The 72,089-nt window shown below is 34.4% G+C and overlaps 8 non-coding genes across 8 annotated transcripts; 4 read left to right on the plus strand and 4 right to left on the minus strand.

Moving 5' to 3' along the window:
* Positions 1 to 20,800: 20,800 nt before the first annotated feature.
* On the plus strand, positions 20,801 to 20,890 carry Trnay-gua (transfer RNA tyrosine (anticodon GUA)). Its single transcript is given in 2 exon segments — positions 20,801 to 20,837; positions 20,855 to 20,890. It is a non-coding gene; the product is annotated as a tRNA-Tyr (tRNA).
* Positions 20,891 to 33,287: 12,397 nt separating this feature from the next.
* Positions 33,288 to 33,407, minus strand: LOC128201389 (5S ribosomal RNA). The gene has a single exon (XR_008253227.1). It is a non-coding gene; the product is annotated as a 5S ribosomal RNA (ribosomal RNA).
* A 7,768-nt stretch (positions 33,408 to 41,175) lies between these two features.
* On the minus strand, positions 41,176 to 41,294 carry LOC128201390 (5S ribosomal RNA). The gene has a single exon (XR_008253228.1). It is a non-coding gene; the product is annotated as a 5S ribosomal RNA (ribosomal RNA).
* Positions 41,295 to 41,789: 495 nt separating this feature from the next.
* LOC128201383 (5S ribosomal RNA) lies at positions 41,790 to 41,908 on the minus strand. Its single transcript, XR_008253221.1, has one exon. It is a non-coding gene; the product is annotated as a 5S ribosomal RNA (ribosomal RNA).
* Positions 41,909 to 44,178: 2,270 nt separating this feature from the next.
* Positions 44,179 to 44,250, plus strand: Trnah-gug (transfer RNA histidin (anticodon GUG)). Its single transcript has one exon. It is a non-coding gene; the product is annotated as a tRNA-His (tRNA).
* A 905-nt stretch (positions 44,251 to 45,155) lies between these two features.
* On the minus strand, positions 45,156 to 45,276 carry LOC128201384 (5S ribosomal RNA). The gene has a single exon (XR_008253222.1). It is a non-coding gene; the product is annotated as a 5S ribosomal RNA (ribosomal RNA).
* A 7,654-nt stretch (positions 45,277 to 52,930) lies between these two features.
* Positions 52,931 to 53,049, plus strand: LOC128201391 (5S ribosomal RNA). The gene has a single exon (XR_008253229.1). It is a non-coding gene; the product is annotated as a 5S ribosomal RNA (ribosomal RNA).
* A 331-nt stretch (positions 53,050 to 53,380) lies between these two features.
* On the plus strand, positions 53,381 to 53,499 carry LOC128201388 (5S ribosomal RNA). Its single transcript, XR_008253226.1, has one exon. It is a non-coding gene; the product is annotated as a 5S ribosomal RNA (ribosomal RNA).
* Positions 53,500 to 72,089: the final 18,590 nt, after the last annotated feature.

A 72,089-nucleotide genomic window follows, 5' to 3' on the forward strand; every position in this document is an offset into this window, starting at 1 on the left:
TAATCGCTAAAATTATTCACTAGTAGTTATTCATGTACGAGTCGGTACGAATGTAGTCGAGTCGACCCGATTGATAGTCGATTATTGATAGTCAATTGTTACTAACTTTGTATATTTGGTCGATTTTAGTGTTGTACGCGTAATCGAGATCAATGTCATCATATCATCTAATCAGCCTTTAACTGTCCACTGCTGAACATAAGTCTCCCCCTTTGGGGTTTTGCCAGTAGTTGCCACGCTTGTCAGGCGGATAAAACGCAGTCAGGCTTAGACGTTCTAAGAGAGACGCTGCTGCCCATCCCTCGCTTTTCTTAGTCGATTCTTAAGACTCACGGGAAAGGAGGTGGTGGCCTATTCTACGCGGGCACTACACGTGATCGAAGAAATCTATATCATTTTTCGTAACAAATTATAGGCGTGTGATAAGTTTCTTAATGATTGGTCGCAGAATCTTATATTAAAACAAATATACAGTCGAATATTGTGATGTTTGTGGGTCCATCATTAATGTGTGACATTTGTAAATGTGTACCTACCTCTCGACCGGGATTTGTCAGTCTGTTTCCGGCATTAAAACGTATAGCTTATTAACTGTGTATATATTTGAAACAATATCCCTAAACAGTATATTTTGGCGACGAGGATGGGATTATATATAATATAACAACCTTCTCTTTTTTTAAGTCGTTTGAAAAGATCATGTCTCATCCACGTTTTTTTTTATAATGGGTGAAAATGGCATGGTAGCTCCGCCTGCGCTATCGGTATACACTGGCCGGGTACCAGTGAGAGGTGATAGGTGAGGATGAAAAGGCAGGTCAGTTAGCCCATCGTGACGAATTCAACGATAAATTAGTCACGATAGCTTCCAGAGGGAACCGCGTAGAGGTCGACCTGATAGAGGAAGTTGTCCCCATTGTCGGAAGTTAGTCCCCATTGCTATCAATATGATAGCAATGGGGACTAACTTCCCCATTACTAACAATCCTTTCCTGACATGGGATGATATGAGACACATCTACGTTGCAATATTATTTGTTATTATTATTACTTAGTTTAGATCCAAAACAATTATTTAGAAGATAGGTTTATTTACCTAATAACAAAGAATAGGGGGGAAGGGGTTGTTAGTTATGGGGTAGTTAGTCCCCATTGCTATAAATATATCCTATCAGGACGACCTCCACGCGCTTCTCCCTGGAAAGTATCGTTGGCAAATTTATCGTTGAATTCGTCATAATAAGCTAACTGACCTGCTTCGACATCATCTATCATCCCACAGTGTCCCACCAGTATATACCGATAGCGCGGGCAGGGTTACCATTCCATTATCACCCATTAAAAGAAGAAACATTCAGGAATTTAATATCCCGTGAAGAATCTGCTATTGGATTATTATTGCTTTTTATTTACACCTATCTATCTATCTATCCATCCTATTTAAGAGCTGCGCTCTTGTCGGTGGAGTTCTTGCCACTCACTACGATTTTCAGCGAGTCTCTTCACCTCTTGATCACCAACTCCTTCCTTGATCTGCCTGATGTAACTATGTCTCGGTCTCCCTCTTCCCCTCCTTCCTTCTATCTTATCTTCTATTATAATGTTCATAAGTTCGTCGTGTCGTATCAAGTCAACATAACACCTATATATAACAACAAATTATATTTTTTAAATAATGATTCATTTTTAAATTATCAATCTTAACCCACATAGAAACGTCATCAAGGATCATTAGGATGGAATCAAGCGTAAGTTTCAATATGCCTTCATATTCACTACTCGAGCCCCCCATATATCTTCGATTGAGTCGTGTCCTATTGAAATTGTATGCAAATTCAAAATGTCACTTGCATCGTACTCGGTGTGAAGTGGCCGGATTTGATTTAGGGCACATGATATATTGTCCTTTGTAATACATTTATATCTATATAAATCATTGTCTTTCTGTTCGTCTTGGCACACGTTAGGTGCATAAATTTATAGTTTAATTTGTAGTCTAGTGTTATTTAATTCATTATAATTGTTACTTCATTTCCTCGCACTGTATAATTATGTTAAGTAAATGCTGTGAATACCTTTAATAGGCATGTGCATTAATATTGTATTGTAATTTAATGTTTGTTATATGTTTTATAATGCAATATGCTGTTGGTGTTCCTTTAAATAAATAAATAATTTAAATAACACAATGTTTGTACTAAATAATATTAAAAATGCATGTTTGTTTCGCTTTCACACTTAAACTGCAGAATTGATTATGATGAATTTTAGTATATAGATAGATGTAACCCTTTAGACGGTTTTAGGCTTCTTTTCCTTGTAAAAAACGTTGACTACCCATTACTTTCCTGTGAGTATCGTAAGAGGCGACTAAGGGAATCTAATAGTCGAGGGATGGGTGGCAACGCCCCTCTTAAAACATCTTTAAAAGTCTAACTGCGGTTGCCAAACTTGCCAAGCGTTACAACTACTGGCAAAACTCCTCTTATGGGGAAGGTTTATGTTCAACAGTGGACGGTTAATGGCTAAAACGATCTGTATGAAAACACCCCATATTACCATCTAGGTCAGTAAATTAGGGGGGAAAGGGTTAGTAATGAGGTTTAACAAGCCCATTGCTAGCAATACACCCTATCAGGTCCACCTCCACGCGGTTCCCTCTGGGAACCATAGTGTTTAATTTTTGTTCAGTTCGTCACTATGGTCACATTTCCAACGTTCCCTTCCTTTTTTCCTCAATCCTTTCCTCCATACCGCAGGTGGCGGAAACCACCAACAAATGCTTTCCCAAAGAGGATTGACGTCAGGCAGGCGGCCGATCGTAAAACTAAAAAACCAAATCTTTTTGTTATATGGATAAAACCATATTATGCCGACGCCAAATAATATTTGGGATAAGGGTAGGGAGATGATGATGATGATGGTCACTAAGGATCAACTGACCTGCCTTCATCATCACCTCACTGGTGCCTCGCCAGCGTATGCCGATAGCGTAGGCGTACTATTCTATCTTCACCCATTAAAAAAAGGCAATAAATTGCAGAAAATTATATATAAGCGAAAGAGGTTTGTATTGTTGTTTGAATCGAAGCATTTGGCGTTCCATTGTTTCTGCCTACCCTAATGGGAGACAGGCGTGACAGATATGTATGTAAAATTATATATATAATTATCTATTCTGTTCAAATCAATTTAATAATGCACTATTACATTTTCAACCCGTGTCGTGCCCGCACAAACAAATGAAAGCACTTACGCATTGGTGATTCACAAACCCACTACCCGTGTCACAATGGTTTTGAGTTCTGATTCTGACTTCTGTAGACTGAGAGCTCTGTATAAAAATGCAGATATTTAATTTAAATTTATATTTTTATTATGACATTAATAGGATTTTTTCTTAATATATTTTTTTTTATACTACTACGGTAGCAAACGAGCATAGGGCCCGTCTGATGGTAAACGGAGTTACCGTAGCCTATGGACACCTGTAACACTAGAGATGTCACACATTGCCGACCCTAAAGACAAGATCTATTTCTCTTTTTAAATAACATAAACTGTTATATTTAACTACTATTTTTTTTATTCTAATCATCTCTGAAATCATTAAATAAAAAAAATTCATTGGCAATATAGTCATTAAAAAGTTCGTATTGTAATATTTTTCCATGCTTTTTAGTTACTTTTTCCCTATAATTCCTATCTAAATACTTATTAGAGTATTTAAAGTCTTTTCAATAATTCTTTATATTTCTTCTTATCTACTTTCATTTGTCTAATACTTATAAATTGATTAATTACTTATTTTATTTTTCAACTGAATTAAAAATAAAGGAGATTCCCAATAGAATTTTTTTTTATATTTGTTACTTTTTAACTCTGGCAATTTTAAACCGTTTAAAACAATATTTATTTATCTGAAAGAATATACTCATAGAGTGGTCTAATAGTATTTTTATCAAATTAGGTTTATTATTTTAGTTATGAAATCAAAATTTTGAATCAAGATTTTGAATTGAAGTTGGTTTTTTCGTGGAACACAATCTTTTTATTATCAGCTCTCGGACTACACTCTTTCACGTTCTAACACTCAATCGTGTCGGTTCAGTAACGGACGCTTCCAGAATGTTCCCTAGGTGTCGGGGCGTCAAAACCAATCTCTCGAATGCACTTGTAACCCTTTGCTGACCAGCCTTTGGCGTCAAGTGCGGTTGATCATTTATACGGGTGAATTTGAATACGTTATCAACGAATTTTGAATTTGGAACCGCTGTTTTGTTTAGTACTGCGAGTATTCTGGTTGTTAAATTTATACCTATATTTTTAATCTGTAAAATCTCCTTATTTTTATTTATTTATTTATTCATTAGTACATATATGTGTACATGGCGGACTTAATGCTAAAATCATTCTCTCCCAGTCAACCATAGGGAAGTGTCAGAATACTCGAATGCGGTACTACTAATTATTGATACACATACATATTAAAATTACATATATAAACGAATAAATATATATGAATACCAAATATACTTACACATATATGATATATACTATATTATACACGAAATTATTAATTATTTTAAGGGGACACCTTTGACCAACTATATTTGTTCTTGTGATTACTATTGGTTTAAAAAAATAATCTATGCATTGGGGATTCAAGGTTCTTTTTTACATGCATTTTATACACGATAATTATCTTATTATAATCATTATATTAAAATAATATATTATAATATATTAGGCAGATACAAAGATTTAACAGTTGATCTCTTAAAACATCAACAAAACCTAACAGCATTGCCAACCTGTCTGCCTAACATGGCAACCACTAGAAAAATCCTCCAACAAAGTAAGGGTTCAGCAGCGGACAGTTAACGGCTGAAATGATGACAATGAGGCACATACCCAAAAATAACTATCAAATTTATCAATTGATAACTTACTTTATAACCTAGAATGTGAAGCTGTGGCCCATCAACGTTTACAAATCCTTGGAACGGTGAGGTCGCTTCGTGAGGCCTGTGAAGATCCCAGGAAGCTTGTGTGCTTCAGGACGAAGCTGGGTTAACTGTACTAGCCACGACTTGTACGCACAACGGCCCAAATGAGAGGCTAAGCGCGTAAAAGAGAGTCCAATTTACATTACATTACATTAAACTTACTTTATGTTTAAAATTGGATTTTTTTTAACGATATCTTGATTAGCGAATAAGCTGACGGCCCACCTGATACAAAGTGCTAACCATTGCCTATAGACATGAACAGTACAGAATTAGTTGAACGAAATTGAGCCTCATTTTATTTGAAATAAGGCTCACAAACATTATCTTTAACAAAACTAAAATTTCCCTCACCCGAATCTTGTCACTTCATTAATCAACAACACCTCACATAATCCGTAACTAATTAAAGCACGCGTATTCGCTCGCTACTGTACGCATCCGCAGAGACCAGACTAATCTCTATCAAAATAATTACATAATACCATATAAAATTTTTCACCGTTCGAATTTCGACTTTATCGTCTTCGTAATAAGAATGGTTGAATTCAAAAATTTAATAATTACTCTGTGACTACATATAGTTATATTGTTGTTAGTAATATTGGACTTTATTGCCTTGTAATTAAAGAATGGTTTCTGATACTGCGTTTCTAGATTAGTTGAGCAAATTTCAGCAAGATTAATACATCCCTTCTCTCCAATTAATTCGACGTGACTTATTAAGCACAGCGGTTCGTTAGTGACCCTTCGATACATTGGTATTGTGAATATTCTAATTTTTGAATAGACGAAGTTAAAATTAAAATGCTTAGACTCCTTTTCCAGGAAACTGAATATTTTTCAAAAAAACAATTGATCGAAAAGCGGTAATAAAAAGTGAGTGCTCAATTGTTAAACAGTACAGGAAATTCCAAATACTTTACCATTTAAAACAAAAAAAAAAGATTACTTTAGTAGTAAGTTTTCATGAAAAAAGTTACTAAAAGTCGTTTGCTTGGTCACCTTTGTCCCATTCGTGTTTCGGTTTGAAGGGTGGGATATGGCATGAATTTACTGGGTACAGAGAAATAACACCTGAGTCCTCAGAAATGGCGACGCATGGGGGTATCATGGGCGAAACAGTATACTCTGTTATGTCCATGGTACTGCTCATGTCTATAGGCGACGGTTACCACTTTCCATCAGGTGGGCCGTCAGCTTGTTTGCCATTCTAATTTGTATAAAAAAAAGACGTACAAAAAAGAAAAATACAACCGAAATGAATACCTCCTTCTTTTTTAATACGGTTGAAAATGTATGAATCCTTTATTTTGTGAATAGATAATTTATTATTTATATTAAATTATCTATTAAGTTACCGACCATAAGAACAAAAAACAACATTTTTGAGTCAACTCATTTCGATACAATACGCAGACAAGCAATTTAAAATTCAGTTTTCTAGTATTACAATTTTACTTTATTTTTTTACAACACAGGGGGCAAACGAGCATGCGGCTCACCTGATGGTAAGTGACTACCGCCGCCCAGTATCACCCACAACACCAGCGGCATTGCAGGTGTGCTGCCGGCCTTTTAAAAAGGAATATGCTCTTTTCTTGAAGGTTATGTTGTCGTATCGGTTCGGAAATACTGCTGCTGGAAATTGATTCCAAAGAATGGTTGTGCATGGAAGAGAGTGCCTTGCAAAACGAACGGTGGAATACCGCCACTCGTCCAGATGATTGGGATAAAACTTTACTGTTAGTAAAACGCTCCATTCATAATACGAGTAATTAGACATGCAAAGTCGACTTAACTAAATTTGTTTAATTCCCTTCTGTTAATTACCGCTCCAGCTTAAAAAGGATTAAGTAGGTACTGTAGGATCCGATTTCAAGTAATTCACAATAATAATTGTATTCTACAGCCACCAATTATATAATTGTGAAAGTTTATTATAATGTTTGGTTTTAACAAAAATGGACACTAATAATTTACCAGAGGGAGACTTTGTACAAAAATCGTTTACTTAGGCACCTCTGTTACATTCGTGTTTCTACTGTGAAGCAGTAATATTTTCATGGCTGTGTTTCGCTTTGGGTGGGGTATAGCAGTGAATTTACAGGGTACAGAGGAATAACATCTGAGTCTTCAGAAATGGCAACGAACGAGAGGTATCATGGGCAAAACAGTATACTCTGTTATGTTCATGATACTGCTTATATCTATAGGCGACGGTTACCACTTTCCATCAGGTGGGCCGTCAACTTATTTGTCATTCTAAGTCGCATAAAAAAAAGTATTTTCAAATACTTTACGCATTCATGCGAAAGCTGCAAACACAATAAATAAATAAATATATCTTAAAATAAATCCACAATTTTTCTATTATTCCAATACCTTCATATTTATCCAATTTCCCGAATAAAACACCCAGAGCTTGTTCAAACTGAAACGGGTTCCGTGTAACATGAAGTATAGCAAGATACATGGAGTTTATTCAGCAAATATTCTCGAGTATTCCTAGCGAATTGTAAAGGTAAAGATGGCCCCTACTATTGTTGAAAGCAAACATTATTTATTTATTAACAATTTATTGTACAAATAGCAATTACTATTATAATAGAAATAGAGAATAGAAGAGGCAAAATGATAAGCCACCTTATACGACATGACGTTTTTTAAAAAGCTTACTAGAAGGAAAAAAAGAGGGCAAAAAAGAAATGGGAAGACCGAGAAATAACTACATGGGACAGATGACTAGGTGTCATGTCGTATAGGGAGATCAAAGATATGGCCTGGAATAGAGCTGGCTGGAAGATAATGCATGAATTAGTTTCACCGATAAGAGGAAACTCTTAAATAAAAAAAAGAAAGAAGCAAATAGATAGGTGTATAAAAGGTTTTTGATAATTTCCGCGAAATACTGGGAAAAATTATAAGATGGGATTAAAGCCAAAAGCAACAACTGTAGTATATTTTAATAAAACATTATGAAAAATAATCAAGTCTTCTTAGAAACACTCTCGAAACGAAATTTGTATGAAATAGAAACATTCAAACAATAAATCTAATTTTTATTTGTACTGCAATGTAACATCTATAGACTGTCGACTGATCGTTTTAATTATTCGTTTGTTTATATTTTTATTAATTTTTATTAAAACGAACTATAGTATCAAAGCAGTCAACAAAACAAACAAACAAACATAGTAATATATCGTAATATTAAACTTACAACAAAAATATTAAAATAAAGTTAACATCAACTTGTGAACATTTGCAAAATAACCTTTTTAGAAAAAAAATATAAAAAAATTAATATCCAAATTTTACACAAATGAATTTCTTTTTTTTATGATTGCTAATGTTTTTCTGCTCAGTTCTATAATAAACACCATCCGTTTACCATCTCTTTTACGCCTTTTATTCAAACATTTCTCCATCAAACAATATCTAAGAACAAAAACTGCTATTTCAATATCTTCGATTCAAACTGACATTAATTGGGCAAATTTAAAAATGTCTACGACACTCTATCTCTGTAATAGGATTGACATTAACCCATGGTAAGGGAAAACGCCATTATCATATGTCCCGGAGAGCGTTTGTCTTTTTAGCACATTTGTCTGAGAGATAGTTGTTTCTTCGCATATATTTCGCCGGGACAAAAAAGAAGTAATATTAAAGAATTGGCCGAGCTCTCGTCATACTTGTGGAAATTCCGCCTTATTTGTAGGGTTGCCAGTTAAGTTAAAATAATCTTATACTAGTACAATAAAAATATAATTAGACAATACGGAAGATACTTAAGAAATAATAATATGAGGGAGGTTAATAAGAGTGATAGAAGCTAAGACGTTTTTTCTAGAAATTTATATATATATTTTATCCCAAGTCCCATTTTAAAAAATCGTGATGCATTTAAAAGCTCATTTCTTTGGCTTATAGAATAATCAACATCACGATACGACTACAGGTAAAGCCACAGGATTCAGCTAGTATCCGATAAATCTGTAGAATTAGTTAACTAATAACGAAATAGGTTAGAAATTAGGAATAGAAACGTCGATCGAAAGCCAGTTAACTATTGTATTTGGAAAAAAGAACTTTGAAAGAAGGAAATACATATTTTTATTGAAGTAAACTTAGAATTAAGCATTTTTGAATAATATTTTTTTTAATATAGTGGTCAAACGACCATGCGGCTCGCCTGATGATAAAGGAGTACCACCACAACACCAGAAGCATTGTAGCTGTGCTGCAGCCATTACCGCCCATTTGAAACGCAATTTCAGTTGAGAATAACTGACAAGAAACTCAGCTATTGTTTTTTTTTACTCTTTTTTGAGTGGTTCTTTTTCCCAGATAAAGCGCAAAACCTCGGTTGCGTTGTAAAAAATCAATAGATAACAGCTGATAGCTCAAAATAATTGGTATTAGTCTTTAGAGGAGATTTATTTTCAAAGCAGACAATGAATTCATGTGAAATGTTTATTTGTTTGATTGTAAAAGTAAATTAAAAATGTAATATCAAAATCGGTTCAGAATTAACGAAGATATCTTCTATATCATATCATTATTTTTATATATTTATTAATTTATTATTATATCATACAAAAAATACTGAAATCTATAAATAAAATTATATAAAAAAGTATTACATTTTGTTTAACGTGTCAACCCTGCGAGACATGTAAATAGGGAAATGTTTTAACTCAAAATTATGACAGAGAAGTAATCCGTGCGTCGCGTCGCGTGCATAAATCCTTCCGTAGCGATAAATTTGTATGACGATAAATATGGTGGAGCACGGATTTGTTGAAAGTTTACTATTATTTATTACAATAATTGCCTATATTCCGTTGATAAATTTATGAACGATAGGGACGACGCCGAGACGCTATTTCTCCAAATACCCACAGCGAGGAATATACTGAGTAGGCAATTTTTACTAGGAATTAACTGTTTTATATTTTTTTTAATGGATGATAATGGAATGGTAACCCCGCCTGCGCTATTGGTATACGTTGGCGGGGCACCAGTGGTGAAATGATGCTTGACAATGAAAGCAGGTCAGTTAGCCCATTGTGACGAATTCCATTAGAATTAACCACAATGGTTTCCAGGGGGAACCGCGTGATTTATTCTTGAGGTATTCGTCACGATAAACTGACTGACTTGCTTTTGTCCTCACTTACCATCTCACACTGGTGCCCCGCCAGCGTATACCGATATCGTATACGAGGTTACCATTCCATTATCATCCATTAAACAAAATAGTTACCAAGGGTTAAGCGTGCACAATACCTACAATAGCGCCCTCTACAAAAATCGATACGAATTACTCACCTATATCATCATTTCCATCAGCAGTAAACCCATCTTCGTGGCAATTAACATTCGCAATACAGCCCCCCGCGGTGGCCGCGTCCATTCAATCAACATCGGGGTATAATCATAAAGCGTCCAGCACGCGGCGCGTAAATATTCCGGTTCGGATCCGGCAAGAGAGAACGGTCAGGTGTTTTTGGGTAGATATCGACGACATCTGTGCCGCAGCGGTAGAAACTGCTCTGTTTAATGAGGTTCCGGGTTCGATTCTCGGTTGAGCCAATTTCAACAAAAAGAATTGACGACCTCAAAAACTTCAAATATATAGTATTACTATATTTGCTGTTGTAACATTGTGGTTTTTTTTACAAAAAATATAATACCTTTAAGGGATAAGTTCGCCTGTATACACTTTGGTATAACCTAATGTCTATAAGTGAATGTACAAATAAATAAATAAATATATCCTATCCTATTCTATTCTAATGCAATAGTGTTTAGCTTTTATAAAACCTGCATCTATGATGTTATATAGCATTCGTATAAAACAATGAATCTTTCTGGAAGTTTCTCCATTGAACAGTTAAATATATTTATTTCTCCATCTTCATTAATCATGTTAAACTGACGGATCGCTCTGGTGATTGGTGCGAATTGCTTTAAATTATAAATTATTATTATTACATCAGCCGTTAACTGCCCACTGTCCACTGCTGAACATAGGTCTCCTTCTATTGGGAGGGTTTTGTCAGTAGTCGCCACGCTTAGCAGGCAGGTTAGCAAACGCAGTTAGGCATTAGTGATGTTTTAAAAGCGACGCTACTGCCCAACTTTCGACCATTAAATGTCCTTAGTTACCTCTTAAGACACTAACGGGAAAAGAAATAGTGGCTCATCCCATGCCGGGATCATGCGGCGAAAATTATAAAAATAAAAGATAAATCCATTGCACGTAGCCGTTCCACTTCGACTCGTATAATTTTTCCGGGCCGTAAACTATCCGGGCCGGCCGTCGACCACCGGCCGTCGGACGAGCGGTTATTGCGTGAGCGCGTCGAGATGTTATGACGCAAATCGCTGGGGTGATCGTAATTGATGCACGATTGTTATACAATTTTTTTTCCGGTGTCCATTTTATTCGGAAAGTGTGGTTTGTATATATGACTTTATTTTAGACTAACGTTTTTTTAAGGATTTTTTTTATATAACTTAGAATGGCAAACAAGCTGACGGCTCATCTCATGGAAAGTGGTAACCGTCGCCTATAGACATAGCAGTAGCATGGACATAACAGAGTATACTGTTTCACCCATGATACCCCCCATGCGTTGCCATTCCTGGGGACTCGGACTTTCTCCGTACCCTGTAACTTCACGCCATATCCCACCCTTAAACCCGAAACACAGCCATGCAAACACAACTGCTTTACAGTTGAAACACGAATGGGACAGAGGTAGCCAAGCAATCAACTTTTGTATAAAGTCTCCCTCTGATTTATACCAGAGGGAGACTTTATACAAAAGTCGAATGCCTATTTGTCTATCAATGAAAGCTTATTATTTATATAAATAAATATTAAGCTCTCATTGATAGACAAATAGGCATTTATACAAAACTATAAAAAAGCCAGCCAAGTGCGAATCGGACTCGCGCAACAGGGGATTCCTGTTTGGCCCAGTAATGAATAAATTAAGTCTGTTATCCAAAAATAATATTGTATAACAGACTTTTAAATATTATTATTTCTTTATATTATGACATAATATACATGATTTTGAATAAGAAAAATAGAGAAAAAATTAATATTTTCCGCAAAGAATTTCCACCGGCTTTCAGTTCAGAATAATGGTCTGAATTCACTGTTTCAGTTTTTGGTAACCTGTCTCTTACACCCTGTATAGATATCAGATCGGTATCCATATTATGCCTTATGTGCCTATACAATACACGTCTAAATTTATGCGACGACTCCTAAACTATATCAAGCGTTAATAACCCATTTGTACACATTATAGCGTCCGATCGTAAACGCGGATCGCGTGCGCCAATAAACGTCGGCGGCTACGGTGACGTCACGGGCGTAATGACGTCACGCTCGCGACCGTTTCCGAAATATTTTTAAGAATGCACAGTGCACCGGTCGTAAAAGGTTTACGGTTTGCGCTTCCGTTAGTATCTAGCTTTATTAATCGGATACACACACTCGTCAGGATTATTGGTACTGGGATGTAGGACTTGGACTATAGTTTATTAGTCGATGAAATGTTGGTCTGTTTTTTTAATGGATGATCATCATTTCAGCTTATATGCGTCCACTGCTGGACATAGGCCACCCCCATATACTGTCATAAGGAACTGTCCTGAGTTACCTGCAACCAATGACTCCCTGCAATGCACTTGAGGTCGTCACCCCATCTAATATGGGAATTGCCCGTACGAGATCGCCACTCAAGAACCTTTCTTCCCCATCGGTTGTCAGCTCTTCGAGCTATGTGACCAGCCCATTGCCACTTCAACTCGCTTATCCTTCGGGCTTTGTCGGCTACTTTCGTTCTTTTGCGGATACCCTCATTTCGGATTCTGTCACGCAAATAGACTCAGAGCATAGCCCTCTCCATATCTCGCTAAGTAATTTGAAACTTGCATACGGGCAATCGTGTAGCGACTGCTTTTAACATAATTACTGTGGTGAATTATTATTTATATATGTTAAATATTATGTTTAATTAATTAATGTAATATATTATTTATGCATCATCTATATAAGTATGTATCTATATAATATAATTTTACCTTTTGCTATTAAATTGGTTACACAGGTTACACTCTGGGTTTGTTGCACACGTCCGTGTAGCCTTACTTCAGGTTGCAGCTGAAAATCAGTGCTTTGCTTTTAAGCAAAAGTATCGCTGAGCTGTAGCCTTTTTGGGTCACTGCGACACACTTGGTGAAAACATATCTCCAATATTCATTTTCTGTTTTATATTTTGTTTTATATTTGAAAAAATGTAAATAATCAGATTGTATAATTTTATTTATTAATTTACGTGTGTCATAAATGGCTCAAATAAAGTGTTTATCTATCTATCTATCTATCAAGACCATGTTTCGGTTCCATAAGTCATTACTGGCAGCAAGCATTGGTTATATACAATATAGGGATTAATATAAATTAAACCTTTAATTATTGCAACGTACCTACTCGAGCTCCCGAATATATGGTACAATACCCCCGTAGGGATTTCTTAAGTCCATATTCATAAAGGTAATTAAAGCCGACCCATAGTCCAGTCAATTGGTTAATTAACTGATATTCAAATGAGTGTATTGAGTCGCAAATCAAAGTGCCCGTATCTTCACACTGTGGGAAAGAGACGCGGTCAATGAATAGAGATCATTATTTGGGGTCATTTGGGACGAAACTGGACCGTGTGCGCACCCCTTTATTAGTGAGGTACGGTGGGATGGAGTCGGCATTTGAACAGACTTTGAAAATGTAGGAATATTTTAATTATTATATTTTAATTCTTTTTTATTGCTGGCTTTTGACTGCTTACATATTTTATATAAAAAAAATATATAGATAAAAAAAATAAAAACGTTTTACTTTACTGTTGTCACTTCTTATATTGTTGTTTTTTTTTTTCTTTCTCAACCGACTTCAAAAAGAAGGAGATTCTTGATTCGGTTGTATTTTATTTAAGTTTGTCACCTCATAACTCCATCAGTTCTAAACCGATTTGGATAATTCTTTTTTTGTTTGAGAGGATATATTTACAGATATATTCTGTAGAAATTTTAACAACACCGGTTCAGTAGATTAATTTTTAGACCAAAATAACTGTTTTTTTTTTTTATAAATGAAGACTATATTATTTATATTTAATTACTCACTAGTATTTCCTATAGATCAAATGCTTAGAAAGAAGTTAGTGGGTACAGGTGTCTCAGGACCATTCTTTATGGCAGTCTATGGGGGAAGCCTATGTCCAGCAGTGGACAGATAATGGCTGATATAATTATAATGATTATGACTGTTGATGATGATGATATCTCGTAAAGAATGCAACAGCCAGTATCTATCGTGATACATTAAAACTACTCCATGATATTCCCTGTTGATAATTTCCAAAACTTCCGACCAATAGAGTGGACAGTTTTTTTTTTTATTCGCAATTGATAGCCAGCATCTGACAATTAAAGGGACGCGCGCCTCGAATATTTAAAATCGCTCCTTTTATTATGCAGATTAGCGTATTGACTCTTTATCGTGCCTTTTTGACTGGACTCGTGGACTCTTAAAATTAACAACGTTATACATGCCACTCGTTATGGAAATTTCAACCTTTTGTGTTTAGAAATAAAGGTTAGATTCGTGGAATTAAGAATATTTGTTTCACTATTTTACATTTTATTTATTTGTAAATATATTTATGCAGCTTTAAACCTAACACGTGCGCACATAAAGTCACTTTTAGAATGAAAAATGAAATGGTGTTTTACAATTGTTTTGAGCGAATTTATTGATGGCTTCCGTTTCGCGAAGGGTGTAAGAGAGATGGCAGATAATATTGTTTTGCGCCATTCAAGTCACGTTTTTAGTTTTAATGGACCGGACATGCTCATAGGGGTTGATTGTTGACCAAAATAAAAAAAAAAGTGTGAGAATTTATCAACAAATTTTATTCATAGAAATTTCATTAGCTAAATTAATGTATAAATAATTTAAGACGTAAATTTAATTTTTTTTTAGATAACCCATTCGTGTTTTTACCGTGAAGCAGTTGTTTTAGCATGGCTGTGTTTCGGTTCGAAGGGTAGGATACGTCAACTTGTTTAACATTCTAAGTTGTATAAAAAGAAAACTCTTTATTCCAGTTATAACATTTTTTTTAAAAGGATTAAAATATGTAAATACGCAGTGTAAAATGACTCTTAACTAGATGAAACGACGACCTTTAATGCATTACAGGGATTTAGTGGATAGCCACATATACGATAAGTCACTTTGACTTAGGACCGTTTCTTATGGTAGTCTATGAGAGATATTTATCTTTAGCAGTAAACAATTAACGGCTGATGTGATGACGATGGCAAAGTTCCAAGTACATTTTATATATGAAAAAATATTAAAAAAGGAATTACTGGACACTAACATCTTTAATTGAATTTCAATATTTACCATTTAATTTAACAGATGGAGACTTTGTACAAAAGTCGATTACTTGGGTACCTCTGTCCCATTCGTGTTTCAACCGTGAAACAGTTGTGTTTGCATGGCTGTGTTTCTGTTTGAAGGTTAGGTTATGGCGTGAATTTACTGGGTACAGAGGAATAACACCTGAGTCCTCAGGAATGGCGACGCATGGGGAGTATCATGGGCGAAACAGTATACTCTGTTATGTCCATGGTACTACTCGTGTCTATAGGGGACGGTTACCATTTTACATCAGGTGGGCCGTCAGTTTGTTTGCCATTCTAAGTTGTATAAAAAATATATATATATTTGATATATTCCTTAAAAATAAAAACAAGTAGTATGTAATAATACAACCATACTATATTTATCCGTCTTTGAATACCAAAATATCTTTTAAATAGTTTAACTACAAAGTAATTATACTTACCACACTTAATAGTATTACAATAAAAATAACAACCCAACAAGGAATGTTTACAAAAAAAAACATTTGCAATTTTTTCACCACATTCATAACCTAACGTCAACCTCATTCACACCTGTCTATAACCAATTATAACTATGACATCAATCTTATTTGTAACGCCACATAGTTCAAATTACAACAATTCATAGTACATTCACCAGAATTATAAATTTGACCTCTATTGGGTTAGATTAAAGTTCAAATTGCTGTAACTGCATAGGTTTTGTTTGACCCAGGTGTGTTCACGCTCGGTAAGGCACAGGGTGACTCACTCGTGCCCTTAAGAACTGTGGACACGTGGTCACTTTCTTATACGTGTTGGTTGACCTTTAAAGGTGTTTTTACGCGTGTCGCCGTTATAATAAAGGTGTGACTATTGTTTAATTATTGTCGAGTGACCATTCATAGAAAGGTAGTGTTGTATGACCTTTTAACCGACTTCAAAAAAGGAGGTTCTGAATTGAGTTGATTTGTTTTACGTTTTTTACCTCATAACTCATAACTGTTTCATAAATAAACGAACTGATTTGGATTGCAACAAAACTAGTTATTTTAGTCAAAAAACTAAACTACTAAACCGATTTTGATGAAATGTCTATGGGAACCGTCTGTAAATATAACATTTTTGAAAAAACAATCTAAAACAATGGATGAGGTTATGAAGTAACAAAACAAAAAAAAAATACTGAAAATATTGAAATTATTGACAATTATTATTTCTACCGTTAACTGTCCACTGCTGGACATAATGGCCTTCCCCATAAGGGGAGTTTCGCCAATAGTTGCCACGCTTGGCAGGCTGGCAACCGCAGTTAGGCTTTTAGAGATGTTCTAAGAATCAACTTTCATTTAATAATCATGAAGTTATTGACAAAATGGATGACAATTAAAAATATCAAAATTCAAATATAAATAAAGAACCCGGTACACGTTACATTGCATTTTATTACAACAACATAATAATCTTTCAACGGTCATAAAAAAAAACGACATCAGTAGAACACGGTCAATGAACTCTTAAAGCGATAATTAATATTGCAATCCGCAAGAAAAAAACATCTACGGAATGCATTTAACCACGGTTTTTGCTGCAGTTAACTTTACCGTATTGCAAACATCTGTCCTGTGTGACCTTTAACTGGCGCACCTTGACGTGGTAACGTTAAGGAGTAATTAAACCGCACGCGACTAAACAAAAAATTATGGAGTAGAAACTGTTTGTGTTACAACCGTTAAACACTTATAGTATGTTACTCGAATATCTGTCAAATATGTTACAGGGATGGCTTTGTACAAAAGTCGATTTCTTGGATACCTCTGTCCCATTCGTGTTTCTACCGTGAAGCAGTTGTGTTTGCATGGCTGTGTTTCGGTTTGAAGGGTGGGATATGGCAGTAAATTTACAGGGTACAGAGGAATAACACCTGAGTTCTCAGGAATGGCAACGCATGCGGGGTATCATGGGCGAAACAGTATACTCTGTTATGTCCATGGTACTGCTCATGTCTATAGGCGACTGTTACCGCTTTCCATCAGGTGGGCCGTCAGTTTGTTTGCCATTCTAAGTTGTATAAAAAAAAAATATTAATTGATCAAAAGCTACGATTTGTTACTAATTTCATTGGGAGCTTGTTTTATGACAATTTCCACAAAACTTGATTACATTTACAATAAGTGTGTATTGAAACAAACTGTACGCACACACACAAATAATTCACGGAAAATACAATTTTGGAAATATTATACAAGTGCCAGAATGTCGAGACAATTTAAACTTTTTCACAAATAAAATGAGATACAAGTGAACACCGCGCAATCAGCACATCCGACCCCGGGGTCCCGGTTTGTTACCCGGCGTCCCCAAATTAAATCCATCCAAGGAAATTGTGACAAACGCCATTCGTCATGCGGCCCCTCATTTGCATGAGAAAAACTGTTGAAGAACAACTATTTATCAAAATGGCGACGCTTCCGGACGCCATGACAGGCGCGACAGATTTCCGGCGGCATCTTTCGGTGAACGCGCCACATCCGATTTCTGATCTTTGCCGCGTATCTGGAAGGGGCATTAAATTAATTAATTTACATTAAAATATATTTATTTTTATAGTACACACAATTTCCTGATATATAACAAATATATATTTATAATAAGTTTACTATTGTAATCTTTTGGAGGAAACAATAAAGAGTATCTATCTATCTATATTATATCGTTAAAATATAAGTACAAAACATTCATACGAATTACATATTCCTGAAGCTAGAATAGTCGTCTTTATTTGAAACCAGAGGGCCTACCAAGAAATGTTTTCCGAAATTTCGGGATCGAACGAAATGCAAATTTGATATTAAAATTACATAATACATACACATAAAAAAAAAAAATATTAAAAATGTTGAAATATCGTTCCTTTGGGCTTTTACGGTAGGATTTTTGATGAACGAAATGTTATGCACCATACTAAAATCGGCCCAGTAAGAGCCGATTTCAGTATGGTTTAATTTAAAGATCGAGAGATGGACAGCAGCGTCCCTCTTAAAATATCACCAAAAATCTTACTGTTTTTGGTGATTTTAGCATGCCAATCCGCCTGACAAGCGTGGCAATAACTAATAAAACCCCTTATAGGGAGATCTATGCTCAGCAATGAGACGTTAACGCCTAATATGGTAATAAGGGGGAAAAGGATTGTTAGTATTGAGGATCTCAGATAGACCTCCACGCGGTTCCCTCTGAAAACCATCTTGATTACTTTTTTATGAATTCGTCACTATGGCCGAACTGACCTATTTCATCCTCTATCTACCATCACTCACTAGTGCCCTGCCAGTGTATATTATAAATAAAAATAGATATACAATGACAAGTGAATAATTTAAGTGAAATACAGTAATATAAATGCAAATTGAAATATACACATAAAGGTACAAAAGGCGGTCTTATCTCAAGGGCAATCTCTTACAGACAACCTTTAAAAAGTATGATAATATATACATAATAATATAAAAAAAAAATATATTATAATAAATTCTACGATATTTCCTAAACGTTTCCAGATGCCCTACATCCACGTACACGTTCTGATTGAGGAGTGATCTCTATTTAGATAATTTAGTGGTGCCGCTCATGATGAAATATTCGCGGTATTTTGTTCGGGGACGCTGATTGCGAACGATATCGTTACCTTGATGGACGCCATTTTGTTTGCTGCCTCCGCGCCATTTTGCTGACTGGGTTATTTGGGTGTATTTTATTTATTCGTAATGATTTATTTTCGTTTATTTTTTTTATTAGTATACTCTTCTATTTTTCTTTCTTATTGTCATATAGAATATAAAATATAATAGGAAATATAGTGTACAGTCTAATATAAACAACCTCTCTGTAAGCAACATTCTTTATATTTTATTTATTCTACTCAGCTTAGTTAGTAAAAGGAATAAGTTAAAATATTTTCCAGATGGTATGTATTTTTATACACCTTTTCTCCCTGTAAGCAACTTTTCCTAATAAGATTTTTTTTTTATTAAAATCGGTTCAAATGAGTTGCTTACATATATAGAGCGTTCACTGCATTTATTACCAGAAAAATATATAATTTTAACAAAAAATATAGTAGTATTTAGTTATATATATAAGAAATATCTCATATTAGGCAAAAGAAACCGGCTCAGCTGATGCTGCGAGTGTCCCAGTGCAATGTGAACAGCTGCACAGCGCTGGTTTTCAGCCAGTACCTCTCTTAACAAAATACAACTAAAATACAAACGGGTACAACTGGAATTTCATGTTACAAGAATGTGTCTTTCCATGTACCACCCTATAAGGAGTAGGTAGCTAATGCTATTTTGTAAAAATAACTTTTTTCTTATTATTTTTTTATTTTAAATATCGATAAATAGTATCGATGAATAGTTTATTTTTTAATAATTTAATCCTCTTTTGCATATTGGTGGAAATTTTTATCATAACACTGAATGCCCAAAAATTATATAAAAGAACGTGTTCACTTTAAGTTGATCGTGTCTGGATACCATTTTAATGTCCATTGCAGAAAAAAAAGCATAGCTGTCAAATTTATTTTTTAACCATTTTTTCATAAATTTTGAACATGAATTATATCACCTTGATTTATTTTACCAACAAAAAAATCATACAAAGAAGGGTTAATTGCATAACCAATTGTGATGTAATTTTGCATACGAGAAATATTTGGCACGGATAAGAACATAGATATAACATATATAATTTTATGTTGCAGTAATATAAAAAATATATTTTAATTGTTGCCGTTTGTATGTATGTTTATCATTATAATGACGATGGTGTTAAATAAATAAATATATTCCTGAAAACTAATGTTAATATTAATTAAATGTTGCAATTTTTTTTTCCTAGAAAAAACATTTATATTACCAACCAAAAAAAAAATTAAAAGTTTTGAAAAAAAAAGAACAATTGTGTCTGTACCAACGACACTACACTATGCAGAATATGTCATATATATCCTGCACAGTGTAATGTCGTTTTTTTTTCTAGGATTTTTTGTTTCATAAAATAACAGTAGTTTAAAGTAGTGGATCTCTTTAATGAAGTTACTGTATTTAAAATACCTATATACCATATATATAATATAAAAAATAGTCATATTTCTAAAAGTACAGGTATGTACTTACTTAACTGAATCTTGATAGTAAAATTCAATCACAAATATAACAAGATTATGTAACTCTTCACCTCATGTTATCTGGGTCAATAGGTATCTATATAATGTGTTACTTAATTTCGACCGTCATAACACACCTTCGATAGCTCAGTTGGTAGAGCGGTGGACTGTAGTTGGTTACTTAATAGGCATCCATAGGTCGCTGGTTCAAATCCGGCTCGAAGGATTCTTTTAGTTTACAAATATCTATATTATTCTAAATTTTCATATTTATTTTTAACATTTTTTTTTATTAAATCTTATTAAATTTATATTATGTGAATTTAAGAATACCCATAATGTAGGTACGTACTGTGAAATATTAAAATTTTCAACACAAAATAAAAATATGTTAATTCAAAGCCACGTAAAAAATAAATATGCATTTCAAATTATATCTTATGAAATGAACATCCTATATAAATATATAATACATTACTGTACATAATTTGCATTGGACACATTAAAAAAAATATATACAATGGCAGACTTATCCCATAGAGGAATCTCTTCGAGAAGTTAAAAAAAACTATAGAATGTTCAAGGGCAAAAAGTATACAGCTAAAGATAAACTCAATATCTAGTTAAAATTTAACATTTAATATATTAAGAATTATTATTTATAGGCCATAAAGTATTTTTAGAAAACCTACAATGTATATAAATTTATTTATATTAAACTAGAGCACAAATAACTATAATACTATAACTGTTTTTTTTTTTTTTATACAACTTAGAATGGCAAACAAACTGAAGGTCCACCTGATGGAAAGTGGTAACCGTCGCCTATAGACATGAGCAATACCATGGACATAACAGAGTATACTGTTTCGCCCATGATACCCCCCATGCGTTGCCATTCCTGAGGACTCAGGTGTTATTCCTCTGTACACTGTAAATTCACTGCCATATCCCACCCTTCAAACTGAAACACAGCCATGCGAACACGACTGCTTTACGGTAGAAACACGAATGGGACTGTACTAAACACACAGTTCAAGAGTAATTATAGTTACTAAAAAATAAATATACGACATCATAACCTTCAAGAAAAGAGCATATTCCTTTTTAAAAGGCCGGCAGCACACCTGCAATGCCGCTGGTGTTGTGGGTGATCATGGGCGGCGGTAGTCACTTACCATCAGGTGAGCCGCATGCTCGTTTGCCCCATGTGTTATAAAAAAAATATACGTGATTAAAAACCTGCTTAATTAGGAACAACAAAGTATTATAATACCTAATCTACATAACTGCCTATTCATTAAAAAGAGTTCTTAACACGAATTACGATAAAGAGATTCCAATTTTAAAATTCGACAATGAAATTCTTAATTTAATTATGTCTTGTGCCTTCAATACGGGCAACATTCTAAAAAATACCACAATCAAATTAGGGGCGCTGAATTCAATTCGTTTCCACGCTCCTGAACGCACCTTAACCCTAAACCGCTATGGCATTTCTGAAGCGAAGCGTGTTGAATCGATTACAGGAGACCCCGTTGTATTCAACGTCTTGTGCCGAAAAAGAATTAATTTATATAAAAAAAAATCAGTGACAATACTTGTACTGACGAATGTTGTACGGAACTTTGCGGCTTCCAAAATATTTTTTTTTAAATTATTAGTTGATTTTAGGTGACAATTTTTTTTTATTCAATCTAGGACAAGAGAGAAATAAATAAACAATCTATTTAGACAGCAAGCGATAACCGTCGTATGCGGTGCTGTACATATCTATGAATAGCATCACATATACTGTGACGCCCGTAATACCGTTCATCCTCTACCGTCGTAATTACTTACTCTACGACAGCAGAATTTTTATCCTTAACTAATATTATAAACGCTAAAGTGAGCCTAACAATTGCAAAAAGAATCATCGAAAGCAGTGTTAGTGTAAATAGGTAAGATATCGTATTACCCAGAAGTTTACAACTAGATTGGGAATTCTCCTTATTTTTAAAATAATTTGAAATACTCTTATAGTTCATGCATTCTTGGTACTTACACCTGTGAATTCGTTAACCACTTTTTAAATTAAGAAGCCATTCCAATTTCAAAAATAGAACTCTCATCGAGTGATATAAGTTTATCAATTTGAAATTGAACAGTAATCGAATCGAATTGAAAGACGTTCTAAATCGCATTCCATCCGAATCGGACCAATTATGAGCAAATGAAGTTAACCCTTTGTAGAACTTTTTAATTGCTGTTAAATCGAAACGGATCCTCCGTATAAAAACGGCTCAGCCTTTTGAGAGACGGGAGGAACCATTAATCTATGTGGGTGGGTGTAATTTCATGCTATCGTAGATTCAGTTCTATTGTAATAATTATTATAATACAATAGATTAATGAATTTTTTTTATGGGATTTCTAAAAGAATTAGATTTTCAATTATTTTTTGTGTAAGGCATATGTCATTTTTATCAACCGTGGATCAGGTTTGATTTGACAATGTTTTTTATTTTCTTAACAAAAACTTTTGTTCACTGTGTCCATTGTTTTTTAAAAATATAACATTACAAATATGTTGATGACATAAATTCGAACTAATATTATAAAAAGGAATTATTTTATTTTTAATTTTAACGAATAAATTCAAAAAATACCTAAATGATTTTAAAAATTCATTCACCCACAGAAAGCTACATTTTGAGCAAGTAAAATATACCTTATATTATTAAATTAAAAAAAAAATTAGTACTTATACATATATATCCGTGCGAAGTCTGGGCGTGGTACTAGTAATTTATAGATATATTTATTTATTTAAATTTTTTAGTACATACACTGTTCATTCATATATACCTACATTCATATATATTTAGTACTAATATTGTTCTATGCAATGGCAACTCGGTCACTTTCCGCCAACTGACATGTGACGAACGCCGCTCGTGTTTGATCGTTCTATATTTAAAATTTAAAAATAGATCAAAGGCCAGTTTTTATTTTAATATGACCTAAATTTCGTCCTGAAAGCCTAGGATCCGTTAAAAAAGCGTAAGTACTATTTATACTACGCTCCACTCGACTTGGCTTCTTTTTATGGTGTTGATTAAATTGAGAATTTAATTTGGGACTTAAAAATTATGTTAGTAAAAAATGTTGCCATATTTATACCTACTTGCTGTATTTAGATAATTGACACTCGGTTATATTTGAAACAGCTGATCGGATTTGAATGCAAATTCGTCCATAGATAGATCACGTCCTATATTAACATTTTTATCCAAATTCACACGGGAAATGAAGCGGGATACAGCTAGTTATAGGTAAGTATATTAATTTATTAAGAGAGTCATTCCATTGACGTTATCCATTTTCTATTTTGAATCGACTTTAAAATCAAGATGTTTCTTGATACTGCTTTATTTTTTTTTTGTGTCCTATCTCATAACTTTTACAATTATACAATAATATAAAATTAATAAATAATTATACAATTGTATCGTTGTGTTTGTAAATTGTCTTGCTTATTTCCTATATTGTATAATGCAAATAAAGTATACTCATTCATTCATTCAACTTTAACAGTAGTAAATATTTTTGGAAAATTATTATTTTTTATTTAAAAGGATATACTTACGATAAGTATAATGTACATTTTATCAAATTCGGTTTAGTAGTTTATTTTTTAGAAAACTAGTTTTTCATTATAAAAACACTAAATGAAAAATATTGAGATATTATTTATTATTTTCATTGCATTTGCAATCAAAATAATAAATAATATCTCAACCATATTATTTGGTATCATTTAAAATATTGCAGTTAAACCCCCTCGCCGCTCGCTCGCGAACGAATCCCGTTAATTAATGGTAACTTAACCCTTTGTCTGTGACGCTGAATAAATCACAGCTATGCTTCTCAATGTTTTATTTTTACGTACATATTTTACTGTAGAAAATAGGTAATGTATTGTAAAATAAAATTAAAATGTAATATATCTATTTTCCGCGCTTAGCCTCTCATTTGGGCCGTTGTGCGTATGAGTCGTGGCTAGTACAGCCAACCTAACTTCGCCCAGAAGCGCAGAAGCTTCCTGGGATCTTCACAGGCCTCACGGAGCGATCTCACCGTTCCGAGGATTTGTAAACGTTGATGGGCCACAGCTTCACATTCCAGGATTACGTGAGCAGCCGTTTCTTCGGCGTCGAAACAGCCTCGACATAGAGGGCTGTCTGTGGCTCCTATTGTGTATAAATGTTTGTTTAATGGACAATAGCCCGTTATTGTCCCTATCATTGTTTTGAGGTTTTTCCTATCTAGATGTAATAAACGTTTTGATAGTCGTTGATTCAACGTAGGCACGGTCAATTTTGATTGTCTGCAATCAGTAGTAGAAAAATAGGTACATTGAACAATAATAAATGGAATTAATTTTCATTATATCAGCAGTTGACTGTCCACTGCTGGACATAGGCCTCCCCAGTAGACTGTCATAAGAAATGGTCCTGAGCCACCTGCATGCACTGACACCTTGCAATGCATAATATGTGGTCGTCACGCCGTTTAGGTTCGGGGGGGGACGCCCTGTACTGCTTATTTTTTACTTATTATTACGAGTATTAACGTCTATAACAAAGTAGATACGCTAGTTTGAGTAACAAGATCCTTGATTCGATTTCAGGATAAATAATATATTGTTTTCTAGTATAAAGCTATGAGTGAACAAGGGGAACTTAGTTCTAAAAGAAAACTCTAATACTAGTAATGCGGACTACCAGTCAGATTGCTAGCAATATACCCTGTCAGGTGGACCTCCACATGGTCTCCCTGGAAACCATCGTGCTTAATCCCAAGTGTATTCATCACGATGGGCTAACTGACCTGCCTTTTCATCCTCACCTGTCATCCCTCACTGGAGCCCCACATACGTATACCGTTAGCGGGGTTGCTATTCCATTATCATCCATTAAAAATAAAAACTTTTATTACGTGATTTTATTTACCTACCATATTTATTAATTAATACATACATGTGTACAAGGCGAACTTTATTATTACAATTATTAAATTTATATTTACTAATAAATTGAAAACAAAACTTTGAGAGCCACTGCATCTAACCCCATCATGACTGGCACTGATTCATCTTAACCCGTCACCCGCTGACGGATCAAGATATTAATACTGAGAGCGTGGCGAATCTGACCAAACGTTAACCCTTTCTATGCATATTTAATTTCAACGCTCGGGTCTTCTTGACTGATGGGCGTGATTCGGTGTGTAAGACTGATCACCGAGTAATGAAGGGATTAGCAATTGTATAGCAGTTCCTTAGCGATTGTTGCTTGCTATCTAATTGCTATTTTAAAAGGGTTTTAGGTTAAAGGCGTGAATTTACAGGGTACGGAGGAATAACACCTGAGTCCTCAGGAATAACAACGCATGGGGGGTTTCATGGGTGAAACAGTATACTCTGTTATGTCCATGGTACTGCTCATGTATATATATATATTCTTTAATTCTTTCTACCAAAAGTTTTTTTTTGATGGATGAAAATGGTATGGTAACCCCGCCTGCGCTAACGGGATACACTGGCGGAGCACCAGTGAAGGGTGATAGATGAGAATGAAAACAGGCCAGTTAGCCCATCATGATGAATTCATCAGGAATTAACCATGATAGTTTCCAGGGGGAGCCGCGAGGAGGTTGACCTGGTTGGGTATATTGCTAGCAATGGGATTCTCAGTCTCCATTACTAACAATCCCTTTCTCCCCTCTACCAAAAGGTTGTTTGGAAGAGATTGCTTAACAATAAGACTGCCTTTTGTACTATACTGTACTCATCGAAAATTGTTCAACAAATCCTGTAATGTTCGTGTAATAAAAATAAATAAATATATATATAAATAAATATTATTCACGCCTAAGTCTTGGTGCCTTAATGATTTATTACTATAAATTTAATTTGTTCGGTTAAAAACTAGCGGTTATAATGTAATTGTACAAAAATATTACGAAACGCCTGGTGTTTATGCTATAGCAAAACATCGTATCGTCATTCTCTTTCGATCTGAAATTACAATAATAAGTTTACTAGTTTATACCTCCGGCTTCGTCTGCATGACCTCGATGTGATAAATACAAATACTAGAGGGGGGGGGTGAGGGGGAAAGGATTGTTAGCAATAGAGTTTGATGGCCCCGTTGCTAGCAATATGCCACCTGGAACCCATCGTGAACAATTCTTGTTGAATTCGTCACGATGAGCTAACTGACCTGCTTCATCCTCACCTATCATCCTTCACTGGTGCCCCGCCGGTGTATACCGATAGCGCGGGTGGGGTTACTATTTCATTTATCACCCATAAAAAAAATACCAGAGGGAGACTTTGTACAAAAGTCGTTTGCTTCTGTACCTCTGTTCCATTAATGTTTCAACCGTAAAACAATGTTTGCATGGCTATGTTTCGGTTTGAAGGGTGGGATATGGCGTGAATTTACATGGTACAGAGGAATAACACCTGAGTCCTCAGGAATGGCAACGCACGGGGGTATCATGGACGAAACAGTATACTCTGTTATGTCCATGGTACTGCTCATGTCTATAGGCGACGGTTACCACTTTATATCAGGTGGGCCATCAACTAGTTTGCCATTCTAAGTTACATAATAAAAAAATTAAAAAAATATTCTGAGGGCCTAGCAATGAAATATTTTCCGAAATTTCGAAACCGAATAAAACACAAATTCCATCTTAAAAATTACATAATACATACCATTTAAAAATATTTAAAATGTTAAAATATTGTTCCTTTGAACTTTTAAAAATTTATGACGAATAAAAATACGAAATTGGACTCGAAAATTCGGAATTTAATTTCATAGTAAACCCTACTGGTTTCGTGGACAAAGTCGCGGGTAGAAGTTAGTTATGAATGATTTATTCATTTAATAGATAAATGCGTATGTAATAAAATGATTCGCATGCGATTACGTCCTTGTTGTATTATATTAATAAAGAAAGCCTAATTGCCCGCATAGTCTATTTAGTACAACCGCAGTTTGGTACAGTCGTTTTCATAGTTTTGTGCAATTAGAAAAAGAAAACAAAAATAAATATATATAAATCAATTTAATTTATATTAATTTAATTTAATTTATTTATAAAAAAAATCTCCAGTTTCTTCTTTCTCTTCACTGTTAGTTAGTTTATTTTTTTTTTTATCAAAAAATGAGTAATTTAAATTCTTCCCGAATTATTAATATTTAAATATTTTAATTATTATAAATCACTAACAACAATAATTTATCATATTATAATAAAATGCTAATGTTGTAACTAAAACAATAATAAAGATAAAAATATGTAAAAACCAAAAAAAAAAATCTATTTATTTATTTATTTTATTTATATATCTATATAGTTATATTTATATATATTTATTCGGTTATATATGTAATTTTAGTATGTATGTATATCATTAATTAGTAGTACCGCATTCGAGTATTCTGACACTTGCCTATGGTTGACTGGGAGAGAATGCTTTTAGCATTAAGTCCGCCATGTACACATATTTGTACTAATTAATAAATAAAATAAATAAATAAATAGTTATCTTAAAAAAATAAGATTTTTCTGCTCAAAAAAGTGACACGCTGTTGCAATATAGTGTCATATAATATCTCGCACTATTGCACTATTGACTACAAAAAGAATTTTGAAAATATTCATAGCTTTACGTTAATACTGTAAAGAGTTAAAGATTTATTGTTCGTTTGTTTGTAACGCTTAAACACAAAAACTATTCATCCGAAATTATGTTCGCCAATAGGAATTTACATTATCAGCAAATAACATACACTATAATGTTATTTTAACTTATTGTTATTATAATTTACTATACGAGTATGTATTAAATATAGGCGATATAAAAATAAGGCGAGGGGTCGGTAGCAGCGTCTTAAAACATCTGTAAAAGCCTAACTGCGCTTGCCAACCCGCCTGCCAAGCATGGCAGCTACTGGCAAATCTCCCCTTATGGGGAAGGCTTATGTTCAGCAGTGGACAGTTATCTATCTATCTATTTAGGAGCTGCGCTCTTGTCGGTGGAGCTCTTGCCACTCACTACGATTTCCAGCGAGTCTCTTCACCTCTTGATACGACACCACACCAACTCCTTCCTTGATCTGCCTGATATAACTATGTCTCGGTCTCCCTTTTCCCCTCCTTCCTTCTATCTTACCTTCTATTATAATATTCGTAAGTTCGTCGTGTCATATCAAGTGTCTCAACATTTTTTCCCTTCTGTAGTGGACAGTTAAGGGCTGAAATAATAAAATAATGTTATTTTAAATTTTCTTATTTATCTGTAAAAATAGGTACAAATAAAAAAGTCTCCTTCTCGCAGAAGTCGCGTAAAGAAAAACAAAAAAAAAATTCAAAATTGTAATATATTTTTTTCTAACTGACTGTACTATAACCTATTTCAAAGTGCCCTCCGCTCATACAGTGAGTCGGGCGAATTAATATGCAGATGAGATTGTCGCAGTGAACGTTGATCGATTGGTCGGCGCAAGACGTCGCTCATAATGTACCCGCATTGCTAGTCAATAAACCAGTTATGTATGTGTCCACTTTAAATTATTTTAAAGACAATATTCGTATGTACTGGAAATGTAAGTAAACATGTATGTATGTGTATGTATGAAAACATATTTTCATATTACATCTTTTGTTTTATATTTAAAAAAAAATTTAATAATCTCATTTGTTATGGTATAAACTCATTTGTTAATTTACGTGTGTCATAAATGGCTCAAATAAAGTGTTTATCTATCTATCTATCTATCTATCTATCTATCTACAGGCTACGTCATAGAATAAGCCATCCCGTCCTCACCAGTGGCTATCGTAAGCGGCGACTAAGGGAGGGCAAAAGAGCGGCAGCAGTGTCCTTCTTAAAACACCATTAAAAACCAAATCGCAGTTGCCAACTCGCCTGCCATGTATGGCAACTACTGGCAAAACCTTTCTTATGGGGGAGGCTGTGTCCAGCAGTGGACAATTAATGTCTGATACAACATTGGTTTATTAGGAACCTGGGGACACAAACTGTCTATTTATTTCATCATATCTCTGAACATAGAAAGGATGGATTTGCCAGTAGTTTCTACGGTTGGCAAGCGGGTTGGCAACCGCAGTTAGCTTTGGTGATGTTTTAAAAGAGACGCTGCTGTCCATTGCACCACTATTAAGTTATCTTAGTCGCCTTTGACAACACCTACGGGAAGAGAAGGGGTAACGTATTCTATGCTGGGACTACATAGCAATCAACTTATTTAGCTTTAATTAAAAAATTAAAGATTTTGTCCAGTAGAACAAGAACAAAAACTTACATACATAAAATTTATATTATATAAATAAAGATGTACAACAGGTGAGCCCAACTCTGTAAGTTTTTTTTTTGATGAGTGAAAATGGTATGGTAACCCCGCCTGCGCTAACGGGATACGCTGGCGGAGCACCAGTGAAGGGTGATAGATGAGAATGAAAACAGGCCAGTTAGCCCATCATGATGAATTTATCAGGAATTAACCATGATAGTTTCCAGGGAGAACCGCGAGGAGGTCGACCTGGTTGGGTATATTGCTAGCAATGTCTCCATTACTAACAATCCCTTTCCCCCCACTCTGTAAGAGTTCTCTTCCAGTAAACCCTGATTGGAAAGGAGCATAAGTTACTAACCGGCAGGGTGCGTACAATAAAAGAAAGAAACAGTATAATTGTTTTTTTTTTAAGAAATAATAAATATGTTTACATATTTATCTTACACCTAAAAGCTATAGGTGAAATTTTAACCCCTTTCACTTTTCAATCATTAAAATAATAAATAAAATATGATTATTATGTTAGAAACCATTATATGGTTATTTAATCGTTCAGTTTATTTGGTATGGAACATGATGGTAAGCTGTGAAAGCGAATTCGCGTTAAATCGATTAAAAACACCTTTGTTCATAATTTAAATTTTTATTTATAATATTTATTTCCAAAGGGAGACTGTACAAAAGTCGTTTGCTTGGCCACCTCTGTTCCATTCGTGTTTCTACGTGAAGCAGTTGTGTTTACATGGCTATGTTTCGGTTTGAAGGGTGGAATATGGCAGTGAATTTACAGGGTACAGAGGAATAACACCTCAGTCCTCAGGAATGGCATCGCATGGGAGGGTATCATGGGCGAAACGGTATACTCTGTTACGTCCGTGGCACTGCTCATGTCTATAGGCGACGGTTATCACTTTCCATCAGGTGGGCCGTCAGCTTGTTTTCCATTCTAAGTTGCATAAAAAAAATGCTTTTTATTCATTAATTTTCATTTATTAAATTTTTAATAAATACTTTAAATTATTTTAAAAATAAATAAAAGTTATACGTAATAATATCGTCGTGTATAAATAATCGTTAGTTAATCGATTACATTCGACATGTCACATCGAATGATCGATTACTCCAACCAATATTAGAGAGTCTTATCGAATACAAACGATACGAATTCGATACGGCTGCTTCGATATTCATCGGTTTTCAATCATATGTATCTAATCTGACGTCATTAGTGATATGTCATCGGCGGTAAAATATTGTCAAATGGTATTTTGTGTCCGCTTTGGTAACAGTAGGGTTAATTTGAATATGGATAAAGCAATTGTTTTCCAAACAATAATAAGAAGGGTTATGGATTTTAGTGTAGACTTTGTGATTTGATTTTTTTTTAATATTTTTTTTTAATAGATGATGATTATGGTATGGTAACAGTCTGTCTATCAGTATAAGCTGGATGGATATTATTTATTTATTTATTCTTTATTGTACACAAAAAATTACAACATATAATATATATAAAGTAAAGATGTATAACAGGCGAGCTTAACTCTGCAAGAGTTCTCTTCCAGCAAACCCTGAGTGAAAAGGATCATTAATTACTAGCAAGCAGTATGCGTACAATAATAGAAGGAAACATTATAGATGTTTCTATTAAAAAATATGAAATATGTTGACATATATTTTTTAATAGAAACATCTATAATAAATAATAAGCAACTCATACAATTAAAAATTAGTGAGTGATGATACATGAGAATGAATGCAGACCTGTTGATCCATCGTGGCAAATTCATCAAGAATAACCTACAATGGTTTCCAGTTATTTATTTATTTATTTATTACTATTTCTTAGTTATATTTTTCATTTGACAAAAATGTATAATGGTAACACCACCAGCGCTATCGGTATACGCTGATGAGACATCAGTAAAGCTAACATGTTGACCGATTGGGATGAATTAACTAGAAATTAACCTATATATTGTACAGAAGGTACTACATAGAGGATGCAAAGTGTGGAAAAATGTTTTGTCAGAATATTAATTAATTAATTTTTTCTTCCTACCATCTCTACACAAACGATTTGCAATTATATCTTCATTTAAATCTTTGTGACATATCATTTTATGATTACGATGACCACCTATAAATAGAGTTTGAGATTATCGCGGGTCAACTAGAAACCCAAAGGATCTAGCCAATTCCGATACTTTTATATCGTTAATTGCCAGAGGGACACTTTGTACAAAAGTCGATTGCTTAGGTACCTCTGTCCCATTCGTGATTCAACCGTAAATCAGTTGTGTTTGCATGGCTGTATTTCGGTTTGAAGGGTGGGATATGGTGTGAATTCACAGGGTACAGAGGAATAACATCTGAGTCCTCTGGAATGGCAACGCATGGGAGGTATCATGGACGAAACAGTATACTCTCTTATGTCCATGATACTGCTCATGTCTATAGGCGACGGTTACCACTTTCCATCAAGTGGGCCGTCAGCTTGTTTGCCATTATAAGATGTATAAAAAAAATGATCATGTCTCTGCCTATAGAACAAAACTGAATTGGCTACCAATTCGAAGGCGTCGAGATTTTCATATTATATCGTTTTTATATTCCATTCTATATAACCCTTCTGTTCCCTTCTATCTTCGTGAACGATTTGATTTTCTAGTTCCCATGACGTGTCCTCCCGTTCGACGAAATCTCTTATCCTCAAACTCCCTTCACACTCATCTACGCGCTATAGTGGATCTTTTACCGTCCATGCTGCTAGATTGTGGAATTCTCTTCCCATATCTATCCGTGAGAGTCAATCCCTAAATATTTTTAAGAGTAGACTTAAAGAGCATCTTCTATCTCTATGAACATATATTTATTTATATTTTTTATGTGTAGGTATATTATATGTATATGTGTGTAAGTATATGTAAGTATATGCAAAGGTATATATATATATATATATATATATATATATATATATATATATATATATATATATATATATATATATATATATATATATATATATATATATATTAAGTTTATCTTGTTCCTTTGAAAATTTTTACATTCCTTTCCATTTTGGGCGTTGTTGGAAGAGAACTCTGAGTTAAGCTCGCCATTGTACATTTGATTACTTCAGTCATATTTTTATGTATAATTTGTGAGTACAATAAAGTAGTAAATAAATAAATAAAAAAATAATTTTTATTTCTGTTTAAGATTGGTCTGTATATTGCAAAAAGCCAACGTCACGTGGTGTTTCCCAGGCGGTCACCCATCCAAGTACTGACCACGCCCGACGTTGCTTAACTTCGGTGATCGGACGAGAACCGGTGTATTCAACGTGGTATGGACGTTGGCGACAAACTTTTTGTAAAACATGATCATAATTTGTTTATGAAACATTTAAATATAAAAAATTATAATAAATATATTTCACTGTTTTGCATTACATTATGTGGCAATAGGTAACGAACAAATTCACTTTTACATTTATTTTACCATAGCTTATCTGCCGTTAGGAGTGGGGGGGGCAGTGGTTGCCACGTTTGGCAGCTGGTTTACCAACCACAGTTAGGCTCTTAACGATATATTAAGCGGAACGATATTGTCCATCCCTCAACTCCCTCAGTTCCCTTAATCACCTCTTATGCCGATTAATAATAATATCATCATCATCATCATCACCATCATCATTTCATCAGTCCACTGCTGAACATAAGCCTCCCCCATAGACTGCCATAAAGAACGGTCCTGTTCCACCACTTTCTATTTATTTTACATATAAATATAATAACATAGTAAAGATTTATTTTCAATTTGATGCAACCTTAATTCCTACCATTTACGTACCCTCACACAATGAGCAAGTGAACGAATTAGTTTTAATTAAACCGACGGATCAATTGTAACGGTCATATTCACAAATTACTGTAAAACACAGCATCAATCTTGGCGCCAATTATTTTGACACTGTGTGTTTTGTATTTTTATTAAAATGTCCCTGATAGTGGAATTCCCAAAGAGGGTTGACGTCAGGCAGGCGGCTGGTCGTAAAAAAAAAAAAACAAATCTTTTTGTGATATGGATAAAACCATATTACGCCGATCACAAATAATAATTGGGATAAGGGTAGGAAGGTGATGATGGTCCCTGATAGTGGACACGCTACTGTTTTAATTGATAATTAAAATTATTTGTTTTTTTTTTTATACAACTTAGAATGGCAATCAAGCCGACGGCCCACCTGATGGAAAGTGGTAACCGTCGCCTATAAACATGAGCAGTACCATAACAGAGTGTACTGTTTCGCCCATGATACCCCGCATTGTAAATATATAGCTTGATACTAGACATTGACCGCGACTTCGCTTATACGAAATTTGTTAATGAGTTCTTATGAGAATTTTGGGGAAATAAATAAATGTCATGAAATAATATCAATTAGTCCTCAAGCTGGGTTATCCTGTGACAACCAGGCAACAAACATCTGGTAGCATCGCCCAGAATACCCAGGCTCTAGTCAGACCAGATAAGCTCGTTCTCCAAATTGGCCCGACCAGGAATCAAATTTGGAACCTTTAACGTGAAATAATGTACTCATTACTGCACTGTTGGAAGGGGAAGGGTATTAGTAATGGGGCCTAACTGAGGTGTAAAGGGGGGAAGGGATTGTTAGTAATGGAGACTGAGGATCCCATTGCTAGCAATATACCCAACCAGGTCGACCTCCTCGTGGTTCCCCCTGGAAACTATCATGATTAATTCCTGATGAATTCATCACGATGGGCTAATTGGCCTGTTTTCATTCTCATCTATCACCCTTCACTGGTGCTCTGCCAGCGTATCCCGTTAGCGCAGGCGTGGTTACCATACCGTTTTGACCCATCAAAAAAAACTGAGGGGGAAAAGGGATTGTTAGTAATGCGGACTACCAATCCAATTGCTAGAAAAAAACCTTATCAGGTTGACATCCACATGGTCCTCCTTGGAAACCATCATGCTGAATTCTAGGTGTATTCTTCAAAATGGGCTAACTGACCTACTTTTTTATTCTCACCTATCATTCCTCACTGGGGCACCAGTGAGGAATGATAGGTGAGAATAAAAAAGTTTTAGCGTATACCGTTAGCACAAGCGCGATTACCATTCCATTAAAAAGACCCTTTTTGTATTGTAATTTAAAAACCACAATTGTCTCTTTACAACACAATAGGTAAATGAGGGGGAAAGGGATCGTTAGTAACGCGGGCTACCAGTCCCATTGCTAGCAATATACCCTGTCAGGTCGACCTCCACGCGGTTCCCCCTGGAAACCATCGTGCTGAGTTCCAGGTGTATTCATCACGATGGGCTGACTGGCCTGCTTTTTTCATTATTCACCTATCATCCCTCACTGGTGCCCCGCCAGCGTGTACTGTTAGCACAGGCGGGGTTACCATTTCATTAATCATGCATTAAAAAAAAATAGGTAAATAATTAATATCTAGGGATGTCACATAAAATTTTACCACCAACAGAAGATATCTAAACTGGACACCATAATAAACTATTACCGAAAATTTGATTACAGAAACCCCATCGATGTCAAAATGTTTATTATATATGTAACTAATAGGAAATAATCGCAAAGTAATTCCATTATCAACAATTCGATTGTTCAACTCAGCCGTTATTAGGGTTGACAATTTTCGAATTGGAATCCGTAATATATTCACCCCTATGTGTCAGGACGGCGTCGGGTGTGATGTGAGCTTGGATAGTTGGTATGAGGTGTGTCCTCATACTTACTAATATTATTAATGCGCAACTCTGCTGATTTGTTTGTCTATTTGTTTGATTGAAAATCGAATCAATATTACTACTGTGTTATGAGAATTGTCTTGTATTGACTAGATAAGTATTTTATCAGGAACTAGCGACCCGCCGCGGCTTTGCACGGGTGCACATTACATCACATCATATTAGAAACCTCTAAAATTATCAGTGTTTCTCTACTGTATTATGCATGTATTATACATATAAACCTTCCTCTTGAATCACTCTATCTATTAAAAAAGATCTCTTCGCAATCTGTTGCATAATAATTAAGCATAAGGACGGACAGACAGCGACAGCGACTTTGTTTTATATTATGTAGTGATAATGAAACAAAAAAAAATCAGCTGCTTACGTGAGACAAAATACACATTATATCAAATCAGCCATTAACTGTCCACTTCTGAGCATAGGCCTCCTCCTATTGGGGAGTTTTGCCAGTTGCCATGCTTGGCAGGCGGGTTGATAACCACAGTTAGATTTTGATCATTTTCAAAGATGGATGCTGCTGCTCATACCCTCGACTATTAAGTTCCATTAGTCGCCTCTTAAGACATCTATGGAAAAGGAAGAGGTGACCTATTTTATACCAGGACCATACGGTAAATTAAATATATAATACTTTCTTATATAATCGTAATTTACAAAATCCTATTAGTGACTATTTTTAATGACTTTAACAGAAAATATTGTCTTAGAGATGTTCAAAGACACATGAGCTAAGTATATTACTTATATATAACTTCGAACTTATATATATACATTTTTTATACCACAAAGATGGCAATTATATATTGATATATATATATATATATATATATATATATATATATATATATATATATATATATATATATATATATATATATATTATAATGATAACAATCATATATATGTAATTGATTAATTATATTTCTAGTTATCTTTTATCTATATAAAATATTCTTATTTATCAATAATAATCAATAATATAGTATTTTAGTTTTTTTTTTTTATTAAACTTATTTATGTTGCTTTCATTGTTTATTCTACATGTTAGTACAGCAATGGTAACACTACACCCTATTTTTGATCATTGTCCCAACTAAGTTCACGTTCATACATATGGCCATGTTTGCCAATGACAGATTTTAGAGCGATACCTCAAATTTCATTTGGGGATTAGAAGAAAAAAGACACCGAATTGGGGACGATTAATTTATATAAGTGCTTGCTAGTTATATTGTTACAAATTAAATTTTATATCCAGAGTTTATTGTACTGCGGTAATATCTGGTAAAATATTTATTATTATTTTTGTACAAAAGTCGATTGCTTGGGCACCTCTATCCCATTCGTGTTTCAACCGTGAAGCAGTCGTGTTTGCATGGCTGTGTTTCGGTTTGAAGGGTGGGATATGGCGTGAATTTACAGGGTACAGAGGAATAACATCTGAGTCCTCAGGAATGGCAACGCATGTGCGGTGTCATGGGCGAAACAGTAGACTCTGTTATGTCCATGGTACTGCTCATGTCTATAGGCGACGGCTACCACTTTCCATCAGGTGGGCCGTCAGCTTGTTTACCATTCTAAGGTGCATAAAAAAAATGAATATTTCAATCAAAACATTGATTTCGTCACTACATATCAATGTATACCAACAAACATATCTAAAATGAAACATTAATTTGTCAGAGATTTCTGTGTAGTAGGCGATTGCGTATAAACATTCAGTAAACTAGCCAAAGAATGGGGTGAATAAATTTGACGACAGCGTCGCGTCGGATTCAGAACGCGTTAACAATACGGTAATTAATACACTTATTTGGCAAACGGATTTGTTGTAAGCGTAAACAAATATTTTGTATGTGTTTTGGTGTAAACGGGTATCCATTTTTGTTTTGGTATCATCATCATCTTCCTACCTTTATCCCAATTATTATTTGGGGTCGGCGTAATATGGCTTCCTCTTCCATTCTTTTCTATTTACAGTCATTTCCGCATTCACTCCCATTCTGGCCATATCGTCCCTCACACAATCCATTCATGTCTTTTTAGGTCTTTCTCTGCTCTTACAGCCATCTACTTGCATTCTTATGGTTTAAAAATATATTATTGAATGTTGACAGAAAATTTGTCTTATGCTTTTTTTAATTTTTTTTTACAACACAGGGGACAAACTAATATGCGGCTCACCTGGTGGTAAGTGATTACCGCCGCCCATATTCACACACAACACTAACGGCATTGCAAGTGTGCTGCCGTGCTTTTGAAAAGGAATATGCTCTTTTCTTGAAGGTTATGTTGTCGTATCGGTTCGGAAATACTGCTGCTGGAAGTTGATTCCAAAAAGTGGTTGTGCGAGGAAGAAAGTGCCTTGAAAAACGCTATTGAAAACTACTATTTTAGCATATTAATTTCCTTTTAAATACTATTCCAATCAGCTGAAGTATTTTCCTAACTCCAAATGAACATATTATCTTTATTTGCTATCTTTATTTCTAAATAATTCTTTATCACATTATATTTCATATTGCACTCAATCAAATTAGAAAATAGAAATCGATCTGTCAGTCGATATATAACAAGCAATTTTACTCTTGAAAATAAAGCGCACATTTGCACACCTATCAATTATTTATGGCTCACATCAAGTGCTGTATCACTGAAATAATCAAATAAATATATCACAATACCTTCAATATTCATGAAGGCATCATCGATTCTCTGTTCTCTATTTCTGTTTACGCCAATATGAACTTTATTACACTTATAATTAGATTCTCAATATCATTCACCAACATTGCTAACATAACCGCGAATTGATGCTGGTACACGAACAATATTTTTCTCAATCACCATTAGTTCGTATCTGGCGAGCCTTTTCATTGCAGCGATAGCGTGTACTCTGGCTCTGTCACCCTAAAATCCTTCACCTATCTATTCTGTTGTTATTGTAATATCAACTCTAGCATTTATGATATAAGGATCAGGCTTTTGTGCGTTCGTATCGTCAATTTGGTCATCAGTTCCTCAGTCATTTCGCAGTAGAATGCGAAGTATGTCGGCACTTCACTTTTATTGTATCGAATAATAGGGGCACCCTTACAGCTATTATCACGTGTTTGATCTAAAATGATACTTGGTCGGGGACAGTCTTTTGTATGTCCAAATATAATTCTTTTGCATTTATATTATTTACTTCTTTTGTATTTTTTTTTATATTCAAGGTATTTTATACATAATTTTTAGTCTATAATTAGTAATAACTGTGCTTATGATCTGTGTATATATAAATAATATTAAATTGAGTATAAAATTGAAGTCTGTGTGTATAAATATATGTTACATTAAGTGTGTAAAAGTATAAAGTCTTAAGTCTTAAAATAATTTGTCAAATCCATTACACCTAACCCACTTTTGTTAAGCCATTCTCCCTTGCAATAATAATACAAGAAGCTTTCCCGAATTCTAATGTTTCCTATATTCTTTCTCAAAAATATATTTGTTATTTTCTCCGTTATTTTTGCGATCATTTTTTATTCAGAATAATACTGATTTATTACAAATCTTGGATAATCCAAAATTATATATATGTATTACAATAGAAGCCACAGATTCTATGTCGAGGTTCTTTATACGCCGAAGAAACGGCTGGTCACTTAATTCTGAAATGTGAAGCTGTGGCCCCTCAACGTTTAGAAGTCCTTGAAACAGTGAGGTCGCTCCGTGAGGCTTATAAAGATCCCAGGAAGCTTCTGTGCTTCTGGGCAGGGCTGGGCTGACGGTACTAGACACCACTCATACGCACAATGGCCCAAATGAGAGACTTAACTTGGGAACAAGAATCCAGTTTACATTACATTTTTACATGTGCTATCGTTTATGGGGTTTCATTGTCACAACTTCAGTTGTCAGAATCATCTGCCAATTTAAATCTGTGAAGGTACGGTCGATTATCCCCGTGTCCAGTAAGAAGATATGTAGTAGTATTACAATGTTTAAGGTATTAAATGATGATAAATTGTACATTATAACTTATTCTTCTAAATTTAGCAATTATTCTAAAGTGATCAATATAACCCGAAGAGTCAGCAAGCTGAAATAGTTTGAATAGAATAGAAATAACAAGTTCATGGTCTGACTACATGGTCAGGCCATGAACCTAGGAAAGTCTAGAAATTAACGGTGAAAGAATTTTTTTCAAATGGTAACCTCGTAAAATGCAGTGCAAGACAACACCTCTAGATAAAGCGATGGCCTTAAATGTGTAGCAAAAAGTCAGTAAATGTAATATGTTAAAACCGCCACACTTATGACAATACATAAATAAATCACTGATCTGAAGTTGTTGATTACATAATCGTCCTAACTGTTATGATATTAGTATCAATAAAATTAGAGCTTATCAACAATACAAATTTAAAAATATATGAAATAATAAATAGATATATTTTGATGTATGATAAAGTAATAATTGACAGGAAATCACGACATTTCGATAGGGGATCTTAGAGGATATTTGCCATCACAAAGTCCTCTCACCTCACCCTTACTCGTTTAAGTTTCCGTGCTATCTGCTTTGAAATAAATTATAATTCAGAACGATATAGTTACAAAAAGATCTTCAGATTTTCGTTCAATGGCCAGAATTTACTAGACATCAACGTTGGATATGTTTTCAGCACATCAACGACCCATAGATTACACGCTGAGCTACACCAAAGACAATAAAACAAGCTAACCGAGCGAACAATACGGCTTGGAAATCTGAGGCATAACCATTTCCTATTCGGAACGTTCGAAACTATTGCGAACTGACATCACCAATCAAAACACAATACCTTATAAATGAGTCGCATTTACTATAATGCAACAGCTATATCTCAGTCTGCGGCTGCAAATTTATTATATACTAGACCATGTGCAGTGGTAATAAGAGTTGCAGGTTTTGGTAAAGTGTATAGTTTTGTTTGGATGACATATCTTGGCTTCTAACTTGGGTCATAACCGTCCCGCTGTGATGTATAAGTGAAGATGGTTTGAAGGTTTGTTATTTATTCGTTTGTGTTTATAACGCCTTGTATTTTGCTCAGTGATGTTACACCTTCTAGTAAATATATACTATTAAATAATATAAATGGAGTATTCTACTGCTGAAAGTGTTAATTTATTCAAAAGAAACATGGTATGACCAGGAACCTCCCACGCTATGTATGTCAGTTTATTACGGGAAATTTCATACTGATTTATTATATACTGATTGTAATGTAAAGAAAATAAAAAATCCCTATTTGAAATATAAAAAAAAAACCAAAATGTTATTAAGAAAAGCCAACGTCACGTGGTGTTCCCAGGCGGTCACCCATCCAAGTACTGATCGCGCCCGACGTTGCTTAGCTTCGGTTATCGGACGAGAACCGGTGTTTTCAACGTGGTATGGACGTTGGTGAAAGTATTTTTGTAAAACATGATCATAAATTAGTTATGGCTTTTTACAAGTATGTTATGATTTTTCCAACAAACAATAATGACAAAGTTTTAAGCCGCTGCAATTTTTTAAAAGTAATTGAAATATTTTTTTATGTTTGCTACCTCATACGTCTTTATGATTTTTTTCTGGATAAAGGAGGACACAGGCATCTTCTTATCCCGGTCAATCAACATATCACGCACGCGAATAAAGCCGCGGGTAAAAACAAGTGTATCATAATACACAAGAGAAAATTAAGTATGTAACTGAAACGAACGAAGTTTTTTAATGAAATGACCCAAGTGGTAAATAAAATGTAACGAAATATCTTTATCAAATATGTATTTATGTCTAAAAAAGAAAAAAAATGAGTATATTAATTTATGTTGTCCTATACAACGTTGAATACATAATTACACTTTTTTTAAAGTATTAAAAATAAATTAAAAAGTCAGGATTGCTGAAGTCAAAAAAGCCAACGTCACGTGGTGTTCCCAGGCGGTCACCCATCCAAGTACTGACCGCGCCCGACGTTGCTTAACTTCGGTGATCGGACGAGAACCGGTGTTTTCAACGTGGTATGGACGTTGGCGACAATACATCTGCAAATCATATACACTATAGTCTGTCTTAGAAAGAACCAAGTTAAAAATAAATACACCTATCCCCCGATTTACACGGTACTTGTTTTACACGTTTTCGCTTTTACACGGTTTTCCAAATAAGTTTTTTTTTGTTTTTATCGCACTCTACTAAATGCTACTGTGTTTGAACACGTGCTCAATATGGAGAAGTTCACAAAGATCTTACAAAAAAATCGAAGCAATTGTTAATAACCGATTTTATTACCACCTCTCAGAATGTAAATATTTCTGCTTCAAACATCGAATCGGCACAAATAACTTCGAGTGATGAAAGTGAATTTTTCGGAACCTTCGATTCCGAAAAAAAGAATGAGAGTAATTTCTGATAGTGATGAAGGATAATAAAACACCTTTGGGTTTATTTTTTGTTCTTCTGTTTAATGTATTGTAATTAAATAAAAAAACAGTATTGCCGTAATATATTACATATTTTAACCTGTCAATGCATTTTATTTTTATTTCTGTGTACACCTAAAAATATTTAAAAAAATCACAACTGTTAAATAGCAAATTTACGCATTTTCTGCAAGCTTTTCGATTTACACGGTTTTGACTTGAAAATTTTTAATTTTCGATTTACACGTTTTTCTCAGGAACGTATCTACTGTGTAAATCGGGGGATAGGTGTATATATAATCGAAAAAATGAATCGACTATATCCATATAGTTCTACGATTTAGTACTATCATCAGTGTGATAGTACTAAATCGTATCGTGATAGGCAATAGAACAAAGCGGATTGTTATGTCCTTTTAATTCTACTATTAACAGTATGATTTTAAATGAACTGACTTATAAGAATGCCTTAAATCGAAACACATCCAATATCTAGATTTAATTTAAAAATAAATCTAGAAGCTAGCGCTGGAATGGTAGAAACACATTTTGTACTACGGTTATGGAAGAAAACTCTTGCAGAGTGAAGCTCGACTGTTGTACATATTCATTTAATATAACAATGTAATTTTTGTATACATAAAGTATAAATAAATAAATACCTCATAGTGTAATCAAACCATCCAAACAAACATACAATATGTGATATTCAAAACAAACACGCTTCCAAAAACCACCTCGTTATCCTACACTTACTGTAATCAAGTGACCAATTACGTACCTATTTACGTTAAAATTGACATAGACAACATAACAAGGCAATGCTTTTTAATGAATGAGGCGTTTTAAATAATTTCTCTATGGGCACATTTCACCCCAGCAAGCATCGGCACGGTTAATGATAGCCTTTATAAAATATTCAGTTGTCAACCCTGTGAACGACTGAGAAAGTCGTCGATAATGTACCACAATATTTTCCCCTAAAACGAAAAGAGTGAATAAACATTGTTTTCTTTTCAACCGACATCAAAAAAAGAGGGCGTTCTCAGTTCGGTTGTATTTTTTTTATGTGACTTAGAATGGCAAACAAGCTGACGGCCCACCTGATGGAAAGTGGTAACCGTCGCCTATAGACGTGAGCAGTACCATGGACATAACAGAATATAATGTTTCGCCCATGATACCCCCCATGCGTTGCCATTCCTGAGGACTCAGATGTTATTCCTCTGTACCCTGTAAATTCACTACTCCGTTAGTTCTAAATCAATTTGGAAGATATTTTTTTTATCTGAAAGGATTTATTTACAGATTGGTGCCATAATTTTTTTTTTAATTGAATCAGTACATTTGTGTTTAATTTAAACTGGTTTTACATAATTTGAAGTCGATTCTTTTTGCGAGACGCCATCTTTAATTATTATCCATATAATATTATGATTAGTAAAATTAATACAATAGTTATTAAAATAGAGTTGTAACTATTATTCAAAATGCTTTCCAACGTTAAAAGGAGTTGTTGTTAGTCCCAAATTAATCTTCTTACTGTCGAAATCGCTGTTCTGATGCAGAGCAAATCTTTGATAATGGAGTAAAAATTTTGTAATACATAATACACATCGAGGTATCATTTTAGCACTCGGTTCTCTGTGCCTACCTTGCGAGAGACTTGGCGCGAAGATAGGTGGATATTTTGTTGAAATATTAAAAAATCGCTCTAAAAATTGTATTAAAATTAAGTTATTTTTCATTTTTGATCGACAACAGCAATGAGGTATTCCGTGAGTGAGGGAGATAGATATATTATCTTTTTCATTTGTTACTTAAAACGTCACCTCTGTAGATAGCTTACATTATTTTCGACAAATCAATTGTCGCTCCGATAGCCGTGATCGTCTAGTGGTTAGGACCCTACGTTGTGGCCGTAGTAACCCAGGTTCGAATCCTGGTCACGGCAGTGTTCAATGCACTGTTACGGCGGAGTTGTATTTTTTTATTTCAATTTTATACAACATCCAAAAGGGAAAATACTTAATTCGTCTGCATTTTTTTTAACGACTACAAAAAATAAAAAGGCCTCAATTCGTTTTGTTCCATTTTTATACATATATACTGATCCGATTTCGATGATATTTTTTGTAATCGGTTTACGTTACGGTTTTATGAATTCCTTAATTTTTTTTTGTAATGTACGCTACTGATTTCCTTAGCGGAACTAGAGTATAATAAGATTCTATGTGCTAAACTAAAATATTTTAATAGACTCCCAAAAAAAGGTTTCCAATTCGTATAATTCATTTCAGAAAATTTGTTTGCTAATTCTGATTCGATTTTCCCAATTTTTCGGATTCCGTACTGTTTATAAATTTTTTTTTATATAACTTAGAATGGCAAAAAAGCTGACGGCCTAACTGATGGAAAGTGGTAACCGTCGCCTATAGACATGAGCAGTACCATGGACATAACAGTACACAAACATATTGTTTCGCCTATGATACCCCCCATGCGTTGCCATTCCTGAGGACTCAGGTGTTATCAGAGATTGAAATATTTTTAATTTTTTTTCAAAAGAAAATATATAATGAGTTTCATACTTTCGCTTTTTTTTATACAACTTAGAATGGCAAACAAGCTGACGGCCCACCTGATGGAACGTGGTAACAACGTGGCAACTTTTTTTTTATTCCCTAAAATATTCTTCAGCGTTCCTTTCGGAGATGAGCTTTTTACTCGACAAATAGTCAAGTTTCAAGGCTATAGTAATTTTTACAAAAAAATTGACTAAATAAATTCACGAATGAAAGAAAGGTTGAAAAACTGAAACCAACTAATAAATTAATGTTAAATAAAACTACACAAAAAAGCCAACGCGTCACGTGGTGTTCCTAGGCGGTCACCCATCCAAGTACTGACCACGCCCGACGTTGCTTAACTTCGGTGATCGGACGAGAACCGGTGTTTTCAACGTGGTATGGACGTTGGCCATAGTATTTCTGTAAAAGCTAATCATATTAACAAATACAATTATTTTATTAATTTTTTAATTCTTCTTTTCATAATGGTGGAAATTTCCATCATAACATTGAATGCTCAAAATTTATATAAAAGACCAAGTTCACTTTAAGTTGATCGTGTCTGATACCATATCCATTGAAGAAAAAAAAAACATATCTGTCGATTTTATTCTTATAATTATTTTTCCTTTAATTTTGAACATGAATTATATCACCTTAATTTATTTCACAAATAAAAAAATCATGCAAAGAAGGGTTAATAATTAGACATACTAGATTGATTTTATATTAATTTGTTTGTACAATAAAATTAATATAAAAATGCAATTAATACATTTCAAGAAGGATTCTGTGAAGTGTATCCCCACTTTTCATCAGGTGGGCCGTATGCTTGATCAATGACATAAGATAAAGATAAAGATAAAGATAAATTTATTTGCAAACATGTATACATAGTAAGTGCAAAGACATAAGAAAAATGTATTCGAATTAAATATGATACACAGATAAGTTAATCCTAACTTAGAACGTAGGATAATTTATAAACTGACTAGCTTTTTTACAAAAACTGACGCTTCACGTTCTTGTTTTTTTTTATTTTTTTTTTTATGATGCTGTCATTGTAAAGTGCGATAATTTATTCAGAGTTTGTTCTTTTCAGATTTAGTTTTAATGTTTTAATTCTCCCATCCGAGAAATAGGTATTGGCGACCCGCACGCATGCTAAAGGTAAAGGAGTTAAGGGGCCGCCTGAAAATCAGCGCTATATAGGTACATCTCGCTGGAGATGTACATATATAGAAACAGCTGAGGCGGCTCCTATTATCAGCAAATTTTTTTTTTCTTTTTATTGTTGATTTTTTTATTTTATTTTTATTACTGGTAATAAAGATTATCTATCTATCTATGTAGCTGTTAAAAATACCTAAAGATTGTGTCTCACAAAAATAAAACATCTACGGTTGTTTTTATTTAAAAACTAATAACACAGAGAGTAACAAATATAAATACAAAAATACAAGCATATAATAATCTCATCTCTTTTTAAAGTCGGTTAAAAATTGAGAAGTTTCATTATAAATATTAATACAATACAAATATAATATACAGACAGAAATCATAACAAACCGTGACGTTAATTTTAATAGTAGTCGTTTATATAAACAATAGACAATGCTGGGGGCCGACACGAGTGTGAAACGTAATTGATTGTGCGGCTTTGTTACTGCGACGTTTAATTTCATTGTGATATGGACATGTTTTGTATTGGTATTGATATTATTTGATGGTCCCTACTGTGTATATTCACATGCAAAAGGTACTTTTCTAACTAGGGTAATATAGGGGGAAAGGGATTGTTAGTAATAGAGACTGAGAATCCCATTGCTAGCAATATACCCAACCATAGTCGACCTCCTCGCGGTTCCCCCTGGAAACCTTCATGGTTAATTCCTGATGAATTCATCATGATAGGCTAACTGGCCTGTTTTCATTAATATATATATATATATATATATATATATATATATATATATATATATATATATATATATATATATATATATATATATATATTAATTTAACCGACATAGTCCGAAGGATAAGCAAGCTAAAGTGTCAATCTGTTGGTCACATAGTTCGAAGAATCAATAACCGATTGGGAAACCTTCCTTTCCCGTGGTTGTCGTAAGAGGCGACTAAGGGAGCTTGTAATGGAAAGATGAGCAGCGTTTCTCTTAAAGCATCACCGAAAGCCAACCCCCCCTCCCCCCCCCCCCCGCCCCTTATGGGGAAGGCTATGTTCAGCAGTGGATAGTTAATAACTAACATAATAATTTCAGCTAAGAAGAACGATCAAGAAACTAAGCATTTGTCTTTTTTCAAAAAGTAAAATTTATATTTTACCAGAGGGGGAGACTTTGTACAAAAGTCGATTGCTTGGTTACCTCTATCCCATTCGTGTTTCAACCGTGAAGCAGCTGTATATGCATGGCTGTGTTTCGGTTTGAAGGGTGGGATACGGCGTGAATTTACTGGGTACAGAGGAATAACATCTGAGTCCTCAGGAATGGCAACGCATGGGGGGTATCATGGACGAAACAGTATACTCTGTTATGTCTATAGCACTGCTCATGTCTATAGGCGACGGTTATCACTTTCCATCAGGTGGCTCGTCAGCTTGTTTGCCATTCTAAGTTGTATAAAAAAAAACGTACTTAAAATACGGACGTATTATTAAAGGTTATTTCTTTCCAAGTCGATTTAAAAGTAAAGTTACAGCAAACATAACTTTGGTCTACCAATTGTATTATCCATAGCTGCCCTCCACTTTCCGCATCGTTGCACGCATCGCCCTTATCATTAATATAGTTAATTAACATGATTTTTCCAACGAGCAGAGCAATTAATCATTATTCATGTTTTTCGAACCGTTGATTAATTGGAAGGACTCTGGTAGGCTCGCCCTCTGCTAGTCCAATTTTAATATGCTCGGCGAAATGTGGGCTAGTTTTATTTTATATAGGTACTTTTTTTATACCACTGCGGTGGCAAACAAGCATACGGTCCACCTGATGGTAAGCGGTTACCATAAATTGTGAAATGCCTGCAATACCAGGGGCGTTATGCGCGCGTTGCCTAAGCTAAACAGACCTCTTTATCCATTCTTTGAAGAACCTCATGCTGTAGTCTCTTAGAAAAACCTTAATATAGTCGACGTAATATTATTAATTAATTAATAAATGTTGAAATCGTCTTAGTATTATCCAAATGAATTTGTCACGATGGACTAACTGAGCTAACTTCATTGTCATCTCTCATATAGTACCACCATAGGATATTTTATATACTAAATCACACCAGTGAAACCGCGGTATACAGCAGGTCTAATATATAAATACATACATACATATCTGTCACGCCTGTCTCCCATTAGGGTAGGCAGAAACAATGGAACGCCAAATGCTACGATTCAAACAAACCTCTTTCGCTTCTTCCACATTCATCAATCTTTTCATACACGCTCGCCGGTTATGAGGTGGTATACGAGTATATAATTACTCAATGATATTTTGAACCGGTATCCGCAATTGGATGTATTTGCCTCAAAGTTGCTGGAGTTTCGTCGAGTGACCACAGAGTATTTGTGTTCACACGTTTTTTTGTTTCAGTTAAATCTTTTTCTATTATTATTTGTGTAATATTTATTTTTATATGTTATTGTACTCATGCTTTCCTGGGTGAGCGTATTGGAAGACTGTAAGGCTCACCCAGTGGACGGCTCGCCATCGACAGGGAGTTCACCCTCATACCTTACAGCCTAAATGGTCGCGTACAACGCGGTTTCAGAGATGCTTTCTCCCACGAACACTCAGGTTATGGAATGAGCTCCCTGCCGAGGTTTTCCCAAGAGACTACAGCATGGGGTTCTTCAAAAGGGGGGTAAGAGGTTTCTTCAGGGTCGGCAACGCGCGCGTAATACCTCTGGTATTGCAGGCGTTCATAGGCTACGGTAACCGCTTACCATCAGGTGGGCCGTATGCTTGTTTGCCACCTCAGTGGTATAAAAAAAATGTAATAAATAAATAAATAAAAACATAAATAATTATGTTACAGCTAAACAATCGTAACTGACACAACAATAATTGTCTATGTAATACAAAATATGACCTTAATCGAAACTCCCCAAATAACATAACGGACATGAGATGAAATTGTAATCTCCGTTATAACGTCATAACCGAATAGAAATGACGGGTCAAGTTTCAATAGTCCAAAAACCAGAAACGCCACCCTTAGGACCTGTTTGCATAAAGAGAGTCCACGCATAAAATCTTAGTGCGCCTCTTAACAAATCAAACTTTACAACCAATGCACTGTGTGTTACGGAAATTTCAACCTTATTTTATCATAGATTTATAAATCACATCACTGTACCCTTGGGGTGGTAATGAAAATTGTGCAGTGGGCACTAAAATCATTGCCGGCCGCCCCGAGCCCGGTTTCCCGTTTAAATTAAACGGAGGACAATGGTCAGTGGCGTCTAAACCGCGTTTAACGGTCTCTATCCTAAGTTATGTGAGGATTAGCCCTATCTTAATATCTTCCAACATTAACAAGGGTTAGCATTGGGTTTACTAGGTATGCATGAGTGGGTGCTGCTGTGATTGCTCATTTCTAATCGAAGTTAATTAAAATACTCAATTTTATATAGTCTTTATTCAAATACACTTGTTTACAAGCTCTTTTAAACCGTAATTTTTTTTATCTTTTTTTTTTATACAACTTAGAATGGCAAACAAGCTGACGGCCCATCTGATTGAAAGTGGTAACCGTCGCCTATAGACATGAGTTAGTAGTTTTTTTTTTTTTTATGTAGTTTTGTTCAATAAGTGTTTTTAATAACAGTTTTAAACCTATTAAAAGGCATATCCAAAATATACTTCGGTGTCTTATTATAACATTTGATCGTTTACTTACGATTTTTCCCACATTTTATTTCATACGATCTTTGTTTTGACAATTAACAAAACAAAAAAATGCATTAACCAAATAGGTGCAGTAACCAAAAACGTCATATAAAAATACATTAATAATTAATAAATATATTAACACCAATTTGGTATTAAAATATAAAATTGCAGAATTAAATATTGGACACAAAGCATAATTTCCTAAATGCGAAAGTGACTACAACATATCTGTATCGTAACGGTAATGAGACAGATATTGCAAGAAGGATTATCGCGGGGTCGGATATTGAACTGAGGGGACTGATATCTGATGAGGACGATTGCCGACTTATTTATGACGTCGACTGTACTACTGTCATTGTGAATATGATTACAGAGACATGTCGTTACTGTTGACTGTACCTTAGTATCAAACTAAATTAATATTTATTAGTATGGGGAAAAGAACTTGGATTCGCCTGTAAAAAAATTGTTGTAAAAGGATAGAAAATTTAAAACCTCGATACTACCAGATACCAGAGGGAGACTTTGTACAGAAGTCGATTGCTTGGATACCTCTGTCCCATTCGTGTTTCACCCGTGAAGCAGTTGTGTTTGCATGGCTGTGTTTCGGTTTGAAGGGTGGGATATGACGTGAATTTACTGGGTACAGAGGAATAACACCTGAGTCCTCAGGAATAGCAACGCATGGGGGGTATCATGGACGAAACAGTATACTCTGTTATGTCCATAGTACTGCTCATGTGTATAGGTGGCGGTTATCACTTTCCATCAGGTGAGCCGTCAGCTTGTTTGCCATTCTAAGTTGTATAAAAAAAAAAAAAATAAAAAAAAACTAATTTGATAATTTGGACGGGCTGTGTTTTTTTTTTGTGATAATGGAATGGTAACCCCGCCTGCGCTAACTGTATCAGTAACTGGTGGGTCACCAGTGAGAGATGATAGGCTAGGATTAAAAAAACAGGTCTGTTAGCCAATCGTGATGAATTTACCTTGAATTAAACATGATAATTTTCAGAAGGTCGTTCTGACATAGTACATTGCAATGGGGCTGGTAGTCCCCATCACTAATTATCCCTTCTCCCCCGGACGCGTCGTATTAGTATGTACTTATGGAAAATCAGATTTTTTCTATTTTATGATTGTAAGAAATCTCAGTCATCATTCTAAAATTGTCAAAAATTAGGTAATATATAAAAACAAATACAGACTAATTCGGAATTTCCTTTTAAAATCCCTTAACATTTAAAATTACTGATAGCCAACTTTATTTATTTTTTTAATTTTATTTTATACAAAAATCCATAGCTCTTAAAAAATAACTTACAAGCTAAGTCTTTTATGAATACTTATAGTGCTTTAAAGATTATAAAATTAAAGTATATATATATATATATATATATATATATATATATATATATATATATATATATATATATATATATATATATATATATATATATATATATATATATATATACAAGGCATTTTATAAACTTATTATGCCTGTCGTTTCCAATATTTGTTTCAATTCCATTCGGTAATTATCTTCAGTCAGCGTACAGCGCTTTACGTCGCAACGTCAATTTTAAACACACATTCAGACATTATGCAACTGTTTGCTATTTTATTCTGCCAGGCGTTATAACTCACGGCGCATATGTAGTGCCACCGTTGTTGTTTTAAAATATACTATAAAAAAAACACGAGCTTAAGTACTTTTCCTACATTAACCTACTATTTATTTCTTTTGTCTATATTTATACTTTTGTCTCATAAAAACTTGTGTTACGCAAGAACAATTTTTGGATGGCTATTTCGGTTTGAAGGGTGTGATATGATAGTGAAATTACACAGTACTGAAGAAAGTCTACCAGAGGGAGACTTTGTACAAAAGTCGATTGCTTGGGTACCTCTGTCCCATTCGTGTTTCTACTGTGAAGCAGTTGTGTTTGCATTGCTGTGTTTCGATTTGAAGGGTACAGAGGAATAACAACTGAGTTTTCAGGAATGGCAACGCATGGGAGGGTGTCAAAAACTAATGAACCGATTTTGATAAAATTCCTACAAAACCAATTTACAAATATAAACATATAAAAAAGAATTTTCCAAATCAGTTTAGAACTGACGAAGTTATGAGGTAACAAACATAAAAAAAAAACAACCGATTCGATTTTTAGACTTCTTTTTGAAAAAAAAAAGCTTAAGAAATTCTGTGTAGTTTCATTTACCGGTTTTTAGTGAAGAGCCCGCGTTCGTATTAGGCCCTCTAGACAAGTGGCAAGCGAATTCATACATGGAATCGACATCGTTACTGAGTCCGTGAGAACGAGATAGCAATGTCGGATGTCTCATTCCAACTCACGGACGCGCTAGCTGTGTCTATTCCATCGACGGATTCGCTCGCCATTTGTCTAGAGGCCCAGAATAATTATAACAACAGAGATAAACTGTCAACTGTATTAAAACGGTCGCTCTCCTCGCATAAAGCAATATTAATAGAAGCCATTTACATTGCATTGTTGCAGTGACGTCACAACCGGTGAGATACCGTCCAAAACTTAATGCAGTTCCCTTTGACATGTTTCTATGAGTGATTACATATTTTGTGATTAGCTTTTGAAATCTGAATACACGACATAATATTGGGAGGAGGGATTTTAAGAAATGGGGACAAAATTTTTGTTTTATAACATAGGGGACAAACGAGCAAGCGGCTCACACGATGGCAAGTGATAACCACCGCTCATGGGGGGAAGGGATTGTTAGTAATAGAGTCTAACTGACTCATTGCTAGCAATACACCCTATTGGGTCGACCTCCACGCGGTTGCCACTGGAAATTATCAATAAATGTCCACTGCTAAACATAGGCATCCCCGTTGGTTCCACGTTTAGTAGGTGGGTTGGCAACTGCAGTTAGATTTTTAATCATGTTTTAAGAGGTTTGTTTTTGAAGATACAAATAAATAATTTAATTTATATTCCTGTGTACAGATAAACACATAAATATATTGTTGCAGGCGTCCATAAGCAAGTCATTGTTTACCATTAGACTGGCTGCGTGCTTATTCGTCGTCTTTGTGGTATAAAAAAATATTGTAAATTTATAGTTTTAGTACATAATGAATAGTGTTTATAAAATCATCTTTGCCAACGTCCATACCACATTGAATACACCGGTTCTCGTCCGATCACCGAAGTTAAGCAACGTCGGGGGTGGTCAGTACTTGGATGGGTGACCGCCTGGGAACACCACGTGACGTTGGCTTTTTTGCATGTTTTTAACATATTATAAAAGTTGGTTTCAGTTTCTCAACTTTTCATTCATGAATTTATTCAGCCAATTTTTTATTGTAAAATTTACTGTAGCCTTCAAACTTGACTATTTGTCGAGTAAAGTATGAAAGCTCACTTCCGAAAGGAACGCTGAAGAATATTTAAGGGATTAAAAAAAAAAGTTACGAGTTAAAAAGTAAGTTAGATAAAATTATTATTATGCCACATAATGTAATGCAAAACAATGAAATATATTTATTATAGTTTTTTATATTTAAATGTTGCATAACCAAATTATGATCATGTTTTACAAAAAGGTTGTCGCCAACGTCCATACCACGTTGAATACACCGGTTCTCGTCCGATCACCGAAGTTAAGCAACGTCGGGCGTGGTCAGTACTTGGATGGGTGACCGCCTGGGAACACCACGTGCCGTTGGCTTTTTTGTAGTTTTAACATTAGTTGTAGATCTACTGAACTAATAGTTCAGTTTCTTAAACTTTCATGGATGAATTTACACATCCACCAAAATTTTTTATAAAAATTACTCTAGGTTACAACGAAATATGACTATATGTTTTTATAATTTACAGTGTACAGAGGAATAACACCTGAGTCTTCAGGAATGGCAACGCATGGGGGGTATCATGGGCGAAACAGTGTACTCTGTTATGTCCATGGTACTGCTCATGTCGACGGTCTCATAGGCGACGGTTACCACTTTCCATCAGGTGGGTCGTCAGTTTGTTTGCCATTTTAAGTTGCATAAAAAATACAACCGAACTGAGAACACCCTCCTTTTTTGATGTCGGTTGAAAAGAAAATAATATTTATTTACTCTTTTTGTTGTGGGGGAAAATATTGTCGTCAACTTGTTTGCCATTCTAAGTTACATAAAAAAATGGGTTTTATTACTTAACCATTTTTTATTCCGAAAAGAAAAATTGCAGTATCAATCATTCTGAGAGATCTTTACGAATGAGGGGTACCATGGGTGTCACAGTATTATGTGATCTCTGTGGTATTATTTATATCTATATAAAACGGTTACCGTTTCCATCAAGTGAATTATCACATTTACTGCCTATATAACTTATATAAGAAAACAAGCAAAGCCGCGTCATATGCACTAGCTATATAGCTAATTTTTAATATTTTCGCTAATTATTATTATTATCGTTAACAATGCAAATCTGTCGTTGTTCACTCTGTTAATTATATTTTGTCATCGAACCTCACTACAGTTTGTCACAATAAAGATGGCGGTGATAATTCCTTATAATCCACGACGACACGACAGACGACAAATGGCGTTAATAAGAAACCTGTCGCGGTCGGATTAGTCGCTGTTAATTGTCGTTATTATTGCAATGGTGCTGATCGTTGTGTAGTGATGGGAAGATTAGCTATCGATATTTACCGATCGATATTTTGTTTGACAAAAAATATTGTATGCAGTCGCTACGCTTGAATGGCTGCGTTTCGGTTTGATGTGTGAGATATGACAATAAAATTACATGGTACAGAGGCATAATATCTTTATCATATCAGCCTTTAACTGTCCACTGCTGTACACAAGCCTCTCCCTTGGCGTGATTTTGCCAATAATTTGATTTCGCTAATACTGCCGCTGGAAATTGATTCCAAAAAGTGGTTGTGCGTGGAAGAAAGTGCCTTGAAAAACGCACGGTGGATCACCGCCATACTCGTGTAGGTCTTCTTTCTTCTTGAAGGTTGTGGTATTTCTGTAAATATATCGATAAATAGACATATGCGTATATACACAACGTACAACACTAGTAAGTAATTTCAACTCGGCTTTGACACCGCGGTAAGCGGATTATGTTTTAAATTTAAAATGGCGGACGCATTTCATAATTAAAATATGTCATAATATTAGGGGTGGCGTTTTGATAATAGAATTTATAAATCACATTTTAAATTAGTTTTTAGACTTTAGCTAAAGGGAATTTTGCTTGAAAAAAAAAACTGTTTCAACTACAAATTGACTAGGTTAATTGCAATTAATAAATATCTTTATTAAACAAACTAGCGGGGGGAGGGGATTGTTAGTAATGGGGAGGTTTGTCCCCATTGCTATCAATATACACTATCAGGTCGACCTCCACGCGGTTCTCCTTGGAAACTATCGTGACTAATTTATCGTTGAAGTCGTCACGATGGGCTAACTGACCTGCCTTTTCATCCTCACCTATCACCTCTCACTGGTACCCGGCCAGTGTATACCGATAGCACAGGTAGGGTTACGAAGCTGTATTCACCCATTAAAAAAAAAAAACTAACGGCCCGCCCCGGCTTCGCACGGTTTTTTTGTGAATAAAATATAGCATATATTGCTCACTGATAAATGTATCTTTTTATATGTGAAATAATATTTTAAATCTCTTAAATAGTTTTTGTGTTTATACATTACAAATAAACATACAAAAAAAAATCTAAAGTTTCCTATTGAAAATATTAGTTTAGTTGTACTGACTGAACCGTTTTTGATAATTCATCACAGTGACATAACAGATATTTCAATCTCCGTGTTTATTTATGTCTATCGAGGATAATTACCATTTTCTTTGAAATAAAATTTCTATTTAAAAATGCTTATTATTAAGTTTATTTGGATTAAAATTATTTTTATTAATTTATTTATTTATTACCTCTATAAGAAAAAACTATTTGATTATTTGTCATTCTAGAAAGAAAAAAAATTGTCGATATGTTTTATTCTAATGTCTAAGTAATTTAATTATGAAATTTTTGACTTATTTGCACATACAAATCTTAAATTATTGTTAAATTCTCTTAAGCATGTTTTTTTTTATCTTAATCAGCGCAAAATGAAATAAACAAAAAATAACCGGAAAGTTAAAGCATAAAGTTTTTTTTTTGTATTTCTTACTAAATTTAATTAAAATTAAATGTATTTGTTAATTTAATATTATTACAATAAAATTAGTAATTAGAAATTATTTATAAGACCAATAAAAAAAATTCAATATCAAGTATAAATTATTCTATTAATTTTCCAATACATTTTCTAGGACACCGGGGAACGATAACGTATCCCTGAACTAAAAGCTGACATTTACCAGAGGGAGACTTTGTACAAAAGTCAATTGCTTGGGTTCCTCTGTCCCATTCGTGTTTCATCCGTGAAGCAGTTGTGTTTGCATAGCTGTGTTTCGGTTTGAAGGGTGGGATATGGCGTGAATTTACAGGGTACAGAGAAATAACACCCGAGTCCTCAGGAATGGCAACGCGTGGGGGTATCATGGGCGAAACAGTATACTCTGTTATGTCCATGGTACTGCTCATGTCTATAGGCGACGGTTACCACTTTCCATCAGGTGGGCCGTCAGCTTGTTTGCCATTCTAAATTGTATAAAAAAAAAAAATTGCAAACCAAAATCGCAGTTAGACTCCAAACATTCGAAACAATTTATTTGCTACTGCCGACCCCATTCTAATATCCAACCCTTTATTCCCCTATCGGAATTAAAACGAGAAACACACTCAAAATTCGTACTTATATCCAGAGAATAAAGTCTATAATAATATAAAACATTATTAATGCCATTGATAAACTACCATCAATCTATGTAGTTATGATTGAGAGACGTCCACGCAGACAAATTTCTATAATTTGACCTATAGTGTATGCCATTTGTATTGGTCACTTGGATGTACTGGGCCCATAACTATGATGCATGAATGGTCTTCATACAAATAGACTAATGTATATCATTAATTTATTTATTTATTTATGTACACATTAATGTTTATAAGGCGGACTTAATGCCTGATAGCATTCTCTACCAGTCAACTGTTACGATAAACAGAGTAAGTACCAGAGGGAGACTTTGTCCAAAAGTCGATTGCTTGGGTACCTCTGTTCCATTCGTGTTTCAACCGTGAAGCAGTTGTGTTTGCATGGTTGTGTTTCGGTTTGAAGGGTGGGATCTGGCGTGAATTTACTGGGTACAGAGGAATAACACCTGAGTCCTCAGGAATGGCAACGCATGGGGGGTATCATGGGCGAAACAGTATACTCTGTTATGTCCATGGTACTGCTCATGTCTATAGGCGACGGTTACCACTTTCCATCAGGTGGGCCGTCAGCTTGTTTGCCATTCTAAGTTGTATAAAAGAAAAGTTAATGGCGGTGTATATATAAAAAAAAAAATTGTAAATTAAATAAATATATATCTGTTTATTTCTAATAGATAACCTCAAATACTGCTCAACCGATTTTCGAATCCTTAGAACTATAAAAAGCATACACTTTCAGTGACTTTTTTTTATAGTTAGGTAGGCAAACGAGCAGACGGCCCACCTGATGGTAAGCGGCTACCGTTGCCCATGAACACTTGCAGCACAAGAGAAGTTGCTTGCGCGTTGCTGGCTTTTAATAACTTTACTAATATTATAAATATGAAAAAGTGAGTTTAGTTATTACGTTTTAGCGCTTTAACGACTTAACAAAAAACTACTATGACAGTATTGAAGCTTCTTTACAGCTATTATGTAAATTTAAGCCTGGCCACAACTATATGTTGATATTGTTTTTTGTATTGTTTTTATTCAAACGATATATTTGTATTTGACACCAAATTTTATATTCACATAGGATGGAGAATATAGGCTACATTTTGACCCGGTCAGTTAGCATATCCGGGTCACGTGGACGAAGTCGCGTGTAAAACCTAGTAGCCTATATATTATTTTTGAAAATTCTATCTACCCGTGTGGTATATTATAAACGTTACTCCGTTATTGACTTCTGTTCTAGTGATTAACGTAAATGCTTCTACTTAAGGTGCTATCTCCTACCGGAGGTTGGTGATCATCATGGCGATCTTTACCTTGTCCACCGCCATCCTGAAAAGGGCATTAACGCTCATTCCGAACCACTGCCTTAGATTTTTTAACCAGGAGATTCAACAACTTCCTGATTTTTATATTATTTTTTTATTTTATTTTATCTTTATTTGGTCTCCTAGCAATTGTTAATGTGTGTAATTGTGTTGATAAGATTTAATATTAAAATTGCTGTCTGTTTATACTTAGTGTACAATCATTTTAAAGGAAACACAGCGGTTTAATTAACAAAAACAATAATATGGCATAACAATCTCTTAAAGTATTTGACATAGGTATAGTTTTTTAGATTCAATAGATGATTGCTTCACATAAGTTTTAGCTATTCAAATTAACTGCAATGCTTTCCTATAGAAATCCCCTTCTGATCTTCTGTAATCTTGGCTCTTTCCCTGTCTTATAAACTGCAGAAGTATTCTCTATTCCGCATTATTTGGCCTAGGTACAGCAACTAAATTAAAAAAAAAAAGCAAAGTAAACAGTAAACACTAGAATAAAAAATAAATTGACGTATATATTATGGATGAACTTGACATTGTTATTTGTAAAATATTATTATTTCTTTTTAAATTTCTATAAAATTCACATCTCCCCTCTTAAGGAGAGGAGATGGCAAACTAACCCCCGACAGAAGCACAGTCGGCCGGGGTTCAGAGCTCCAGGGAGAGAAACCGGCGTACAATGCGGGCAGTGTCTAAGAGCACCGCTTTCTGCATCTTTCCCGGGAGTGAGCTGCCTCAGAATCCCAACCGTCTAAGATGTTGTTCCAGACTGGTTGGGATAAGGCCGTTCACCGACATAACGATTGGAATGATTTCGGTGGACGCCAACCCCACATTTTGGTCACCTCGTGAGCCAGGTCGAGATATTTTCTCTTCTTCTCGGTTTCGGCTTTTCTCGTCATGCTTATTATTATATTCAGTTTAAATTACTATTTTTTTTTTATTTTTTGAATAAATGACTAATCTCTCATGCACTCACATTAATAACACAATGCCTATTATAAACAGTTCCGTTAACCCTTTTCCTATGTAAATCTTTGTTAATGGCGAGTCGCAAGGAATCCCATAAAACTGATGGAGAAGAGGGTCCAACAAAAACTCTCTTTCGATACACTACGCCCCTGTCAGCGAAACAAAACGGTTAAGAATGAAAAATGAAATCAAGTGGACAGTGCATGCTGGTTAGACCACGGTGCATGTGAATTTCGTGAACTTTTTCAATAGATTGTTTAATATTTATTTTTAAAAACTGCGACTTACATTTATAGTGATTAAAAAAAAAACAGGACAGTACTCAATTCGCTAGTATTTATTTCAATTAAATCAATATTTTAATTTATATTTTTATGTTTTCTTGTTAATTCCATATCGATTTTGTGGCGATTAAAGTTGGGGAAAAAATATACAAAATTAATGATTATGTGAAAATTTCATTTTATAAATGACGTCGTACAGGTAAAAGTATAGTGAATTTGAGATATTTTTGTATTTTGTGTATTAACTGCTATTAATAATTTTTGTATCTATCATACAAGTGGGGCAATCGAAAATAGAAGTTTATGTTTTAACAAAATGTCTTTAAATTTTTTTTATAAATATTTTGGTATAAAAATATTTTTTTTCTACTACCCACCTACTTAAAACATCGTGCAATAGAGCTCGCGCTCTCGTCGCGGTCGCTCATAATTAAGGGTACTGGATGGTCTTGAAACTAATCGAGTTTTGTTGTTTAAAACATGGAGTGACTTACTCCGAGTATTCTTATATTAAATAAAAACAAATAATATTGTGTATGCACATACGAAACCGAATGTTTTAAGAAAGTTTATTGTTTATAGTTAAACAATAAACTTTCTTAAAACATGTCCTAAGTTCAAACTGTAAGTACTTGCAGTTCTAAAGCTTGACCACTGTCCATTTATCAGTGGCACTTAGCCAAATTTACATACAAGTCCACAATGATTAATGACGAGATGAATCCGAGTCAATGAATATCATTTTGCATGTTTATTTAAGACATATATACTATATGTAGGGACTGGTCTGTTTTTTAGGGTTCCGTACCTCAAAGGATAAAACGAACCTTTATAGGATCCTTTATAGTCCGTACGTTCGTCTGTAAAGACCCTTTTTCTTAGGAACGCGTGGAGGTATCAAGTTGAAATCAGGTCTGCAATCTCTTAATGCATAAAATTCAAGTTGACTGAAAAATTAAGAGATGTACTTCTGGTCCATTCTTGTCAACAAAAAGTGTATTCCGAATTGGGCAGAGGAATCATAAAAAGTAACTGTTCAAAGATGCTTAAAATTTAGTTTACTTCGTTAAAATTATTTCCATTATATTTTAATCCACTTCCACGCAGGGCATTTTGTCCGCAGAAAATATTTCGTATCGTAAATGCAATGTTATGTGTATATAAAATATCTCGCCTTTAATCATTTGTGTGCGTGCGTGCGTACGTGTGTGCGTGTGCGTGTGCGTGTGCGTGTGGGTGTGCGTGTGCGTGTGCGTGTGCGTGTGCGTGTGCGTGTGCGTGTGCGTGTGCGTGTGCGTGTGCGTGTGCGTGTGCGTGTGCGTGTGCGTGTGCGTGTGCGTGTGCGAGTGCGTGTGCGTGTGCGTGTGCGTGCGTGTGCGTGTGCGTGTGCTAGTGTGTGTGTGCGTGTGCGTGTGCGTGTGCGTGTGCGTGTGCGTGTGCGTGTGCGTGTGCGTGTGCGTGTGCGTGTGCGTGTGCGTGTGCGTGCGCGCGTACCTAAGTGCGTACATGCGCGCTCGCGCGCGCGCGTATGTGTGTAAGTGTATTAATAATTGATGTCACTTTTTACAAAGTAAATATATAGCAAACTTTTGTCCTCTTTTTTTCTCTAATGAACATTATAATTTCTCGCATAAGCGTAAAAAGAAGTAACGTAGAAACAGATGCATTCTCATTAATATTGCAATAAACCATACGAGAGATACTCAGGTGCACAAAACGACAACTATGAAAACTCGAAATTATGACAAATACTCGAATGCGATACGACACAACACGGAAATTTTAAATCCCGCTAAGCCTCCGCACTAAATAATAGATGACTCGTGCAAAATTCCGACAGGAATTTAACTGACGCGTATTATTTATCAAGAATACGAAACGAGTGCGATTTTGGGATAAAATGGTGGTAGTTACTGTAGATTTCTATTATAATTCTTCGTTTATATTGTCCAATAAAAAAAAATGTATGAAATAATTAGTCAATATTTTAGTGAGCGCCTAAATTGAAATGTACACATATAAGAAAAACATGGATACAGATATGTTAAAGTAACGAAAAATAATTATTAGCTTACTTTGCTAAATTAATTAATATACGATTAATTAATTAATTTATATAAAATTAATGCATACAGTGCCTCGTAAAATATTTGAATTTATTTAACAAATAAATTTATTATACAAAATAATAATTATCCTCTATAAATTGGAATAGTGAACAAGGCAAGAGTTAATCTGATCGGAAACTAGTAACTGTCTCATGTAGTTACGAACCGCGCTAGATAAATACAACAAAATACACTGTGATGCCCATAGATTAAACATTTACAATATAATTAATATAATTTTTTATTTTCCTATTACGATTTGAAATTGTGGTCTTGATATAGAATAGGCCACCCCTTACCTTCCCGTGGTTGCCGTAAGAGGCGACTAGGGGAGGACAAGAGATAGGTAGTTGCATCCCTCTTAAAACATCTTTAAAGTCTAACTACTGTTGCCAATCCGCCTGCCAAGCGTGGCAACTACTGGCAAAACCCCCTAATGGGGAGGCTTATATTCAGCAGTGGATAATTAAAGATTAACTGTTGTAAATAATATTCATGTTATACAAAACAAAAAATATTTCTACCCACAGATCGAAATCACAAATAATGAATTTTTTATACAACTTAGAATGGCAAACAAGCTGACGGCCCACCTGATTGAAAGTAGTAACCGTCACCTATAGACATGAGCAGTACTATGGACATAACAGAGTATACTGTTTCGCCCATAATACCCCCCATGCGTTGTCATTCCTGAGGACTCAGGTGTTATCCTCTGTACCCTGTAAATTCACGTCATATCCCACCCTTCAAACCGAAACACAGCCATGCAAACAACTGCTTTATGGTTGAAACACGAATGGGACAGAGGTACCCAAGTAAACGAATTTTGTACAAAGTCTCCCTCTGGTAAATGGAATCTGGAATGCATTCATCTATGACAAACTTTACGGCGTATGGCTTGTAACAAAAGCAAAACAATCAACAGCATCTAGACAGAGCAAGTCTGCAAACAGATGACGTTCGTTTTTCCCACATCCGTTCTGCCATATTCAAATTTGACAATGACAAATCTACGGTCATTTCCGCGTGCGGCGCGAGCGAGACGACACGCGTCTCGTTCGAGATCCGTTCGAGTATTTTTAACAAAGCAACATAGTAGGGGTGAGCGTGAATGGTTTTTAATGAAATAATATTAATGTAATTGTAACTCGTGAAAGGAGTGAATGATTATTAATTTTGCAAAGAACAATACTTTTTTAATTCTCGTTTTGTTTATTTTAAAAGATTTATATTCATGACTAGCTGTTGCCCGCGACTTCGTCCGCATTTCCGTCGTTTTTCGTAAAATACGTGGCCTATGTCCTTTCTCACGGTTCAGTGGTTTCGATGTAACAGACACATTTCCCTTCACTGCACTGCTCCTATTGATCGTAGCGTGATGAAAAGTATACTATAACCTGCCCGGGAGTATGAAGAATAATTGTACCGAGATTCGTTAAAATCCGTCGAGTAGTTTTTGTTTCTATAACGAACATACAGACAGACAGACAAAAATTTTACTGATTGCATTTTTGTCATCAGTATCGATCATTAATCACCCCCTAATAGTTATTTTGGAAATATACTCAAAGGGGGGGGGGGAAGGGATTGTTAGTAATGGGGTCTAATAGCCCCATTATTAGCAATATACCCTTTCAGGTTGACCTCCACGCGGTTCCCCCTGGAAACCATCATGTTTATTTTCTTGTCGAATTCATCATGGTAGGCCAACTAACCTGCATTCATTCTCACCTATCATCTTCCACTGGTGCCTCGTCGGTGTATACCGATAGCGCGGGCGGGGTTGCCAATTTCATTTTCACCCATTAAAAAAAATACTTAAAGGTTATTATTATTTCAGCCGTTAACTGTCCACTGCTGAACATAAGCCTTCCCCATAAGGGGAGTTTTGCCAGTAGTTGCCACGGTTGGCAACCGCAGTTAGGTTAGTTAGTTAGCAACTTAAAGATTAATCCCATAGAAATGCTATTAAAATCACTTCACTAGTTTATTTGGTTGGAAAAAATTGCAAATGAAGTAGATTTTTTGATTATGTACGTATATCGGTGTAAGGTATGTCGGTGTAAATCCATATTGTACCACAATTTAGTTCTACTAGTAGAGCTGAAAGGACTGAAAAATTCATTCTGCCCTACTAATAGGAATTAGTACAAAACGTACTAAGTTCTGTTAGTAATAAAGAACGGAGAGGGAAAATCAAATTAATTTACATCTTTTTTTTTATACAACTTAGAATGGTAAACAAGCTGAAGGCCCACCTGATGGAAAGTGGTAACCGTTGCCTATAGACATGAGCAGTATCATGGACATAACAGAGTATACTGTTTCGCCCATGATACCCCCCATGCGTTGCCATTCCTGAGGACTCAAGTGTTATTCCTTTGTACCCAGTAAATTCACGTCATATTCCACCCTTCAAACCGAAACACAGCCATGCAAACAGAACTGCTTTACGGTTGAAACACGAATAGGACAGAGGTACCCAATCAATCGACTTTTGTACAAAGTCTCCCTCTGGTAAATTGTTTGATCCTCCATCCAGATTGTTGGATCGATTTAGTGCCACTATTTATTATAACAAGGAAAGAATCTTAAATTATGATTTCGGATTACATTCAGAATTTCAATTCAGAACCGATTTTGATAAATATTTTTTTATAGTTAAAGTGATAAATATTCTCAGTGTGTTATACGAAACAAATATCTACTTTTTAACTACCTTCAAATAAAAAACATTTTTTTTTAATTTAAGTACATTCCCAATTTAGCATCCCCCGTTTGCAATAAATAACACGGCACTTGACCACATTTGCAAAAAAGCCCAAATCTCAACAGGAAACTGAAAAGAATCCAGCGTTAAGGTGTTAAGTGAACCGCTATGAAACACCCTCGACTCGTACACCCGTATGCAAATGTTACCGTCAATTTATTGTTATAACTTTCTTTCGCTAAGTGATATTCGAGATTCCATGCCAAATATGCTGCTCCCATTTTCCCCTATTTTATTCGTCTACCGTCCATTTTATATTGACCTGTCACCTTTTAACGGATACACTTCAATAGTACACAAATTCTATACCGACTGAGAGCGACGAGGTATCTTGTTATACTGGACATAATTGTATATTTCTACAATAGAAGTTTATGTCGTATTTTCGGCGATTGCTCCCGACTCGCTGCCGTTTTCAAATTGTGCTAAATGAGGACTGATTACTGGAGAGGCAAGTGAAGCAAATTGAGCGATATTAAAATAGATTTCTCAATAGTACTTTGTTAAATCACTAATTGTGGGGGGAAGAGATTGTTAGCAATGGAGTTTGACAGCCCCATTGCTAGCAATATGCCCTATTAGGTCGACCTCCACGTGGTTCCCCCTGGAAACCATTGTAAACAATTCTTATTGAACTCGTCACGATGGGCTAACTGATCTGCTTCATGCTCACTTATCATCCTTCACTGGCGCCCAGCCGGTATTTACCGATAGCGCGGGTGGGGTTACTATTTCATTATTACTCATAAAAAAAATTACAAATTGTAACCTATTCTTCGTCTATAATAGACGAAGGTAGGTTCAAACTATGTGGATTCAATTTATCTGGCCGCAAAACATGACGGATATGGATTTTCATACAACTTTTGCTGGCCGCTGCCCGCATGTATCTGGCCAGTACGGCAATTTTGATTTATTTCGAAGAAGTCAAAATAATGCTCATTCAAGAAAAGTACTATACAAACCTTGGCCACAACTAGGCATTGATGGACTCACGTATGTGTGCCTCGGCTATGCCTCGGCCCACATTTGCACGTTCGTCCATCAATGTCTCAGTTGCTGGCCAGTACACTAATGTACTGTAACAGTACGAGATATTAAAAGGTGAATAAACAGTAAAAATTTACAGTTTTGGTTAATTAAAATCAGTTGTGATATAAAAAAATGAAAACTATTGTTCTTTAAAGATAAAGATTAAGTGATTGTCATAAAAGACAAATAAATAGGCGGTAAAAAATTACAATTTTGGTTAATATTTTAGTTGTAGTATAAAAAAATTAATGAATAAATGAAAACTCTTTATTGTTGGTCTGAAAGATTTTTTTATGCAACTTAGAATGGCAAACAAGCTGACGGTTCACTTAATGGAAAATGGTAACCGTCGCCTATAGACATGACTATGAACATAACAGAGTTATACTATTTCACCCATGATACCCCTATGCATTGCCATTCCTGAAGACTCAGGTTTTATTCCACTGTACCCAGTAAATTCACTATCATATCCCACCTTTCAAACCGAAACACAGCCATGCAAACACAACTGCTTCACGGTAGAAACACGAATGGGACAGAGGTATCTAAGCAAACGACTTTTATACAAAATCTCTCTTTATTGATTACTATTATATATTATATTAAAATAATTAAATGCTAAATTCATTTTTTTTTCGTGTAAAAAGTTACCAAAATTAACTTTTTACACGAAAAAAAAAAATGAAACGCAAATTTGATCAACCCATTCGGGTCTTTTAAACTTGGCAGTCGCAATATTGCTAGTAATATAAAACGGATACCTCAAATTGTATACAGGACGTTTGTCGCGATAGCAGAAAGCTTTGCACAATAAATTAAAGGCAATATACATGTTAATAGCAAAGTGGAATCTTCATCTTCCCCTAGCCTCTCGCTGACTTGACTCGCAATAACGTATAACTTGTTTTGGATGAGGTATTTTTACTTGGTGATTCTTATTTTTCCATTAATAACAAGTAGACATGATTATGTGAGTTCAGTTAATACAAAAATATTATATTATTATTTATTTAATTCTTTATTGTGCACACCAGTTATAAGAATATGACAGTAGTAATCAAATGTACAAAGGCGAGCTTAACTCTAATAGAGTTCTCTTCCAGCAACACCCAAAGCGGAAAGGGGCATCAATGTCAGCGGATACAGCAGTGTACAATATTTTGACATATTTTAAACAGACAAAATTAAATTTATTACATTATATTGTGCCTTTATATAAATACCGCATCCATTTCAACCCTCCAATATCATTTTCGTGGTTTCTTGAAACAGATCGCCCAAACGTGTGAGACGACCACTGGCGTGTGACTAAAAGCATTGTAAATTCACACAAATGTTGCTAACGGTACATTGAAGTTGAGATCGTAAGATATTTGCTGCTCCCACAGCGAACGTTTGAACTGTTTTGGTTGCTGATGATCATTTTAGAGTGTTCTATTTGTCACTAGCTGTGGCTGCCACTTTTTTGTCACATATATATATATATATATATATATATATATATATATATATATATATATATATATTAGCTGACTCGGCAAACGTCGTTTTACCATATACGTTGTTTCGAGAACTATACATGAAAATTTATCCAACTACAATCATTCGATTGCCATCTTTCAACCTTTTTGCGGAATATAAAAATCGCGATTAAAAAACAGAGGTTAATCGTAAAAGGGTGAAAATATAAAATTCCGGCTATAACGGCTTTACAGATTTTTACGAAATTTTGTGTGCATATATATATATATGTTCATTTCAAAACGTTTGGTTGACTAACTGAAAGGAAACTAGGAGCAAACCCATCAACTCCCATTTCCTTCAGCGCTGCAGGTATTTGCGAACAGCGATAGCGTACCATCAAGTACGAGTAAGCTGCACGCTCGTTCGCCCCTGTGTTCAAATTCAAATTCAAATTCAAAAATCATTTATTCATGTAGGACATTTTAGCCGCTTATGAACGTCAAATTTTTACATTATAATTTTATATTTACCCTACCGTCCAGTTCGGTATATAGATCCAATTGAGAAGAACTGGCAAGAAACTCAATTGAATTACTTTTTTTTTTAAAGCCAGTTTATTTACAATGTATATTTATATAGGTGTCTATGTCTAACATTAAATGAAAATTCAGTGCATGAACAACTATTGCCATGCACACTCGTCATTCAAGTAATCGTTTAGTGAGTAATAGGCTTTGCTCAGTAAATATGATTTAACAGATGTTTTGAATTTATTTAAGGGTAATTCCAACATATCCTTTGGTATCTTATTGTAAATTTTTATACCTATTCCCATAAAAGACCTATTAACTTTTTCTAAACGATACTTGGGGACAGCAAGTTTGTCTTTAAATCTAGTATTAATATTATGAATATTGCTGTTTTTTGGAAATAAGTCAAGATTTTTATGAACATATAGAATATTTGAATATATAAATTGAGAAGCAACGGTGAGAATATTTGCCTCTTTGAATTTCTCTCTTAATGAGTCACGACTCTTCATACAGTAGATCGCTCGAACGGCACGTTTTTGTAATATGAATATATTCTTAATATCTGCCGCTTTTCCCCATAGTAATATTCCATAAGAGAGTAAACTATGAAAATAACTAAAATAGACTAATCTAGCAGTATCAGTATCAGTGTACTGTCTAACTTTACGCACGGCAAAAGCTGCTGAACTTAGTTTCGCTGCAAGGCTTTGAATTTGTGCACCCCATTGTGTTTTATTATCTAGTGTGATTCCTAGAAAGACAGTAGATTCTATAAATTCGAGAGATTCGTCATTTAATTTAATATTGCAATTAGTATTAAAACTTTTAGATAGAGAGAAATTAACACATTTTGTTTTTTTAGCGTTTAACATAAGATTGTTAGTTGTAAACCAGTGCAGGAGACGCCGCAAAGCACTATTTACATCGTCATAATTATTAGTCATTCTATTAACTTTAAAAATCAATGAATTATCGTCTGCAAACAATACTATGCCGCATCTATCCTGCATGGCATATGGGAGATCATTAATGTAAACTAGGAATAAAAATGGACCGAGAATAGATCCTTGAGGTACACCCATTTGCACAAGTGACCCGTCAGACGTAGCGTTGCTAATCTTCACTTTCTGTATTCTATCAGATAGATAAGATTTTATTAAATTTAAAGCATTGTCTTTGACGCCATAAAAAGCAAGTTTTTTTAGCAATGTATTATGATCAACGCAATCAAAAGCCTTAGAAAGGTCACAAAAAACACCTATCACATCCATTTTGGTTTCCCATGCAGCAAATACGTGTCTAAGCAACTCTGCACCTGCGTCTGTAGTTGAACGACCTTTGGAAAAACCGAATTGACTATTGTGGATTAAATTATTTAAATTGAAATAACTGACAAGTTGCATAAGGATTATTTTTTCAAAAATTTTACTGAGTGCTGGGAGTATGGATATAGGTCTATAATTTATTGGGTCACTCCTATCTCCAGATTTAAAAAGCGGTATGATTTTACTAATTTTCATTATGTTAGGAAATTTACCTTCATCTATACATTTATTGAAAATAAAAGCAAGAGAGGGCGCAATAATTTCCATTATACTATCCAGTATTTTAACAGATATACCCCATAGATCCTCTGTTTTTTTATTATTAAGTTGTTTGAATATTTTCATTATTTCTACTGATGATGTATGTCTAAAGTTAAATACAGCTGATGACTTGCTAACATTGTCTGTTAGTAAAGTTTCAGCAGCAGACGGGGAAGATTTTAGAGCCTGTGTCGTAATTAATGGAATATTAGTAAAATAAGATTCGAATGTATGCGCGACCTCTGTGTCGGAATTTACCAATTTGTTATTAATATTTAAAGCTATTTTGCTATTTTGAAAATTAACTTTTCCAGTTTCGCTATTTATTACTTTCCAAGTGGCTTTTATTTTATCTTTAGATTTAGTTATTATTTTACCTAAATAGAGAGACTTAGCTGTATGACAAACCTTTTTAAATATTTTCGAATAAGATTTTACATGTTCATGAAATAAGGGATCGGATATATAGCTTCGTTTTTCGTAAAGTTCGTAAAGATTAGCCCTAGACTTATAAATACCAAACGTGGCCCAGTCACAAAACTTTGATTTTACACTAGTTGAAAATGTTTTTGTTTTAAATTCACTGCTAGCTTCATGTTCAATTAAATTAAAAATATGTTCACATACAATGTCCGGGTCATATTGAGGTACTATGACACTAGATATTTTATGTTCAATTTTATTTTTAAAACGTGCCAAATTCTTTTGTGTTATTTGTCTGCATGTAATTGTTTGAGTCCCTTTGGATCCCTTAGTTTCAATTATAACTTTTTGTCCGTAATGATCAGATCCAAGACAGTCGAAATTCATTTTCACCTTTACTTCACAATTACAAAAAACATTATCTATACAAGTGGCAGAATTTCCTGCGACCCTAGTGGGTTCTAAAAAAAGATTGTGCAAATTAAATGATTTAAATAAGTTAATCAATCTTAAGCTTATTGAGCATTCCGATAATAAATCAACATTAAAATCGCCACATACAAATAATGTTTTATTCCTCCGTGCGACTCGTCTCAATGCTTCCTCCATAGCCAGTTCAAAAGAATCAAAACAAGCCGATGGCGGACGATAAACGCAAATTATTATACAAGTAACTAATTCTACGCAAGATAGTTCAATTGTTTGCTCAATAGAAATATTTACAATGTCTTGACGGTTTTTATATTCTACATCATTTTTTAAAATAATAATTGACCCGCCATGAATGGCATTGTTCCTAGCAAAAAAACTAGCTATATTATAATGTTCAAAAGGACAAATTATTTCATATTGTTTAAGCCAATGTTCTGTCAGACATAACACCCGTACATTGTTAGATTCTAAGAAAAGACTTAATTCTAATTCTTTGCTGGAGAAGCCACGAATATTTTGATGAATAATGACCATATCCTGTGGCTTAACCAATGTCGTAGATGTTAGTTTAAATTAACACATGTCACATTATTAGTATAATTACTAATATTACTAATTAAACCCGTTATACTACTTATAATGGGATCATAAATGTTATACGCTAGTAAACTAGCAATAGTCTTTTTTTGTTTTTTAGGAAGATAAAAATTACCTCCCGTCATATAATAATTTGTAACAAATTTGTTACTTTCAAAATAAAATATATCATTACAATGATATGTCATCGAATAAATTAAATTATTTATACTATAAATGAACTTATTCTGTTCATTAGTCAGGGATTGAGAGTAGGGAAATGCGCATAATAATATTTTACCTATACCAAGCTCCACTATATTATACAATGATTTTATTAAATTAACTATATCAGATTTACGCATATGCAAACAATTCCCTAACGCTATTACTAGGGTCGTGTGAATATCATATTTTTCATTTACTATATTTTTTATAATCTTATATATACCTGATCCCGGAAAACAATTATTTATTACTTGTTGCGAGAGGCAGTTCGATAATAAACTACCTAAATCCTTGCCAAATTCATCTGAATAAACAATTGTTCTCCTGATGGTTTCATGTACAGTGCTGCATTTATTTACTTTTGTACTGTTTCGTGTGGGTAAACATGAAACGTCTGGTTCCGTGACGGATGAGATATCAATGTTCAACTGATTATGGTGGGACGGTTGGATATAGTTATCAGACTCTGGTGAATTACAGTGACATCTATCCGTAAGAGAAACAAACCGCTCCATGTTGTAGTTACCTAATTTTATTAAATTATCCAACTGATCAGAATATTCATGTATTTCATTCTTAGCTGATTCGTATTTCAAAGATAAATTGGACAACGAGTTCTCTAATAGTTTAATTTTTTGTGATAATTCATCTATTTCTAAATCTTTGTTATATATTTTTTCTTTACAATTATTTAATTCTATTGATAAGTCAATTTTTTGCTTCCTAGTAATAATTGATTTTAAACACTTTTTATGACTTTTCACTAAATTTTCTGATTTTCGAATAAATTTATTTAATTTTACATATTTTTTTAACTTCTTACTACTATTAATAGGTACTTTATTAGGACTATAGGAGCTTGGTGTATTTGTCAAATCTATGGTCACAAGGGGCAGAGCAAGGAGCAGAGGGGGGAGTGTTATAAAAAAAAACATTACACACAATCGGCAAGAGCTAGTTCAATAATAAAACTTTAATTTCTTATAAGGCTATAAAACCATAAAGCCAAAGATCATTATCCGCCATCATGAACGTTTAAGGCACCATGACTAAACATTTGCATTCTGGTTCTAAAGCAAGTTTAACTGCTACAGCATTAGCGTAACATTTGATTGGCTCGTTTGTGTTGAAGTGAGTTTTACTATAAAACAGTTTACTGGTTGCACTTTATCGTTTTGTTTACGCTACAATTTTGTCGTTAAGTTTTATTTAACTATAAACAATTCTCTTATGAAATCTATATCTAAGTGTATTAATTTGTTTATTTAAGTTCACCTGTGAGTGTTGTATTAATTTTGTATTATTTTTTTTTTATTGCATATGTTTTTATATTTATATCTCTTTAAAATAAACATAAAGTAGTTACTTTTGAATTTTCACATTTTCTTATATGTTCATTAAATTTCGTTACTGATTGTACATATGTTGATGATGAAGCTGATCTTAATACATTTTATAAAAAAATTGCATTAAATTCCACTATAATAAAAATAAAACTACAGATACACCAAGGGAGACTTTGTACAAAAGTCGATTGCTTGGGTACCTCTGTCCCATTCGTGTTTCAACCGTGAAGCAGCTGTGTTTGCATGGCTGTGTTTCGGTTTGAAGGGTGGGATATGGCGTGAATTTACTGGATACAGAGGAATAACACCTGAGTCCTCAGGAATGGTACGCATGGAGGGGTATCATGGGCGGAACAGTATGCTCTGTTATGTCCAT

The sequence above is a fragment of the Galleria mellonella genome, unplaced genomic scaffold, assembly GCF_026898425.1.
Source record: "Galleria mellonella isolate WM207_F2 unplaced genomic scaffold, CSIRO_AGI_GalMel_v1 utg40, whole genome shotgun sequence".
NCBI lineage: Eukaryota > Metazoa > Arthropoda > Insecta > Lepidoptera > Pyralidae > Galleria > Galleria mellonella.